At 36.9% G+C, this 71,974-nt stretch overlaps 1 long non-coding RNA gene across 1 annotated transcript; it reads right to left on the bottom strand.

Moving 5' to 3' along the window:
• Positions 1 to 11,262: 11,262 nt before the first annotated feature.
• LOC120324139 lies at positions 11,263 to 32,118 on the bottom strand. Its single transcript, XR_005565172.1, has 3 exons — positions 31,879 to 32,118; positions 17,494 to 17,622; positions 11,263 to 12,845 (listed from the first exon to the last, which is right to left on the bottom strand). It is a non-coding gene; the product is annotated as an uncharacterized LOC120324139 (long non-coding RNA).
• Between the last annotated feature and the right edge of the window lie 39,856 nt (positions 32,119 to 71,974).

Below are 71,974 nucleotides of genomic sequence, written 5' to 3'. Positions count from 1 at the left end.
AGCAACAAAGGAAACAAGCTGCAGGTAAGGAAACAGGTTAATGTAGGCAAAACAAATGTATTCAGTCTGCAGGCTAACAGTGTGACATCAACCAAAAGAGAAATGGTGGAATTTGGATCTATTCAAATTGCAGTAACTGCAGAAAGGCTAAGCTGTGATAGCAAATGGTCAAAGCCAACCAATCTGCTTAAAGTAATCCCAGTAGGAAGGATGGATACTGACAGATCAGATTAGATGAAGAATGGTATTAACTGTGCACTTTTGTTTCATCCTGGGGCAGGAACAAGTTTCATTTCTTACCTTTTGGAATAGGGTCAGCTAGCAAAATGTTGCAACGAAAGAACAAAGACTACTCGGAAACATTACAGCCACCCAGAAAATAACTGATGACATAGTAATAATGGCATCAACTATGTTGAAACATTTGTCAGTGCTGAAGAAAGTGATGACAAGAGTTCATGCAGAAAATACTGAATTTGGGGTTGATACGATCCACCTCATGATAAAAATATCTATTTACTCTGGATAAAAAATTTCATTAGGAAAACAAACAAGGAGATGAGAGCAAAGCTTTAGCCACATCATACATGAAATCTTCATAGGACAAAACAGAAAACAAAACATGGCATAAAGTCCTTTCATAGATGCCTCACACTGCAAAAGTATCTCCAGATGATTTTTTGTTGCAGATGATATAGCTCTAATTGCTTTCTTACAGTATGAGAGAGCAGGTGATCATAGGCATAGGGAATGATGAGAGCCTACAATAAATAATGTCAACTCTTTCTACTATCCTGTGTCAAATTCCACCGTCACTCACATAGGTGCATGGAAAGATAGTGAAAAGATTTCTCCACTAGAAAAATACATATGTTGCATTGAGAAAGCTACCCTGCTGTGCAACACAGAAGCAGATGATCAGCTCAAAGCTCAACTTTACATAGTGATTTGCTAAACACACTAAAAGGGAAATATCTGTTAATATAGGCATGTCACAAGCTGTCAGTAGGAGCTGATAGAAAGAAGATAAGAAATTAATTTCAGACTGAAAAATCACAATTTGAGCAAATTGTTTCTCTGATGCTTTTAGTTCTTCCTCTGCACTGTGTGTTTTGGACTAAGCAGAGTTTTAAAGAAGGGCCAGGTGTCTCCAGCTCTTCTTCCTCATAGAACTCTACTATGAGGTTTTTACAAGGAAACATGCCTTATTGAGAATTATTTAAGAATTTAGCAGAGAAAAAAATGAGCCCAACATTTAGGATTTATCAGCAAGAAATCAGAATCTCTGTGCTAGTTTGCTCAGAGATGGTGTTTGAGAGGTAGTTTTGTTGCAGGTTTTTGAAAGAAGAAAGGCTATTGCCTTGAAAGAAGAAAGGCATATTATGGCAGACTCCTGTGCAAAATTTGCCATGTCTTGTTACCAGTGGAGTGATAAATCTCTTAAAGAAGCAAAATGTGTCTCAAACATTGTAAGAGATATCTTCAAAAGCTTTTGCTTTTCTTCCCAGTTTGTAACGTTGTTTAAATGGTTTAAATTTTATATTCTCACCCATTCCAGGTTCTTTTCCATTCCCCATCCAACTTGACCATGAACACTCCCCATGATGGGGAAAAACTTCTCTGGGCAACTTGTTCCAGTGTATCATCCCCTCACAAAAAAAAAAAAAAAAAAACAACCAAAAACATTTCTTCCTTATGTCCAAACTAAACTTACCCAGTTTTAGTTTAAAACCATTGTCCCTTTCCCTAGCACTAGAGATCCTGGTAAAAAGTCACTCTCTGCTTTTCTTATAAACTATAATTGTCCTATGGAGGCTCTTTGTTAAAAAAAGAAACTTGTTCCTACTTATGACTAGAATTCTGTATTGGCAAAAGGTCTTCAGTATGAAGAAGCAAAAGGAACAGAGACTACTCTCTCATGTAAAGGCACTGTGTAAGCCCCAGAAACTTGTTTAGATTGCTGTGCCTCCTCCTGTCCCCATAGGATTTTGCAATCTCATTTCAAGGTTCTTTTGGTCACCCTGGTGGTATTGTGAGATTTAAGAAGCAGTTAAGAAAGCATAACAAAAAAACCTAGAAAATTTTAGCCACCCCCTGTACCTTCAGTTGTTCACCAGGGGAAGTTGCCTGGAGAAATGACAGTGACGCTGTGCTGCGGCAGCTCAGGCAAACATGAGTCCTGGCTTCTGAGCCAGATGTCACAAACATTTAAACAGCTGTCAGAGCCCTTTCAGCCTGTCATCAGGCCTGACCTTAAAGCCAGTTTAGTTCTTAAATATTAGGGTAAAAAAAAGTGGAAAAAATTCTAAGAATCCCCAACAGGGTAAAGTTACACAGCTGCCTGAAATATTAAATGAAAGGGCTGAACATCTGTTCACTTGCTTTTCAAACTTTAATGGTTTGGAGAGATATTCTGTTGTCTTAGACTCTTAAGAACATCTGAGACCCACGAAGCTTCAGCACCTGTGAAAAATCCTCTCTCAAAACATGTAGACACTTCAAAGCTTATTACTCCTGCTCTTTGCCAAACATATGTTGCCAAACACCACAACAAATTATTAATAATATTTAGGTCATACATTTGTGCAGTGTATTTCCCGAGTGAGCACCAAAACACTGCTTAAGTATCAACAAGTTTTTAATGCAGGGAGTCCGAAACGACCATGAAATGGACCAGAGCAACCCCTGGAGAACTGGCTACTCAGAAATAAGCAAACTGTTTTATTGATCCAGTTTTGGTTTGCATTTGTTTGGAGGTTTTTTAGTTACTCTTTCCTTTTAATTTTAAAATTTAAAGTAATAATTGTTTGCCAAGATCAAGCATAGTTTATAATGAACTTGTTAGCTTCCTGCTACAGGATACTGTTGACATAGTTAAGGGAATTACGAGTGGGTACAGGAGGGAATTATTATTGTTTATATGAATAAGAACATGTTCTGCAGTTAAACTATATTGTTTATATTTATTAATCATCAAGCCCTGTGCTTCAGGACATAGGATGTAAAATAGAGAGTAGAGAAATCTGTACTATAAACAACACTGTACTTTTAAGGCTTGATGTTGCACTGTGCTTGTGGGACCAAATATAAAGCACAGTGTTATACTTTGCATATTTTTGCAATACCAGACTTCAAGAGAAGGAAGAAAGTGAAAAGAAAATAACTGGTCAGCAAGATTTCTGTGTATATTTCTGTTTTCATTTCTAATGAGTCACCATTGAAGGTATTTTTTATCACTCCACAGGCTTTCCTTTGTTTTCCACAACTTACAGCCTTGATGCTCTGAAGTTTTAGCTTTAATTCCACATCTGGAATATTAGGGTTTTGTTTAAAGATAATTAAATATTGGTGATATTTCTTTCCATATGTAACTTTGAAAAGAAAATGCCTAAAGATATGCTGGCTATAAGTGAAGATAGGTTTGCTTTCTTGCCACTCATGCATTGCAAAGGGGTTTTAATGTTTTATAAGATGATGATTCAAAAAAAAATGTATATCAGTAAAAGTAAACAGGTACAATTAATAGTAATGGTAATGATAATAACAGCATTAATAATGCAAATCCCATATAAGTCTCTTCAAATTCTGTGAAAGATTAAATGCAGTTTCTAAAAACCCCTAAAACTATTAATAAATCTCCATTAAAAATTAAAACAAGAGAATCAAAGCAAAAGAGTGGAGGAATAAAAAGCTGTTGCACTTAGAAAAAAGTATTTCATCAGATCAAAGGGGAAGCATTTTCAAAACAAACACAAACTGTTGAGAAAATTCAGAATTTGGGGACAAAATGGAAGAAATTATATGAATGAAAAGCAGAACAGAAAATGTTACACATCATTAGGAATTCATTGTTTTCCACTGAAGAAACTAAATTAATTCCTGGCTACTTATACAAAGGAAATAACATAATTAGGTACTGTTTTATGAAAGGAAAGTTAAATTGAGAATAGAAGGCAGATTCTGTCACCTTGCATTATTTTTGAATCATGGTGTCTTGCATGCTCCCATACTGTCACACACACACCTCATACAGAATACTACAGAATGAAAATTTTTTTAAACTCTCATTTCCTACTTTAAACTAATTCAAAACCAAAAAATCAGAAAGTATGGTTTGCTAATAGAGTGCTAGGTACACACTGTGGAAAGAATCCAACAAAGATAAGAAGAAAGTGGATTTAGGAAGACATCCTTTTGGAAAGTAATCCCTTGCTGTCTGAAAGCCAAGGCTTAGGTGAGTAAATTTCAGATATTAGGAATATTTTGGTCTCATATATGCACACAGCTCTATGACTAGAGACAGGGTGCCCTAATTACAGATATGGGCTGTATAATGGCCATTTGTTGAGCTGTGCAGTTTTAGATGACATTCCACATTTAACAACTGTGATGGAAGACCTCTGCAATACTCATTCCAACACTGGCACCCTCAAGTCATATTTCTTCCCCTGTCACAAAGTATTTATTTTTATCAGTAGCTTGTCATTCAAGTATATTTAAAAAAAAATGGAGAATTGGGCAGCGACGGAGCCTATATGTCAACTCTGAAGATAATGTCTCTCAATTTAGTGCCACTATTTGATTATTATACATTCATAAATAATCAAACATCAGTTCAAAGACTCCAGGCATCTGAACAGAGAGAGGGGACAGAAAACATAGGTGGTATTGAATTTTTCACTTAGTCTCATAAAACAAGTCATCCTGTTAATAATCTGGCTCTCATCCCAGCAAGACACAACACATTTTGAAGTTGTCAGCCTTGTCAACTATAACAAAATTTGGCTGAAATAGGTCAAAACAAGGTGGACAGGCTTAATGATATGGGAGATCTTGAAATCTGAAGCCTACAATAATAAAGCTAAAGGAATGTTAAATTCATTCGTCCTCTGATTTGTACAAACACTGAGGCAGGAAACAGAAGTTGCTACAGGAAAAATAACATTTGTCATTCCATATTATATTAAAATATAATTTATATATATATATATATATATATATATATATATATATATATATATATTTATATGAAGTTTCTAATGGGAACTGGGGTAGGTGGGAATTCTGGCCAGGAGAGCCCTGGGATGATGATGAAGCAGTGTTCTCTGACTTTCTGCTAACCATTCTGCAATGTAACCTACATTTCTACACTTCCTACACACAGAAATTCAAATCCATCATACACAATGTAAACATTTGATTCTGCTCACTCCTGTAATCAGGCCATGGTGATGGGCACAAGAGTTTCACAACACCATTAGCAAAGCTCTGGGATGCTGGAGCTCCTACTGAATATCTTTACTTGTGTTCTCATGCTGCAGGGATAAGGCTTGGGATTTTCCATAGCTATACCTGTGGTCAGATATCACCATGTTTCACTTCCCTCTGCATATATGTCTATATACTCTGTCAGTTGTTCAGAGGTGTCTAAAAGGAAAGTTAGTGATATAAGTCAGAACCCTGTTATTGGTGTCACAGAGGCATTTCATTGCATATTTAATATATGGTATCTTCATATTCTTTAGCTGAAGTAAAAATTTTGTTTTGACAGCATCATGCATTTCTTTAGGAGGTTGATGCTAAAGGCTTCTCTGAAAAGGACACCTTCTACAAGTAATAGATGTACTGCAAATACATGAGATCAGCAAGTACATACCAAAATATGGTTTCCAGATTTATTATGCATTGTAACTCCTCTTCCATTTTATGAAAAAACAAATCAATTAATTTTATCTGGTTTTGAGTATATTCTCTGCATAGTGTGGTTTTGTTGTGCACACTGAGTATATGAAACCTTGTTTTGTATCGTAGGTGATGATCTATTTTTTTTAAAGCTTTAAGCTTTCTTCATTAGGGGGTGCTTAACTTGATCGATCATGTAGTGATCTAAGCCAAAACCTGCTGCTTTTAAGCCTTCTAACAAACTGCTGCCCAGTTCTACCAGCCAAAGTTGGAAAATGCCATATCGCTAAATTGAGAGACATTATCTGACAAGAACATTGAACAGGAGTCTGTGAGTTTCTGCTTCTGCTGTGCCTGAGCTGTGCCTGCTGCTTTGCCTAAGAGCCTGAAAACCAGGCTCTGCCTTTTCGCACCCGAGAGCCCCAAATCAAGGGCTAAGGCAGCAGCTCCACAGAGAAGCCCATTGTGGTAGCTGGTGTCCTTCAATGCAGAGACTAGGATGAGCTGGATGCCACTCTCAGCTCCTTCTGCTGGGAGAGGCAAAAATGCAGATTTCTCCTACCCCCAGAGCAAGGGCTGGTTTGGGTGAAAGCAGTGGCATACTTTCTTCCACCCCCAAATCATCTCACTTCATAAAAAAGAGTTACAGAGGAGTGAATGGGATAAGAAATTCGCTCCTCTTTTGCAGTTCTGATTTTGACATGCTAAATTCTGATAATGCTATCCTAGGGTGCCTACCTACTTCAGGATATTGTGTGGGAGCTGTAGGTATCTAATTCAGAGACAGCTGATGCTATGGTGATGAAAGCCACAATGTGCTGCTGGGCTTTTTTGGGGGGCGGTGGGTTGGTAGACTGTCTGTTACTGAAGTAGCAAGTTGCAAGAACACCCCAATTAAAAAATTCTGATCATCCTGCCTTTATAATTTTCTCTGACTTGGCTGTCCCATCTGGCATCCTCCAAATACGACCTGCCTACATTTTCTTTCCATAGAAAATCCCAAAGCATCCCACAACATCCTGACATGCAGCAGGACACCAGTATTTGTTCAGCAGAACTCTCTAACAGTACAGTACAAGAGACATTTACAGTGCTGTAAAACTAAACTACTGTGTTTAGTAAATCTGTTTTGGGAAAGGTTACAGAATGTATTGCTTTTACCATTACAGGTGAAGCATGGCTGCTATGCATTTGACATTTTGGAGTGTGTTTTCATAGATTGTAAAAGGCCTTTTTGTCATATAATTATCTAAAACTTGTTCCCTTAGGAGACCTAAAAATTAACAACTTCTCTGTTCATATGCATCAATTTGCTCACATAGAATATTGATCCTTATGAGGTTTTTCTTGTTCTACATCTTGCTAGAAGGGCTCATAAATATATGTATGTGTATGAGCATGATCTTTTCCCACATTGCAAAGGCGATGAGGAGGACTGTAAATTACTTTATTTCAATTTATTCTGAAATGTAAACTTTTGTGAATGCATTTGTATTTCCACTCTTTTCCAATGCATCATAAAGTTCTAAGGGTTTCACAGCTATCATTCAGATTTTATTTGTGTCTTTTTGGAAATGTCAGGGGCAAGTAATATCATGCACTGCAGTCTGAGCGTGTATATACATGTGCAATTTTATATTCACGTTTGAATAACATGGTAATCAACACTATTTTGAGAAACAAGCTTTGATCCTTATTGTTGCCAACAATAATATTCATACTAAAGCACAGTATTCTTAACAAAGTGTATCATGGGGCATTTTGCAATTCAAATACAATTAAAAAGCAACATCAAATAAATGTTTTATTTTGATTTAAGATATGAGAGATTCAGCTCTCTAAATATGCAACCAAATTAAGAATATTAGAAAACAAATTCCAAATTGTCCTCTCAGAGAGCAGGGCTTTCTGCAGCTTACAGATGACTGCAGTTCCTTACGGACTGCGAAATGAGAATGCAGTTCAGATTATGAACTCCAAGGCTACCGACATACCTCAGGGCCACCCCGCTACCCTCACAGCATCCAACAGCTTCATTATGTGGCATCTTCTCAACAAAAATAGAGGTTTTAGGGTCTATCAGCTCCACCTTGATGAAGACCGTGTAGCTGACCTGTCAGCTTTATGTGATGGCAAAGGATGCTCAGGTGAGACTGAAAGTCACTGAATATTCTCTTATCTTGTGTAAAAAGTATGACTCCAGCCTGAATGAAAAGCTGCTAAAGAAGACAAGAAAGCTAATGTTTATTTACAAATTGAGTAAATTTATGCAGACATTCCCTGCAAAGCAATCACTGAAACACATAATAGCATTGTATTCTGAGTATCACTATAATTTGAAATCCCATATTGCTTTGCTAGTGTTGCAAATGTTTTTCTTGCTTCCTTATTTCACACATACATGCAGAAATCCACTTTCCTAAAGCTTATTATTTGACCCTGCTCTAACAGAGGGTCTGAGGTCTTTACACTTTAAATATCAATTTTATTTCTTAAAATGAATTCTGATTTTATAAAAATGAAAATTTCAGAGTATTACATATACATATTTTGGATGAAAAATTTAGAGCAGACTGTACTGCTTCATTCTAGTTGATAAATTACACATTATGATACGCTGTAACCCCTCCCAGTAGTACTCCAAATATTATATATTTGTTTTGCATACCATCTCCTCTTGGGAAGCATGCTTTCCACTTGTGAGTTTAGTCACTGCCTCCAGCATAAGTTACACAGAATTAGAAGAATACCAGGAAAACAGAGAAAAAAAATAAAATCTGAGGAAATGTTTGCATACCACAAGAAATGAATGGAATAAATTTACCAACTTATCAGCAGATTCATACAAAATTTTTGTTATAGACCACTTCCAGGCACAAGGAGGCCATTTGCCTATATGAGACGTGAAAAGCCTTCAAACATATATCTCATATCACAGACTGCCTGTTCCTGGGATCATTGAGTTAAAATACTGGCAACACTTTACTAACTTTTTTCTGACCTCTAGTTTTAAATTCAGTTTCCATCCTGGATTGATACACTTATGTTTAGCGTATTCAGACTTGTTCAGAAACAGATTGAAATTCCTTTGGTGATAGCTAAAATGTTTAAGGAAGACGTGTGCTTCTCTAGTCCTGGTCCATAAAAATATGTAATAAGGGAAGGCTTGGCACTGTTTAGTTCAAGTATCCCATAATCTCCCTGAAGTAGGACTTAAAATTCCTGATGGAAGGAAAAGGAACTTTGTTAGCCCATCAGGAGTAAAAGGGAAAAGCATTTCCCCAACACCTGAAAACCATCCTTGATGACTTGTTGCTCTGCCCTAATTTACCCACAATTAAATACATTAATGTTTCCAGAGTGATGTGGTTCCCAGCTATTGCTGTGGTAAAGACTATTATCTGGTGAACTATCGGGTCTTACAATGGGAGTGAAAGGGTCCCACACTTTTTATGTTTAAAATAGAAATTCTACTGTCTGGTGATTATACAGAGGGGTTAAATTTCCTCTAATGCCAACCATACCCATCCATGTTGTGGCAACTACTCTGAATTTTTTCTACATGCTTTACATCATTTTTCAAGCAGGTTCAATGCCTAGAAATGCTAGTGAGTTTTCAGGATGGTGTAGAATACTTAGGATGTCCTGCGTGTAAAGAATTTTGAGACCCAACTGTGGGCCTGCTGGTATCACTGAAGGCAATTATGCCTCTTTTATGCCTCTTTCAGAAGAATGGTAAAAATAGTTTCTACTGAAGTACTAAAAAAAAAGTTATTGTAGAATAATATAGAGTAATCAGACATTGGAATGGGCTGCCCAGGGAGGTGGTGGATTCACCATCCCTGGAGGTTTTTAAGATGAGACTGGATGTGGCACTTAGCACCATGGTCTAGTAACCACAGCAGTGTTGAATCAAGAGTTGGACTTGATGAACTCGGAGGTCTTTTCCAACCTGGTTGATTCCATGATTCTATGGATTTATTAGCTGAAGTAGGTGGAAGCCCAAATTTCAGCCTCTCAAGAGCTGGCATCCACTCAAAGAAGACTAAACTTTTCCCACTACAATAAATGTGGGCTGCTACTTGCCAGTGGCCAATAAGACTTATTTTTTTCCAGAATCATTTTTATTTGTGTCTTTAACACACTGCATGCCTTGGCAAGGCAGCAAAAAAACTGAGATAAGAATTTAGTATTACATCTCCAGGGGGTTGACACATTTTGAGCCTTACGAATGCAAATAATGCCAATTGCTGGTTGAGGCAGAATTAAATCATATTCTGCTTAAAATGATTCTAGCAACAATGAAATTAGTATGCTGGGAAAAAATGGGAGAGTGGAGAAGAAAATCTGGCATAATTTCGGCCAACAATTGAACAAAAGCTGATGTGGTGATGTTAACTTCAAAAAATGTCTCTGGAGAGACACAAAAGACACATAGATTACTTGATTAAGATCAAAACAGATAAGAAATGTTGCCTGTCAGTGCTATTGGGCTTCAGCAGTACTACCAATATATAACTTGAACCATTATTTACTGTTGTACCGTCCCAAAGGTCTTTAGAAGATACATTTATACAGTACAGTCACCACATCCGTATTAAATCATGGGTGAGGATCTATTCAATTCCTTTTTCACCTTCAGCTGCTTGAGCGTAGACCATACAGACATGATTTAGAAATCTATTGGCTACTCCTTATATCACAAGGGTCAGACTGGTCCCTTGCCGGAATAAATAATAGAGACTTCAAAACCAGTCTAATTTTTCTCATTAACCCATTAGGCTATCCCTGCTGCATTTCCTCTTCTATTTTATGTGTAATAAAATGTTACAAATACAATAAAACAGTAATGCTCTTTGCATGATAAAGGGATTTTTCTCTTCCTCCAAATTCAATTTATTTGTTAAAAGAGCTGAAAAACTGTATTAAAGCTTGCCCTTCCCCCCACACCCTACCGCCACCAAACAAAAATAAAGCATTTGCTTCTAGCAGTCTTAAATGATGTTTGATGCTCCAGAGAGCCTTCAACATTCATTACAGAGTCAACCAGAGCTTCATTAAATATCAGTCTAGCATGTGTATATGTGGTACTGAGTGTTGGCCTCGGGAGCTCCCCTAGGCAATGTTCTATAGGTTTCTTTCATCTGTCATTTTGCTTTGACTTGGGGCGATTATCACTTTTATCATTGACAATAGAAAACTCATTCCTCTGTGCATTGCATTTTCATTATTCCTTGCCCTGTGAGGATGACTGACACACACAGATTCTTTTTCATCTTTTAAAGTATTGTAATTAATCATTTTAAATTCTCGCCTTGGAGTGTTCTTTTATTAGCATTGGTGGATGAAATAAAATTAAAACTGTGTATTGGTGCTAAGATAACTTGTTAGGTTATTCTGGCCTAGTAGCAAAAGACAAACTCTCACAGAATCACACAGAATGAGTAAGGTTGGAAGGGACCACAGTGGGTCATCTGGTCCAAGCTCCTTGCTCAAGTAGGGTCATCCCAGAGAACATGGCACAGGATTGCATCCTGTCCTTGAATATCTCCAGTGAGGGAGACTTCACAAACTCTCCAGGCAATCTGTTCCAGTGCATAGTCACCCCCTCAGTAAAGTTCTTCCTCATATTCAGGTGGAACTTCCTGCATACCAGTTTCTGCCTACTGTCCCATGTCCTATTGCTTGGCATCACCAAGAGCCTGGCTTCATCCTCTTGACAGCCTCCCTCCAGATACTCGTAGACATTGATAAGTCCCTTCTCAGTTGTCTGTTCTTGAGGCTGAACAGGCCCAACTCTCTCAGCTTTTCCTTGTAGTAGAGGTGCTTCAGTCCCTTAATCATCTTCATAAATGCCTGATAGACCTGCTTCAGGAGCTTCATGTCTCTCTTGTGCTGAGCAGCCCAGAACTGAACAGACTCCAGGTGGGGCCTCACTAGGGCTGAGTAGAGGGGTAGAATCACCTCACTGGATCTGCTGTCAATGCTCTTCCTGTACACCCCAGGATCCCATTGGCCTTCTTGGCCACACGGGCACACTGCTGGCTCATGGGCAGCCTGTTGTCCACCAGGACCCCCACGCCCTTCTCTGCAGAGCTGCTTCTCAGCAGGTTGGCCCCAGCCTGTACTGGTGCCCAGGGTTATTCTTCCTCAGGTGCAGGCCCTGCATTTGCCTTTGTTGAACTTCAGGCTGTTCTTCTCTGCCCATCTCTCAAACCTATCAAGGTCCTTCTGAAGGGCAGCACAGTACTGTGGGATATTGGCCACTCTCCAAGCTTTGTGATATCAGCAAACTTGCTGAGGAGGTTCTGCCCCTTCATCCAAGTCATTGATGTATAAGTTAAACAATATCGGGCCTAGTATTGAACCTTGGGGACACCACTAGTGACAGATCTACAACTCTCATACATTTTACAGTGGTTTAACTTGTTGACCTGCATTTGGTCTGTCCTGGTATTATTATTGTGAGCAGGGTGTGAATATGGGCTAGGGAGTGCCTAATATTTTGAAACATCAAACATAAAAATCTGAAAAAAGTTAGCCTTTTTTCTCCATGGGAACATCACTGGGAATTTTTGAGTCTGAAAGTTAATGAAGGAAACTATGAAATGATTTTGTCAATAAGGAAGAAAGATCTTAAAAGTACAGTGCTGGTCAAAGACTGCGGAGACCTGGGTTAATGCCACTTCCATGAGCTTCATGAGTTATCTTGAACAAGTGACAAGTTCTTTTCTTGTTTTCCACCGACAAAGTTAGGATATGAGTGTTCCTTCATCTCTCTTGGCTTCATTTGTTTAGGCTGTGGGCTCCTCAGTACAGAAGGAGCCTCTTATAATTGCCAAGGAATGAGTCTACTACAACCTCACTTAAGCACTGATGTCAACTGCATAATAGTTGTGTGCCAACGCTGTAATGGTTACTGTCTGTGCGTTACATTATTGGGGAGAAACGGCACTGACAGAAGCACAGAGGATTCTTATTGCTACCGGAGCAGTGCTGGTCCCCTCCTCTCTGCACATCAGGACAAATTATCATAGAAACAACCAACAGCCTCGAAGAAGTGACAGACCCTCTCCGGAACTGGAGGGCATAGGCAACGTGAACATACAGCAACAGTTTTCTTTCTTCCTCTGCAGTTTGTGTTTGCCTCAGAAGTTTAAATCCTAGTTAGAAAAAAAAAAACAAAAAACAGAAACAGCAACCATAAGCAAACAAACAAACAAAAACAAAACCAAAACCAACCAAGAAACCATATAATATAGAAATAACATTAGACGAGTTTCAGCAGTAATACTTTGCATTCTTTTACAATTTATTGAAAATGCAGAATGTGCTGCATTTTACTATATCTCTTTCAAACAGGGCCTGATCTAGCTCACATTGCTTTATTTTAATGCCTAACGTTAAGGAAAATATTTAGAACATAAATCAAAGACATTTTCCTACCATAACCTGCAACACAATCCTGTTTTAGAATTAAGCCAATTTTTTTTCTTCTCTTTGTAGTTCCTGAGGTGATACTAAACTTCTTAGCATATGGTAGCTTATCTTGCATATTTTGGACGTCTCATATTTCAAATCCTTCCTATATAATATTAATTTTGGCTATCTCTCCATATCAAGACTTGCAGAGAAGTCCTGAGAACACAAACTACTCTCTTTGTCAGCCTATTTCATATCAATTATCCATCTTAAAGAGAGATGCATTACATCTTAGACTGCCTGAAATAAAATATTTAAAATACTTGCAGTTGAGTTGCAGAAATCTGAATTCTTAAACTTACATTCTAGCCAAAAGGGCATAGGAAGTCAAAAGAAATTCTTCAATAAAAGTAAATTTTTTTTTAAAAAAGTTGTTTGCCATTTGAAATTACTTGAAAGAAATGGAGAGTAAAGTTGTAAAACATCTGCCTAACGAAGCACTGAAAACAACATCCACATCTTTTTAGTATAAAAAGAATCTCAGTTTTGCACCGAGTCTCATCTAGGATACCAAGGAACACCAAATGAATGTGATAATGAGGGATTTTTTACATTACACAGTTTTCACAGAGGCTGATTGGATAAATTTTATTCAAGGAAAATCTCACTTCTGAAGATTTGTGAAACCAGATGGTGCCCCACGAAGCTGCCTTGGAGCAAAGTAGTTCTCTTATCATTTGAGAAATGCCCCGGTTTTGTAGTTACATATGGAATTCTTTTTGCTTTAAGGACAGCATTTGGCAAACACTGTACTCTGTGTCTGTTTGGTGATCCCCACTGCCACAATTATCTCTATGAGTCATCAGAAGAACTAGAATCCAGTAAGTAAACTGCCAAAGAAAAACTTCCATTAGTTAAAAAAAAGCCTGTTAATTAAATTTGCTATAGAATTCAGATTTCATCTTAAATTTTGGAAAATATAGCCCATTCAATGAGTGGCTCATGTCATCTTTCAGTGGCCGTGCTTTTGAATAAAGCAAAAGAATTGAAATATTTAATGTTTTTTAACAGCAAAATATGTGATATCTGCTGTGTCATTACTTTGTTTATGGTATATACCAATCAGTTGAGGTGTGCATATAGTGAGCTATCAATTCACTGGAGACCTCACATGAGGAGTACTTCAGTGGAAATACATGTATCTTACAGATTAGTCAAGAGGAACTTATGATGGCTTGTAATTTTGGCCTGGTGCCTTGAAAACACAACCTTATTTAAATAGGTCAGCACTGCCAGACTTATAGTGTAATTAATGTCAATTAAATCTATGTAGGACCAAGAAAATATGAAGTAACAACTGGTTTGGAACTGTTTTGAATATGACATAAGTAATCAAGACACAGAAATCTAAGTGTCTTGTGGATAGCCAGGTTATGATTCAACCCTGATTGAATTTTACTTAATTGTTTGAATATTTAAACATTTTAATTACAGCTTTTAGTTTTGGGAGGGAGGAGGGTGTTTTTTTGTTTTTTAGGGCTTTTTTAATTAAATGTGACTGATGATGGCAACTGTCATTAGCCGAGAATTAACTGTTCAACAAATAAAATATGTTAAATGAATATGAGAAAAGGTTCCAAATATGAAATATGTAGAATCAACTTAGAATGAAGCAAGAAAAATAACCCCAAACTTCTGCCCAAATATCCTACCAAACACAACTTGATATATAGGCTAAATATTTAGAATATTTTCTAGAAAAAAGTTCATCAAACAGAATATTAATGCAACAGGAATGATTTCGTACAGACAGTTCTACACAGCAAACACTCATGCAAAAGTTAATTTTCAACACTGCTGGGGCTGGTGTCATGCAGGAACTTTCAGCACTTATCTTCCAGAATAAGAGCTAATAAACCAAAATTATTTTGTTCCCTTGTCTCTTGTTACACCGACACTCAAAATATGTAGCACTGTGAGTCTGCATCCCAAAATTTTCACTAATCAGAAATTATTTTCCTGTTAACTGTCTTCTGGGACTTTCTAGCTCTGCCTAAATATGTCTCTTCTGCCCTTAATGTTCTCTGTTGTCACTGAGCAGAGATAGGATCTATTAATATTCCTATTTTGTCATCTGCATTACTTTGATACAGAAAAGATGCATAAAATTACCTGCTTTCCCATGGAAGAGACTGTCAGCAAAGGTCAGCAGAAGTCCCGTTCACCTGCATCATTACGAGGGAGAAAAAGGACCTTCTGCTACAACTTACTTTTCCTCAGGTCTGGCATAAAGGGAAATTAGGATGTAAAATGATGTAAAATTGTGAATTAAATTGAGCCAGACAGGGTAATATACACTAAAAGCAGAGGCACAATGAAACACACCCACTACAAATCTGTGGGAGGTGGTTGGCTGGTGCACAAGGTGCCACAGGTTACACTCAAAACATGACTTCTTGGTTAGCTTTGGTTTAAGTCAACCTCTCCAAGTCAGTTAAGGTCAACTATCAGGGACTGCTTTGGAAGTGAGTTCATTTCATTTGCAGTCCAAAGAGCAGACACTTATTGGATTTATTTTCCATTAATTACAATAGAAATAAGCTCATCACTATTCTGTGTTACATTTCATATTAATCAATTCATTTCTCTAGCTTGCAATCAGTTTATTAGTTCCAATAAGTGCTTCATGAATTGTTAATGATAACACAAAATAACAAAATCCAGAATCTGGTTAAAAATAACACCCTTTGAACATTTAGGCCTGCTGCCACTATTCTGTGTGACTGATGTGGGGTGGAACACGCAGTACAATTATGTGTAGGGGTCAACTTGGCACCATGGATTATAGCTTCGGGATGTGACTGTAATAAATATTGTATGAGAAAATATCCATAACCTTTTGAAGAGAAGCAGTGCTATAATTTTCTAGATGTGTGTGGCAAAGCCTATATTTTCTTAGATCCATCTACCAGAGGTGCTAAGGGGAGCTGTCAGTTGTTCTTAATTAAGGCCTTAAACTGAACACAAGTATATCTCAAATATACGGAGACAGTGTCACGAAAATATGTATAAAATAGTGTCAGAAAAGAAAAATAGTTATAAGGATTCACATTAATCATAAAGTATTTCAATTATTTATAAATTTAATTTGATCTTCCAAAAGCATTAACTATTTGTATATAATAAGGTGCCAATATAATAATTTTCCAAGGTGCCATTTGCACACAAACATAGTGTTTGGTGATAAAAACACCTATTTCAGAATGAGTTCCAGAGTTGTCCTCTATAGAATTGACCAAAAGATAGTATCTTTATTTTTCTAGTGAATTTATTTCAAAATTCCCACACTTCTGAGGATTTTAATGTTGATTTAAACAAAAAAAGGACACCTTAAAGGAAATGAGAACCATTGTTGTTACAGTTATGCGAATAGTTTCTGATGCTGTTCAAGATAAAAAGCATTAAAATTATATCTCAAAAATGTCTCTTTCTACCTCTGATTCTCTGTATAAAAGATGATGTTTCCAAGTCATCACATTGGCAATAACCTCCGTAAACAAATAATTTAACAGTGCAACTTAAGGAGAAATTGATAAGAGTATTAAAATTTATTCAAATTTTAGTATTTTGTCTTTATCTTGTTGTCATTTCCAGGCCCATAACATCATGCAGAAACATAACAAGTGTACACATAGCAAGACAAAATGACCACAAATTGTCTTGGCAACCAATAAATCTAATCTACTACCTTTCTTAATCAGGATGGATTTTTTTAATAATTTTTTAAATTACTTTATACATAATTTATTTTTTAAGCAAGTTATAAAGCTATTTTTGTGTGTTTCTTCACATAGATTTTATTCCACCCTTTTCCATAGATTTCTCCAGCCATCATTTATTCATATTTCTTTATTTCTTACAACAGTAGTTAAAACAGCTAGCAAAAACCAAAAAAACATGAGACTGAACTAACCAGACACTGAAAATATGTGACATCTCCTCAAATGAAAATGGAAAAAACCATGAATCACCAATAGTATGTTCATGAAAACTCTTATCCAAGCAATGATTAGCATCTAATAATGCTTATGGATTATAACAAAACAAAAAAGTAAAATCTATAGAGATGACAGGGTAAGTTACCACTTTGTTGGTGACAACTACTATGTGTCTATAACCAGGTTTTTTTCCAATTACAAAAGCAGAGTGAAACTTGAGATTTAGAATTTACTTTGGGGAGGGGGGGGATTTCATTCTAATTCAACATACTGAGTAGTTCTCATGCAAGTTATCAATCTGTAAGGCCCAAACCATCCTTGTTTTGAAGACAAATGTAATCAATGAGTTGTAAAGTGTTTCTCCCCAGAAAAGCATTATACTGTGACTTACCATAAGATACCACAACTGTCATGGATGGCAAAACCACCAGCTGACTGCAGAGGCGTAAGGTCAGACCTTCAATTTCTGGGTGAAGCCTCATCATCCTGCGGGCCTTCCTCGCAATCGTACCTTCCTCTGCTTCAGGCAGGATCAGGAAGGATGGAAGGAACAGAAACAAACAGCTGAGAAAGAAATTATTTTTAGGCACCTGAATTTAGATTACATTTTAGAGCTGACAGGTGGAAATTGGAAATGGTAATTATAAAGGACATAAGCAAATAATTTGTATTAGCAAGAAAGAGGAAGGGTCCAGGTTGTTCTGTCACTTCAAAAGGAGGGGATAACACATTGTTGTACAATATCCAAAATAACCTCTACTTTTCCAATTAACAGGATTGCATTAGGGGTTCAGATTCTCCTCATGAGAAATACTCAACTTAATTTCACAGATGCAAATCATATTCACTCTTTTCTGAATGAATTTAAGATTTGCAATAGTATAATTGCAGAAATTGCATTTACTTTTATTACACTAATTTACCTTACATGTTACCAGTTATATAGAATATTTCATGCAATGGGTGCATTTCACAGTGTACAGGTATCATACTTCCAGCGTTTAAAATGCTGCTAAAATTATCCCCCACATAAAAAGAATTTTTTTCATGTTTTCCTTAAAAATAAGTTTGAAAAAACCCTTTGCACGGTGCTTTTCCCCCCCCTATTTTTCCCCAAAGGCTTTGGTCTCCTAATCTTGGTCACAAAAAATCTTGTAGCTAAAACCTATTTTTATTAGGAACCATTTTGTTAAATTTTCTTTTGACTGATTCTGACGACACTCGGTCTGTGTAGCAGAGGAGGTTCAATCGGGTGGCATCAGGGTAGTATACCCTGCTTGAAGAGCCTTAAGAACGTGTTTTACTCATTTTGTATTTGGTCAGAAGGGGTTTTAAAGTGCAAAATCAGTTTTGAAAAAGTCCCTGACCTTTCAAGTAAAGTGACGTAATTGCTTTGTGCAGTTATGCATTAATGTTACTCTGCAAATTACATGTTTAATGTTAAAAAATAGTACTACCCACCTTTTTTTTATCTGAAATTGATGAACACTTGAAAGTTAACTAGCAGTAGAAGAACTCAGAGACAATACCCATCAGGTCTAAGGCATAAGAAAAGTTGGTCCTTATTTTGGGTAGGAGAATGGAAAAGGTGGGTTACTACATGGGCTGCAAAAAGGAGATGGCGACATAGAACAGCATATTTTCTAAGAGATCTTTTTTATTTCATTGTAGGGTCTTTAGCATCTACTGCTTCCTTTGGGAGGATGCTCATGCCTGGAGAGAGGGCTTGGACATCCTTCCCAAACTGGTAGCATCAGCTGAAGCCCTTGGCTTTGTCGGTCTTCCTTCCCTACAACAGTCAGAGCAGTAATAACCCCAAATGTCACACTGCCTTTCCAGGAAGGTGCTGTGTCCAGATAACCCCAACTGCTAGACGCAGGCCTACAAGGTGCTTGCTCAACACTGTTTTGCTATTTTCCTTTATTGCAAATTACCCTTGGAGAAGTAATTCTTGCTTTTCATTTATGTAAGAATTGAAAAAGGAATTAAATTATTAGCAAGGCTTTATGTATTCAGTTCTTAAGGTGGCTCTTTTCTGTTGAAATGCCACAATGACTATTTTACATCAAAGTGAAAATTATTAAGGTTTGTTTGATAAACATTGGATAGCAATTTGATAAAGACTGAACAGTCAAATAATATTTCTAGAATATTAATAAAGAATCCTTGAAAAGATGGAGAGAGCACTGAGACTTGGTAACAAATATTAATAATGACTACCCTTGTATTAGTCCAGAAAGTAATAGTAACATGAACTATTACTTTGTAGTAATAGTTACATCCAGTATATTGAGTTCAAACATAAAATATTTCTTCTCTGAATAGTCTCAGTCTATAGTGCAAATGAATGCTGCATGCATAAATTCTAGCCGTTGAGTACAAAAATGATATGGCACAAAACCTGCATTTACAATGATTGTCAGACATACAGATGAAGCCAAATGAAAGCCAGTTGGAAGCTGCTCATAAAATTTGGCAGTTAAAATACATATTTTAAGCCTTATGGCTGCATTCATTACCATATGTTGAGAGCTGTCCCTCTCTATTTATTTGCAGCTATTGTATGTTTGGAACTGTCCACCCCTATTTATTTGCAATCCCTTAATTAGATATAATGGCTCAGCTACTAAAAGATATTAACATATTGCTGCAGATTGAAGGGAGAACAACAGATATAATTAAAGGTTGAGAGGAGACTGAACCGTGTCAAAAGATTAAGTTTGATTTAGTCACACAATGATAACCACCCTACAGCCCTTGTTCTGTCAAGGTCCATTTCAGCCTATATTCTAGATTTTCTCTCAAAAGTAATCATACACTGAAAAAACAGTTAGAAAAACTAATTCAGTCTGCATAAGTTTGATCTAAACTCATCCCAGTGTTCCTGACCAGGCTGTTGATCAGCAAGACTACATCTAGCTCTGAAAAAGGGAATGGTATATTGAATACTGAAATCACTAACAAGCAGTCTTCCGAGGCTAATATTTTGGAAAGGGTCTGTCACTGTCTTTTGGATGTGGCATATCGACAACTATAGGAAGTGGGAGAAATTATTTTTACCCCAATGCCTTTATTAGTCTAATTGAGAAATATATCCCAGCAGACTCAATGCAGAGAAGAAATTAAGCAGTGCCTTCACCTCCACCAGCTCCAACTAATTCTGACAATACTGGCTAGACTCTTGGATTCCAGCTCTTATTGTTTCCCCAGCATGTTATTTTTCTCCTGATTTTTCCTCTTTCCTGAGCTTCTTTTCCTGACTTCTGTCTAATATACATTGAGTCCAGCCAGCAAAGATACACCCACCTTTTTGCAACATTGCCATAAGACTGCAACCCAAAAGCAATGCTTTAAACAATATAAGGCTGCTAAAAGTTTGCTGAGTTTCACAGTGGCTGATGAGCCATTGCACTGTGCCTGTAGCACCCCAGCAGCAAGGCTGCAGGGAAAGGAAATTCCAGACAAACAAGCTGACAGACAGAAGCTGCATTTTCTTTTCTTTTTTTTTCTTTTGTTTTCCTGCTGTGCAAGTTTGTTTTGTTATAAAACAAATAGAATCGAACATCAGCAGCAAAAAACAGTACTTTAAAACTACCTAAATTTCCTGCATCTTCTCTTTCCTCAACATAGCTGTTGATACATACTAAAAAAGTCTGCTTAAACCACGGTTTCACCTTGTAAAGTATTTCAAAGTTTAAGGAGAAGGGATGATGGAAACTCTTCAAATTGAAAATCTTATTTAATTATGTGCAAGTTATAGATTGTTTTCTGTATCATTTCAAAGCTGGTTATTAATAGGTCAAAATGCTCCTCATGCTGGCTGTTACCTGGAGAGGAAGTTTGCTTAGCCAGATGCAAATCTTGTAACAACCAAAACATGTCCCCACAGACATCTGGCCTCTCGTATCATGGGTCCATGACAGTGTGTGCTCTTTCTAAATGTACTTACCCCCATGAAGTTCCCACAAGCCAGGAAAGACCTCTTATCATCTGAAGTATTTATGCACCCTGAAGGCCAAGACAAAGAAGGATTTAGATACTGGAGCCCAGAAATTTGGTTCCCAAGTACTCCCCTGCTTACTGAAGTACATGGCCGCTTAACAACTGTGAGCTCCCTCATCCTTCAGCTTCCATAAAAGCCTTCCTTTTCAACCAGTACTGAAAAATTTAGCATTTCAAATTTTTGATTGGTATCTTCAAAGGAAGTCACTAATAGGTGCCACAGGGAAGATGGAAGCATGTATAATGAAAGTAAGGAGAGCCATGTGCGCTGAGAGGAGGAGTGATAGGGCAAAGAGCAAGTCAGGTTCAGCTTTGTAGCATTTTCATATTCACAAAACAGCCATCGGTCAAGATATTTTTTGCCTGGGTGCATGTTTCAGCTAGAAATGTATACTTGAACCTTGAGACCAGTCTGATCCTTTTTGGAAGGTTTGATCTACACTCCACCTACTCTCTGCCCATGAGGAAAATAGAAAGTTTTTTCCCTAAAATTCATATTATACAGTTATCTTCTTTTTCCCCTTCCATCATGTTTTCCCCATGGCATAACAGGTTATTTCATGTAATGCCCTGTAAATACTAACTCCGTTGGGTAAGGCTTAGGGGAAAAGATTTCAACATTTCCAGCATAATGAATTAGAGAGGGACAGATAGGCTTGTCTTTTTTGAAGTTCCCAGACTGACATCTATCTGCCTGTTTTTTATTCTCAAATAAAAGCCGTTTTTAAACCTTTTCAAAGGCATGAGCCCTCCTGATAGAAGTACTCATTTACCCAGCTCTGATCAGCAGGATTGTGAAGTGAGTATCTCCCATACAGCTTCTGTCAAGGATTAGGAAGAAATCAAATCAAATCTGATATTTGCTGTTAATTATGAATGTCTAAAAGGAAGTGTGGAAATTGAAGAGAAAGAAAGAGATAGATCTGCAGGTTTTAAATAGGACTGTTATGGCCACAAGACTAGAGGCTCAGAGTCAGGTATCCTGTAAGCTAATTCACAGAAACATTTCCTATGAGGTAATATATTTTATATCTTAACTTTTCAGATTCTTGAAGAGATAAGCAGAGGAAATAGCTCATTGATGCATCTCAGGAGAAAATCTTTAAAAGAAATTTTAGAATTCAGCAGCAAACAGAAGTATTGCAGTATAACCTAAAATATTCCACTTGGGTAGGTTATTTATTGTCCTGATAGAAAAATAAAGTTTCTTCTGCCTGCACAGAAGGACTTTAAAGATTCCAAAAGGCAACTGTGTGAAGAACGCTAACTATGAAACATATTCTTCTTCTATAGTTCTGAAAAACAAAGTATTATAGAACTCCATAAAGTTTGCATGAGGTTACCTATTTGTTGATTGCATTGGGAACATGTGAATATGTATACTGGATATACTGGATATACAGAACGCAGAAAACAGCAAGGATGAATGCTGTCAGCTGATGTGTTTAGCTCATTTCCACTGGCACATGGAGCAAAGGAAACTTTTGGCTACTAGCAAAGGCTGTACTAAAATCTTTAGTCCGTGAGTACCCAAAAGTTTTCTCCATGTAAGGTCCTGTTTTCTACAGCAACCAGCTTTTGCTTGGATTAGTGACCTGGGCTTTCAGGGTAGATGTGTCAGAGATGGGCAGGAAATGGAGATTCGTGTAAAGCAATGCTAATAATCATCTATAAACTCCATGTGCCAATACCACAGCCAAAAGAAATGCTGAAAAGTGTCATTTGGAATGAGGACTGTGACTGGCTCCTCTATGTCTTTTAATAGGGGATGGGGGACAAAGGGAATCCAGAAATATACATCAATTTCTAAACCAGCATTTTAAACACTCTTGTGCTTTCTTTCAGTTAAAGTGAGAGCTTATTTTCCAAAACCTAAAAAAACACACATGATTACACACAACTGTGGACTTAATTTTTTCCTGATTCTTTCAAAAAAAACATGTATCATAATTAAGCTTCCATATGCAGATACCCTGCAGGACATTTATTGTTGAAGCAATTATGCAATTACACACATTTTTTCCTTTACAAAATAACCATATCTATCCATTACTCTAGATGCATCTGATCATGATAATTGTAGTGCCCTGAGCTCTCGATACTTCTTGAAGCAGGTTCCCACAGTCTAATTTAAATATAACAAGTGTGTCACCTCCTGTATATTAAATTTACACTTGACGCTGACTTTTAAGTCAGCCTACTTGGCAGCTTTTGCTAATATAGTTGTATGTTTCTCACCTACAGAGATATATTTTCTTTCCAGAGTAGATCTTATGAAAAGGTCTGCAGGAAAACCTGGATTTTCTGTCAAAACAGAAGCCAGGCAATTGCTTGATTCTTGATTCCATCTGACATTGCAAGCCTCGATTTGAGGCTTGGAATAGATTGATTTACAAATAAACAAATAGAAGTATAGAATTGAAACAATGAATATACATCATGTTACATCTTTTCTTGGAATACCAGAGGTAGCCCAGGGTAATGAGTGTATGAAGGATGAATATATTCAGATTAGCAATGTAACAAAAATTGGCATGCAGATACCTCACAAGGATAAGAATCAAAGTTAGAGTAAGAAAGAGTATGAGTGACAGCAACTGTTTCATGTCTTGTGTACGGAGACTGAAAATAGAGCGTATTCTTTCAGAAAATGTAAGAAATACATGTGGTGTTTTGACAGATTAGCATTTAAAGTAAATGTTCATTAATTAGATAAATTAAATCATGTTTTCACAGTGACTGTAATTTGCAAAATGTGTATCAGACTGGAATGGTTTATTAATACAGTTTGTTAGTAGGATGCTGAGAGTGTTTTAAATTGAATTAAATTAACACGAAGGTTTCTTAGTTGAATAGCATCTAGCTGAAGGGGCTAGCAATCATGATCAGTTGCAATATGCCACAAAGAGATTTCTCTGCAGTGTGTATTGAAAAAATTACTTATATTATGAATATTCAAGAAAGTTAAGACAGGAATGACTGAAAAAAGTAAAAACATTAGACTTAGACACTACACTATCTCATCACCTTATTTTTCCTATTTGGGGAAAGAAAATAGAAAGAAAATGAAGAGTTGAATTTTCTGACCTTTAGATTTACAACTTACTCTCCCAGTTTGTTAAACATCTTTTCTACCTATTGCATACAGAGGATCCAACAGCTGGAACAAAGAAACATTCTGATGTAACATTCTGTTACCTCTACTAACATTCACCCTTGTCATATTTTGCACAGTACATTAAACAAAAACATAACAGGCAGTTACTACCCAGCCTGCTTTCTATTTCAGTGAATCTTTGTTAGGTAGGGGCAGGAGAGCAAGAAAAATGAGCAGAGGTGAAAAAACAACAAAAGAAACAAAACTCCCAAAACAAAACAGGGTAATTACATTGTACCATGTTAGGAGCAGTAATGAGGTTTTCAGAACCACAATGTACTTGTTATGAAAGACACAATAAATGTAATGTTAAAGCAAAACAAAAGAGAAATACTCTAAGAAACCGAACACAAAATGTTGCTATCAAACCAGCAATCTAATCATAGGGATAGAACAACAAAGGGGAGAGATTTCATGTGCCAAGATGCACAGTAACATTATATCACTGCAGTGGGGGCACCATGCAGTATGATAAGGCATAAGGCGATGTACTTACATCTCCCAAGTGCATTTTATGTACATTCTTGTAGGTATCTGCAATATGTTCACTTTTTTTTCTTGTTTTTCTTCTTAGTACATAGTAAGCAGCTGTGCCTCACAGGCAGCAGAGGAGGTACAGGCTCTGCTGAACCCCTGGGTCCCCTTGGGACCATTCTGGGGATGTGCTGGTTGTATGGGAAGTCCTCTGTACCTGCATACAGGTACCAGCACAGCCAGACATGGGTTGTTGAGCATCTGACACAACACACTCTGGAAAGGAAAGGCAACTGCTATTCCTGCAAAACATTTATTTCCCTGCTCCTTTGCCTTTCTTTTACCTCTTTTTCTGTCTCCTCTAGACTCCTCCTCCAATCTGAGAATAGTATTTGGTATATTCTGGCTATATTTGCAAATAGTCTGGAGATGATGGAATGAGATTTTGCAAAAGTGTTGACTGAAAAGCTAAAATTCACTCAACCTCACCTTACCTGCAATTATCCACCTGGCTCTCTTGATGTTTAGTCTTTTAAGTTGGTGCCAGTCTGGAAAGAAGCGACACTGAATATTGTCAAGGGCCTTTATAGCAACGTGAATTAGCAAAGAGATTTCAAATTGAGTGAAATGGATTTGAAAAGACAGGAGTAAACAAATGTTTCCTTTTATACAAGAGATATAAGTGATATTGTGAAAGGGCTATTCCTATATAAGCAGATGACTGAGAAGTCATCACTTCTCAACAGATCAAATAAATACTTTCTTTATTCTTAATGAAGTAATATGACTCCTAGTCATATTTTCCAAATTAAATGGTTATTATTAATTTGCAGCAATTAAATCTTACTTCACTGGAAAAAAAAAAAGCACACTTAATTGGCATAAAGAAGCAGAGAAGGAAGTCCACAGCCCTCTGAAAATGCCATGATTATATGCCTTATTTTGGTTGCAGATAAAATCTTTAAAATACTAATAGTTTAAGAAAAACTCATTAAAGTTTTAAAATAAACATATATATATATATATCCGTTTATATTTTTTATATTCGTTGCCATGCCCTATCCATATTCTGTGTGAAAAAAATAATATTAAAAACTAGGAATCATGATTGTTTTCAAAGTACACAAGAGATAACAAATCAAATCAATGGTCCTTATCTTGGCAGACTATTGAAATCACCAGGAATGCAAAGAATTTCCTGGCATCTCTTTGCATGAGAAATCTAGTATGAATGTTATTCACATTCCCACAAAGGTGAATAACTATAACACATTCTTTAGCGATATCTTACTTGCTGATAAGAGTGTGTCTGGGGAGTCAGAGAAACCCGCTTCTTCCTAGGTATAAAACAAAATGTCATCCAGAAAACATCTGACCACCTTCATTACAGAAAATGCTAGCAAATACCATCAATATCTTACTATCAGTCTATTGTTATTCCAGCTAGCAAAAATATATAGGTACTTACACAGATAAATGCATAAAAAAATCAGTTTCTGATCTTCTGTTATAAATAGGGTTTACTGCTAGGAAAAATATGGGCTTAATATTTAATCTGGGGAAAGCAAGATGCAAAATTTATGTGCATGGCTGGAAACATTGGACACCTTAATCAACTTCACTGGAGAGATCTCTGAGCGAGAGAACAGAGTATACCTATTTTATCCAATTGTTTTGCTCTTCTCTGGCATTGAAACTTGTGTAGGAATTTATTCTCTGACAAGGATTAAAAAAACCCATTTATTTATCTTTCTAGTGCTATTCCAATTAATTTCATGGAGATTAAGTGCTCCTTGGCCAAGCTTATGTGTCTTGGTTCCAGCTAGGACAGGGTTAATTTTTGCAGTAGTTGGGAGGGGCACGACCAGGACACAGAGTTTATTCAATATCACCTCATGTCATTGCCAGGGACTGGAAAAGGGACCCTCTTCCAAGAGAAGGGGTTCCTTCCAGTCAAGAATACGTGGCAGAGGGGGCCATTCAGTGTTGTCTATTATTGGGGGGTTTGTTTCCCATGTGAATCACTTATTTTCTTATACCTTTTTTTATTAATATTGTTGCTGTTATTGTTTGTTTTCTTATTTCATTGTTGTTCCAGTAAATTGTTCTTAACTCAACCCATGATCTTTGCTTTTTGTGCCTCCAGTTGGATGGGGGAGGGGGAGAGGTTTTAGTGGAAGTACTAAATTGGTGAATATCATTCTTAAACCACAACACTACATTATTAATTTATTCTTTTAAAAGAAATTCTGTCTTTAGCCAAAACCCAAGCAAAGTTATACTATAACAATACTACAACTAATTTTTTTTCTTAAATCCTTTTTTTTGCCACAATCAAAACAAGTAAAAAATAAGTCCCAATTATAGCATGCTTAAAATGTATTTTATTTACTAGGCATCAAAGTTCTGAATGACATATAATATAGTTCCATAAGTAAAGAAAGAGCTTTTAGGGTTCCTTGAACTCAATACAGAGATAATATCATCATGTAGACCTGTTGCTGATAATTGCAATGATGGAGTCCAAAGAAAAATTTCTGTAATGAACACAAAACCAAATTAACCAAATTAATTAACCAAAACCACATAGACTTTTGGATACAGGTACCTGAAACTCTACTCTCTTGTTAGATAACAGAGTGAACTGTACTGTGCTAACAGAGTACTATTTCTCCATTATTATCTGACTGGTTTAATAGCCACACTTCAGAATTTTCTTCAAATTAAGTCTAAAAGCAATCACAAAAATGGATATCAATGAGATGGTGTAAACATTTGGGTCTAAATGACAAAGATATGCCTGAGGTTTTGTTCCTTAAATACAAATTTTCCAATGCAGCAAGATCTGTTCTCTAATCCTAAGGAACATGTGTAGACTCCCCCCAGATTTTTGAGGAAAAAAATGGTAATGAAAAATGGGACAGGTTCCCATTTGTTCCTTTCAGCTTTTTCAGTTGTTTCCATTCTATTTCTCTTTTACATCCTTTGCCTCCACTGACTTCTGAATGAGGCTTATCAAAGGGACAATGGGATTACATTTGTATCAGAGGAAATCACTAAATAATGTTGAGAAGTGTCACTTTCTGGAAAAGAGTACTAATACTTCTTTGGGGTCTGTTAGATAATAGTCTTCTGTACTATCAATTCTTAATTTAGAAGCCAACGTAGTTTTTGTTCCCAAGGATAAGCATTCTGATTTTTTTTTAGCTGTATTATCAAGGGAAGCTTGAACTACAAGCATCAAGGAATAAGGTTGTAATTTTAAAATATTAGAAAATTCAATTAGACTGGAGACAGCAAGTGAACTTCTTATATGTATTTTCCTTCTGCTTGGAAAATCTTTCTGAATTAAAAATCTCCCTTTGTTGTCAATATCTACAAGTGAATAAGTTTACATGTTAGGCTAATTTCATGTGACAACAGCAAGCAGTCCCACATTGACAGAGGTTGACATACAGTACGACTAACACAGAAACAACACAGAGTTTCTGTCAGTAACAAAATACATGTTTTAAGTTGAAGTCTGTACCTGCTAGCATGCCAGAGAGCCAGCAGCCAGCTCTAAGCACATTTGCTGCATATTTTTAAGGCTGTCACATCACTAAATCAAAGTTGCTCCATGATTGCCAAATGGTAGCTCATTAAGCTGAAGAAATTACTAAGTAGCCTCAGAAAAGAAAACAAGCTCAGAGAGAAGTACATGAATAAGACAGTAGCTGCTGCCTTGCTTAAATGGGGGGTGGTACTTCTGCAGTTGTTCCATTTGCTCTATCTTGGACAAGGTTGTCAGGTTTAGAGGAGAGGAAAGGTTGTCAGGTTCAGGAAAGCTTAGGATGCTGTTTTCTTACCTACTGCTCATTCTCTGACTAGCAATGGCTTGCAAAATTGACAAGGTAGGATTTTTTTCCTACAACCAAAAAGCAGACTGTCTAACTAAACTTGCTTCAGGAACAATGATCCACATGCAAAAACTGAGCTGTCGATAATCAGCATGCCTAGGGAAGCATTTAAACGTACTATGACCAAAAGAGAAGTGATTTCAGGTGCAATATCTAAAGCTGCCATATTAATATATTCCTTTAGGGATATCTGATTAGCTTCACTTCCTGATTAATTATTCAGTGAGAATGATACAATTTTTTTTAACCCCCCCCCAAGTGCAGCCCTAATATGAGCCCAGATGAGGAATCCCAGGAAGTTAGGGAACACAGGAATAGAGGAGTGAGGAATAAATGCTCACTGCTGTTCTTTCCTTTTCTTAAACAATAGAAAAAAAGTCTGTTTATATGCTAATAGTGTGCCAAAAAATATACTATAACATCAATTTATTTTATTGAGTGAACAAGTAGTCAACATTAAGCAGATTTATGGTTTTGAAAACAGTTTTATTGTGTGTGTCTGAGGAAATTTCTCTCTTCTAGATAAAGTTGCACTTCAGCTACATAAGGAGTGTATAAATGAACTGCTTTATAGGAATCATTTGGCACATGGCCTGCTTTTAGATTTGTACAAGCAAAATCACATTTGATGGCTCTACAGCCATAATTTAAATCAGCTCTTGGCCTAACTGTGTTCTGAAAAGACCTGCAGCATACCATGGCAACGGGGAAACACCACCTGACATTTCCAATGTTAGATTATAAATATGGGGTAACATTTTAGTGAGAACTGGCTTCTCTGGACTGAGCTGAAGAGAGTAGAGTGGAGTTGCTGGGATAGCAGAGCTCTGTGAAAGCCTGAGGTGGAGGCCACAGTGGAGAGTGCTAGGAAAGAAGGCAGCACAGGGTTTCATTCTTGACAGCCTGTTTACAGATTATGAATGAAACTAAAAAGTTAGTTTGGTTTCAATGTGACTTATTGCCAGTGCACCCAGAAGAAACTCTGTGCTTTTGGGTCTCATATAAATGGTTTTATAATCAGCGTGTTTTCAATAAGATGTTAACTAACCGCATTAAATCACAACACTTTTAAAAGAAACCGCTCTGATTAAGTATGGTCTTATCATTAAAGATTGTCTTTAAAAATGTCTTCATGAAGATCAGATATAATTTTTCCAGTTAGAACAATCTCAGTCTAAAAAAATCAGCAAAGAAGATAAACCAAGGAGCAGGATCTCTTCAACTTTACCAGGCAGAATCAAAGTAGGATTTGCAGGAAGACTGTTGGAAGGTTTGCAGGAAGATGACTCTATCTATAGAGAGATGTAAATGTGATCACAGCTGTACTGTAGTTCAGGGTGTGGATAGCAAAGCCCAGAGGCTTCAGCCAAGCTCTCTAACCCACATGAGCTAGTGTCTCACCCAGGGATTAGAGAGAAAAGGTTCCCTAGGTATTTTAGGCTTCAGTGTGTGTCATGAAGACAGCATGTCAGCCCTTTTTCACATATCAAATCTGTGCATGTCCATAGCCTCAGAAACAGAACAAGGCAAAGGTAGATGGTCTTGGCTTTGCCTAGAACCAAACTATAACCCAAGCCTCATGAAAACAGTGTCTCTTCAGTCCTACTATGGAATGAATCAAAGTCTTTTAATGTATCCATGAACTGACTTTTCATTTCCCTCCCTTCACTCTTCACCCCATTTAATTCCTTAACATCTGGAATACTTCAGAAACAGCCAGTCACACCGGATTTATAAAGTCGGATCAGCCAAACTGTCACAGGAGCAAACACAGGTGGAATAACTCTATTGAGGAGAAATAAACTACTTCTTAGCCCAGAAATGCAGCATGTCATCATCTCAGCTGAGATCGTGCGTGTCAATCTGTGGGGTCCAATTCTTATTTAAACACGTGATAAGTCCTTTCTAAATGTCTTGGTCATCTGCAGAACCTCTTTACGTCTGACTTGCCAGCTGTCTAAATCTTTGTCTGTGCTTGTAGATTGCTGTCTGTCCAAATAAGCCCTGATAACTCACTCTGCTAAGTCCCTCCTTTGTGAAAGCTCAGACGCCCTTAAATGAAAGTAAAATGTACATTTCTTACAGGACACATTTCCTCTGAGCTTCTCTCCAGTACATGCAGATCCTTCGACTATTGCTCCCATGAAAACTGACATTGTCTAAAGGTGTGTGGAGCTGATTTGGTCAAAGTTAAACTGGAAGAATTTGGGGGGTGATATTTTGTTCTCATGCTGACAAACTTGTCTTGGACTCTGGAAATAAGCTCTACCCAAGATAACAGGTCTGTTTGTCGTTGGGTTCTGACAGAAGTGCCTTCAACAAAGAAAAGATTTCAAAATCATTTTACAATCAATTCTGAAATGTTTTTCAGTTGGAGTATTTAAGGGTGAAAAAAGAAATTCATTAGAATATTTCTGATTGTGAAGTCCTTCTGCAGAGAAACAATCAGTTCTGCCCTCCTGACAAGAGCTCTGTGCAAGGGCTGTGACATATCCTAAATTAATATTCTATTTTGATTTAAAGTAGAGATCGAGTAAATCATTATGGTGTATCCAACACATGTCAATGGCAACTGATGAATTGATGACTCAGCAGAGTTATTTCCAGATCAACTGTGAGGTGAACCTGAAAATAATACACTTCTAGTAGTGATGCTGTATTTTGCATATTTCTTTTTCACAAGAAGCAGTCAAAACGCAGATTATATTTACTTTGAAAACAGCCATATCATCTATATATTTGTATTCAAGCAAATTAGTTTAGTAGCAGATATATTTGCTGAAACAAATGAACCTAATGTGGAAAGTTGCAGAGCGATCATTCAAAATAGATAGTTACGAATGTCAACACTGGGAAACCAATTCCAACAGCAGTGTTCATCCAGTCATGAAAAGAATACTTCTACATACAGTTAAAAAGCCTAGAACACAAATATTCTCAGTTAATGCCTTGCAAGCTTGCTACTAATCAATAAATTGAATGCAATACTTGAATTTTAAACTCAGAAAATCATGAACAAAGCATGAGCAGCTTTGAACACAAAAAAGACAATGCACACAGAATACAGAAGCACTCACCCATCTTATCAGTAATAAGGCTTTTCAGGCATTCCTGTCCATCACTGTTTAGATAATCTATTCTGGATACAAAAATTAGCATTGCTTTCATTTTGCCCTAATGAATTCCAGTATATTAATATCAGATTCTAGATCGCCTGTGTAGCACACTGTGATTTTGTACTTACCAGGAAGAGCAGCTGAGAGACTGTCTCCAGTTTATAATGGTCAGGCATTTTGGCAATGGGATGAAACACTGCAGGACCCATGACAGTGGCCCAATGTTATTGGCTGGTGATGACTTTCTTTTCAGAGATTGATTCTTTTTCATTATATTTCTGGCTGAGTGCAGGTGTGGAGAATAATAGCCCATGGCAGCAAAGAAGAAGATGAAAGTCAATAAAAACTGGAGATGAGAAAGAAAATTCATTTTTAGGTTGTGTTAGCTGTTGCCCTTGTGAACACGACTACATGCTTTTTCACATAAGAGCAAAGAAAGTCAACGTGTAATCTTTTCTCGTTAACCCTCTTTCTACTTTATGCAATATAGGAAGTAAAACATTTTTTAATATATCTATATGTCTTTGGGTGCGTGTCAAGTATTCAGCCTAAAAGCAACCCGAAACCATTATTTTGTACCACAGAGTACAGATAATTTTGGCAGAACAGATTTTCTGTAGACCTGGATACGGATTTGAATTCTATTTAAACACATTGAACTTCCTGGTTACAGATTTTTATGATCTGTATCCATGTGGGAGGAGAGAAAAAAATACAGTGGAAATTTAAGGGCTTCCTAGAATCTTCCCTTTCTTTCTCCAGGTTTTGATAATCAGTTGTGTCAATTTTTTTAATCTTTTTTTTATTACAGTAAATTTAATATTTTAAAAAGCTGAAACAGCATTTTATTTCCACTCCTGAATAGAATGATGAGAGACTATTTTCCTAGGGAAGTTGTCACAGCAAAACCTTTTAAAATTCCTCTTATAATAGTGCATTCACATAGCTATAGTACACCAATGTGTATTTAGCTTACTAGTAGAATAAATCACATTATTTGTATTACAGACTGAATTATTATACTCCTACCCACATGCTTTCCTATTCTGTCAAGCAGTTTAATAAGCAAATGTAGCAAAGGTTCATGATTTTTCCACAAGACAAAAAAAATTTGGTTTAGTTACTAGTATTATTTCTTTTTGCACATTACTTTCTCACAAATTTAGATAGTAAGCAGTCTTTTCTAAGCTTTACTATTTCTCGTAGAAAGGAATAATGTTATACCTAAATTTGGAATAAAATATATTGTGAGATGTTCTGAGTAAGGACCTCTTTTAATGTATTTTATTAAGAATCTCAGAAAGTGAAATTAGCAAAGAGAAAAATTAAAGGTTTAATTACAAATGGCAATGCAAAATCATGAGTGTCATGGGTTTACTTGTTCTAAAAATCCAAACAGGAATTTTCTTTCCCCTGCTGCAATGTGGGGGAGAGATGTTGCCTGGGGAGGACAGTTTTCTGAGTTGGGTAATCGACCTACACAAAGGAGCTGGCTGGCAGAACTACATTCCAGGATGATAGTCCTCTCTAAGGTTGGGGGGCGGGGAGGGGAGGTGTGAGGAGTTTTTCTCCCCTTCTCTCCTTGGAAAGCGGCACTTCACTTTTTGCCTTAATAGGGGCAAGGTGTTTGCTGGAAAAGCTCTGAGGCCATTTTTGCTCTCGACCTGGTCATCTGGCTGTTCTCTGGCCTCGGCTTGCCTATGGCCTGCTCTGTCACCAGCCGGACCTGCTCAGATTTCATCGCAGAGTTTGTGCTCAGCAAGGAAAGGGGGGATTCCCGGCCACAGCCAGCCGCAGACATCATGAGTTTCGTGGGAAAGAAACTGCCCTCCTTTCCCCGTTTTCCCCTTCTCCTCCTCGGTGAGGGGGAAGATCTCCATTGTCGCTTCTCCAGCACACCGAGGCCTCACGCTGTGACTGCCAGGGCCCAACAGCCCCCCCGCTGACCAACACAGAGCAACTGCAGGCTCTGCTCCTCCAGAGATCCAACAGTGCCCCTTGCATGGATAGAATCATGCTAGAGGACAGAGAAGTATCACACTGTTTCCTTTTTGAAGGAGACAGGATTATTGTTTAGTTGTTTTTATGTTCTTTTGCTGTTTTTGCCAATATACATATATCATTTAATAAAGGGTTGTTATTTCTTCCTTTCTCCATACTTCCTCATTTGGAGCCTCTTAATTTAGGATTTACAATTGCTGAGAGAGAGGAGTTTGGTCTGCCTAATAATTCATCCTCCTTAGCAAAACACTTCAGTCTCCTTAAACTGGGACAATGAGAATGATTATAAATGTCAGCATTTCTGTGATTTTCCTTTTGACCTCAATAACCACAATCTATTCCTGACAATACACATAAGCTGTACTCAGCAACGTTAGAAATCAAGTACATCATACCAGCACAGGAGGGTGTAAACACTACTGTGAGGGTGCAAGCAAGTAAAATCAGCTACAACATACAAATAACACAGAGATGGAAATAAGTAACATGTTGTGGAAAATGCATTTTTATCTGGCTTTGCTTTCATAAGCAATAAACTCCGGTAATAGTATACAGCCATTGGGGGCATGTATGCAGATAAAGACAGAGATACATGTGTGATTGTAACAAACGTGGATAGAGCCTTCCGAAATCTTCGTTCGCGAAGCCTAGCCATGACATGACATGACATGTGTGAACACACTCTTAGTTATACAATGATTTCTTCTTTTATTCTGGTTTTTTTTTTGGTTGGTTTTTTTTCTGGTTGGTTGGTTTGTTTGTTTTTGACAATCACAGTATCACAGAATGATTTGGTTTGGAAGGGACCTCACAGGACATCTAGTTCCAACCCCTTCTGCCATGGGCAGGGACACCTTTCACTAGACCAAGTTGCTCAGAGCTCCATCTAATCTGACCTTGAATGATTCCAGAGACAGACCATCCACAGCTTCTCCGCACAACTTGTTTCAGTGCCTCACCACACTCAAGATAAAAAATTTCTTCCTAATATCTAGTCTAAAACTGCTCACTTTCAGTCTGAAGCCGTTACCCCTTATCCTATCATTCCATGCCCTTTTAAAAGGCCCATCTCCAGCTCTCTTGTAGACCTCCTTTAATCCATTAAATGTATTTTCTTTTTATTACCTATAGTATCTTTTAGAAACTTCTGACTGTGTAACCAGGCTGAATAATGGCATACAGCTACCTAAACATGCTGAGAGTACTATGCTTCATTTTGAGCTTCAGTTTGCACCTGGATCATATCATTATATTCAGCAGTGTCATAGAGTGTACAAAGCTTTCCATGTTTAGAATTATGAATGTCATTTAGAAATAAGAGGTAAACAAGAAGAGTTCAACAATAGATAAAAAACTGGAAAAACATTATGAAACCCACTTAGAAAAACCCTCAAAACCAGACTATCTTCATTTATCAAATATATTTAAATATAATAGTATGCATAACAAATTATTATATTTAAAGTTGTCATAAAAGTACAGTGTCATGCTCTAGCCCTCCTACCGAGACCCAAACCAGATGCCACTCACTCCCCTTACCCCCTTTGCACTCCAGGGATGGAGTTGAGAATTGGAGGCATAAAAAATGAAAATTACTGGTTTAGAGACAAACAATTTACTGGAAACAGCAACGAGATCAGAAAAGGAACAGTAACAGCAACAATACTAATAAGAGAAGTATACAAAAAGAGAGAATGATTCACATGCAAAAATGCTCACTACAGAGCCCAACCCAACCGCAGCCATGTTTTCCTGACTGGAAAGGAATGCCTTTCTTCCCAGAAGTGAGAGAAAACAGTCCCTTCCCCCTGCCCCCTGGCAATGACATAAGATGCTTTCGAATAACCTTAGGGTCTTGGCCACACCCACTCAGCACAGCACACTGCAGCCCAGAACTCCTGCGCTCAACCGATCCGGTGGGCTCAGCCTCTCCAACAACTGGGAACAGAGATATGCACTACCACACCCAGCTACTGTAAACAAAAATTAACTCTGTCTTGGCCAGAACTAGGACACATACAAAAAAAGGACAAGAAACTATTTCCATGTCATATAGTAACAGTGGAAGATGAACTGCCTGTGAAAACTTGCTATCATGGATCTGGATCACGGCTTCATCAAAGTCACAAAGGAGCTGAGGGGATTGACGTAGGAAGCAGAATTAAGTAGTGGAGGAAGTGCATGAGGACAAATAGGTCTCACAATGCACCAGCAGGATCTCTGACCTGTATTGGATCTCCTTTCAAGTTGCTTTGGGAAAGATTCAAACACTTGACTCTAGCCAAGGATGCAGATCTCCACCAGGTCCTGTATTGTAGCTACCAGTAGCCACATAGGTTTCTCTCATATACTATATTATCTACAGTGGTGCCAGACACCCATATACAGGCAGGCAAACCCCTGTGACACCAATAGTGTTCGCTACAGAGATGAAATTTTCCTAAATATTTACTGATTACTTCAAAGACAACATTAAAATGTTACTAAAGAAGATTTATAGACTACATAAGGCTTGATGGACTGGTAAGCACTGAAAAGGTAGGTAGAGACACAAACCAGTCAGCCTTTGGAGACACTACTTTAGTTTAACAAAAAGTGTCAGCAATACACATACTAGGTGGATGACTATTTTGGAAAGTAGTGATAAAGTATTTGGGAGCCATAGGAAATAATAAGCAGAAGGTGATGATTTTATAGCCAGCAATATCTTACTTGGATTGTAAACTTAAATGTCTTTTACATAAGGAGAAGTTATGCTACTCCTTTAGATATTACTCATGAGTGCTTCTGTTCTCCCATGCCTGCTAGAACTCCTTTCCACCTGAGTCTGAACACACAACCCCTCTGAGAAGCTGCTTCTCACTAGTTAGATTCTCCACAGCTTCCTGCATCATGACAAATTTAAGCTGTAAGTAATAAAAAGTGTCAGGTATTTGAGCTGTCACAAATATTTTCATAATAATAAGACTGCTTCTCCTTTGCCAAGAAAAATCTGCTCATCGTCCTCAGAATATTTAGTAGAGATGGCACTGAAATAAGGTCAACATAGGCTTGGGGCCAAGAGTATGGAAAAACAACCTCTGACTTGATTACCTTTTAATGTCTGGTTCCTTTCTCTGGAATAGCCTGAATTAAATCCCAGGTTCCAAACACAGCAGCATTTGTAGGTTTCAAGATCAATATCAGGATATCATGAATGTTTCTTACTACACAGAAACTTCAGTTTGCATCTGAGCTGTTCCTAAAACTCTATGCAGATTCTTCCCTCATTTCTTGTGAATCACCTCCATGAATATGAAACAGGCTGTAGGATTAGAAAGCCATTTCATCAAACTCCTCAGGCCACAACAGGAGTTCCACTTACCTGTAAGATGTAAGGAATAAGCACACTAATGAACTAGATTTTGCCATTATTTTGTTTGTTAATAAAATAGAACACTGTTCATCTGTATTTCTATTGAAATACTTACCAAAATAATGCTGAATGTAAAATTCTGACAGTTAACAAATTTGCTGAATATAATTAACCACTTCCAGAATTAAGCAATACACAAAACCCATGGGGAAGAATCACAGAGAAATTTTATTATTTACCGTAATTATTAATATTAATAATTCAAGATTCTTCTCCAGCCCTTCCTGAGCGAGCTCCATGTCCAGAGATCTCCTGAGACTTCAAACAGGGACAATTTCCTCTCCTGCAATGGAAATGGTCAGGTGAGTACTAACCAAGTGCACTGCTATTCATTTATCCAAAGATACTTGGAGAATCTGGAGCTACTGGACACTCTCTAGCCTGGAACTCCAGCTCTGCTGCACCAAAGGCTGCCAGAAGAGCGAATTTCTGTTATTCAGGTGAGGTGTGATGCTAAATGGCTCTCTATGGCTTATTCTGTCCCATGCAGTAACATTCCCTTGCTCTTGATGGCAAGAGGGTATGCCATATGTATGCAGGAAAGGTCTACAGGGCTGCTCATAGCCTTGGTCTCTTACAGGTTGTGATTCAGGGAACTCATCAACAGGGAATGAAGTGAAAGTGAAATTGAGCAACACATTATCTAGTAAGACAATATTATAAATATAGAAGGTAAAAAGTGAGAGATGAAAGACAATTTAAACACCCTACCTAAGGTCTTCCTGTACAGGTCATGTTTGTGTGTACCTGTATGTGTGCACATGAATATACCCCAATACTGATTCAGTGGATTTGTCAGAGATAGTCCAAATGAAAAAAAGCATTAGAACATGGAAGCAGAAACTAAAACAAAAAAGAATCATTTAGGGAAATTTAGTAAGGGTGACTCACTTCTTTGAAAGATCTGACAAACTCAAAACCAGATCACATCACCAGATAAAATCTGACCACAAGAAGCCTTCTGCAGGCTGGATGGACACTCACACTGAGAAGCCCTTAAATTGAAGAAATTCTCTGTAGAGTAGGTTTGCTCCTACACTGAGTAATTCTTGGGGAAAAAAGGATAACAACAGTATCAGAAGATGAAATTCAAAATTACACACATATCACAGAAAGAGAACAACATATGTCTCTGCAGAGCCATCCCCTGAGGAATATTCCTTATTCGATTGTTTTCCATGTTCTGAGTTTTAGAGAACACTGAAAATCTACCCTTTGCTCAAGAAACTGAGAGTCCACGTTACAAAACATAGATGACATTTTTCTTCACTACATACCCAGACCTGGCAGGTGCATCCCAAAGGGAGGTGCCAGGATGGGCAGGAGGCTGTTTTCTCCTACAGACTCCAGGTAACAAGCATATCCCCTCTACTCCAGAAAGTCACTCCTATGCAGGGTGTTTCTGAAAGGCATTCCTTCATAGAAGGCGATACAGCCATGCTGAAATTCCCCCTCCACTTCTGTTGAGGAGAATGTGGTACCTCCACTGGGGTCAACTGGTTCATTCATCCCCTGTTTCAGGGGACTGACTTTCCCCTATAAAAAGGAATGATAACAGAGGGTTTCTAAAGGAAATCTTCAAACTGCAAAGTCAATTCTTGATGTAAATTAATGGACTAGACTGAGATGATACTTGGTCCCTCATGTTTGCTATATGCCACGGTATATTTTCAACTCATTTGCTCAACTGGAATTTTGACCTGACAGCCACCTCGGTCATCTCTCATTCACATCTCATCTCTTATGAGAACAGGTTAATAATTCACAGGAAAAGTTGGGTCAGCCTTTCCTTTGAAAATGTACAAGTAATGTTTAACAAGTCTTTGACAGTTCTGAGAAATGCTTATCTTTCTTAATAATTTTAAAGACCAAATACTTTGTTATAGTATCCTTTTAAAAGAAGTCAATCCAAGACTCTTACCATTGGTATTTTCTCCTGTAAGTAGGGTAGTATTTTTTCAAAGCTGTCAAATGGAGTTTCAAGGGAAAGGTGTTTTTTGTGGGTCCTTTGTTAACTGCATGTTTCATGATAATAAAAATAATGTTTTATTCAAGGACAGGAGGAGTAAAATCTCTCAAGAAGCTACAGAAAATGTGGAATACCTTACCTTTCTCTAGCACATTTGGCAATTTGTATGCTACTGTCACTGTTATGACTTCCATGTTTATGAGCAAGTAGGTTTGTGGGGAAATCAGGAAAGACCTACATACCCTTTTCTCTCTACTCTCCTTAGTTCTGCAACATGAAGTAACCACCACTGTGGCTCATTACATACAATATTTTTGAACGGCATTTTTACCTCAGTAGTGCATGTGCATAATGTGAGCATGATTGCTAAATGTAAAAGTACCCTTTTACAAGAAAGGACCATATATGCTTTTGTAAAAATATTTTTTGAAATATTTTTTACAGTCTAGACACCAGCAGAACTGTATTAGTTCTCTCTCCTGAAATTTCATACTGAATTCATATTCTAGTTACACAGGTTGTGCCCTAGAAAGCCTGGGAGTTATATGAAAAAGCTCTTGACACTTGGTAGACTTTGGTTTTGTGCAATATTCACCAAGGGTTTAGGCACTTTTCCTATCAGATGTAGTAGGATATAACACTATGGGACTGATAGATATAGATGGAAAAAGGTCTTTTGTAAGTGTTTTATCTTTTTACATGTTGATTTTTTGTTCCTTTGATATAGCAGTTACTCAAAGCTTTGTTCATAATATGAAGTGAATTTGATCCAATGAACAAAAGAGGTAAAATGTACCATGATGTATGTTCATGACCTCTGTGAGAAATAGATCTATCTAAATGCAGAAGCTATAAATACGGAGAAGTAAATTAATTTTCCCATCCAATTTTTAAAATTCCTACTGTCAAACTGCAGTCTGAAAGGATTCCTTGCTTTTCGGCAGTTCTCAAGTCATATGGATGGTTATCATTACAATCTGGAAATAGACAGTAGTAGTGTCTGGGTTTTCCTTTCACTGACCTCCTATGAAAAAATTAATTACTCTTCTAATAAATAATTAGACACATTTTGAATCTCCAAGGAGCTCTGCATGCTATTTTCCTACTTCTTGAAATGAAAGCTACAATCAAAGTACTTAAGCAATTTGAGTACGTGAGCTGGTTTAAAGGTAAACCGTCAGGAGAAATGAACCTAACTCAAAAGAGATTATAAGTCAGAGTTACAATTTAATAACAATAATCCAATAAATACAATTATACAGACAAACAATTGGTTTAACCCACAAATCTCAGATGTATAATCCATCACCCTGGGGCATGAACAGAATGCTGTTCATCAGCCCCCATGCAGAGCCCCACATGGTTCCTCTGAGTCCAAAGTAAAAGGAAAGGAAAACCTATTGGTGAGAGTGCTGGTCACAGTCTGGTCAAGAGTGGTGGTCACAGTCTGGTCGAGGTTCTGGTCCTCCTCTGGATCCGATGAGTCGGGCCCAGAAGTCCCAAGACCCCAAGATTATATACATTGAGGTTTGAGTGGGAATGCCCAGTACCTCCCTCAGGGCAGGGAGTTCCACAATGGTTGATTGTGAGTCGTGAGATGTTTTTGGAATCCTTGGTAGTCCATTAGCAGACATGACCCCTCAGGCTGGGTGTGGAGGTGCTAGTGACTCCCCGGAGGGGAGTTATCACACCTGAGTCATTGGTGTGAGGATAGGAACATCCTCCTATCTCACAGTCTTCTTAACACCCAGCTTATAGCCTGAGGTGTGCTTGGGGCAGCTGCTGCAAATGGTCTGTTGTTAACAGTTCCTGGGAAATGACATAGAGGGTGTAGAACACACAGTTTGGGTTACACCTACACAGTGATGAACTGGTCCTGGCTGCTCTGACTAGGACAGTGCCAGACTCTTCCTTGGACATACAGTCTGAAACACTCCGCAGTAAGAACCTGTTAATCTTTTTGCAAGTTCACATTAGTTTTTTACTGTTACTTTCAATAAGTGAAAGTCACAGTGTAGGCTCAATAAAAATCTGATTTATACAAGTTTAATAAGCCTCATCACAAGTTATTTCTCAGATTGTCATGGTCTGGTTCTCTTGGAAAGCATGTAGGAAAGGAAAGAAAAAAAAACCTCTCAAGCCCCACGTTCTTGCAGCAGCACAGAAAACAAAAGGCAAAACAGTAGTTTCCTTTACTATGCTGTAGAGAGAAGTCAATACTTTGCTCAGTGAGATATCCTGAAAACTCACGTGGTGGGAAATGCATCTTTGTTGTATAGAAGCTTGGTATTGTATTAAGAGATAAGCTTTTAATTAAAATAGACTTCCCGAGAAGCTGCTAAAGACTCCCTCACTGCTATCCTGCTGACAAGGGCCATCAGTTGTGGCACTGACAAGTGGACCTATAGCTCAGAGTCACAAAGTGTTTTCCATTTGACCAGTATGTATTTCACAATCAAAACATTAATTCAGTTATGTTATGCTTAAAGCTGTCATGCCATTCCTGAATGAGATCATACAATTCATGTCAAAAATCAGCAAAGCTATACAGCCTAAATTGGCACAGGAAGAGCATGTGAGTCAGAAGATAAGAATTAAGCAGTAACACTGTTTCATGTCATCAGCTTTTCCCCTCATTCCCCATCTAGTTACGAATTGAGAACGGGAATGCACAAGTTACTAAGTGTCAAGGAGTTCCAGAAGCCTTGACTAGTAACTGTTACTGAAAAAGGGCTATTAAACATCATGGTTAGGTGGAAAAGCTTGATGTTGCTTGGGAAGCTACACTATTGCAAATATTGAGAAGCCTTGAGATTGGAAATCAATTACTAGTGTGGTACAGATCTAAACCTGCGAGAAAACAGATATCAAATACCCAAAGAGCTCCACTGAACCATTCAGACTGGAGTTTGCAGTTCTCTTCTTTGTGTTTCTAGTTGTCTTGTTCTCTTTGAGTATTTGTTGAGGAATTATCCTGCAGTAGCTGAACATCTCAAGTTCATATATATGACTTTAAAATTTTGTCAATATACCTTCTTCATTGATATAAAACTATGGGAAATTACATTAAATGTAATTATAAACCATAATAATGCTCATCTAATGTGCAGTATAAGTTGTTTTCCTTCTCAAAGCCTACACACTTTCTTTGTTTCCCTTGGCTAGTTATTGCTATTTGCAACTTCTGGTTTATTTAGGATTAAAATTTCTTTAGAGAACAGACATCACTGTGTATGTTTTTACTCTAACAAAACTAAATGAAGCAACAGAAAAAGTTACATAAATGTGAAGAGTGAAAGTTTGTGCTTACTTTTTCTTTCTTTTGAAACAAATTCTCAGTTTTATAAATACCCAGCTCTGGTACTGACAGACTCAAAAGCATGTTATTTTCCAGGTGCAAACAGAGCCCCTACCCCCCAAAGCAGCCTATAGCTCCCCACTGTGCCATATAGAAGTGCCTGCTTCCAACACAGACTTGTGATTATTGTTCTCATGGATGCTACACAGAGAGATGTGTGCCTTATTCCCAGTATGCTTTTCTAGAGGAGAAAGCCTCAGGAGATGACACAGGTGTAAAAACTTTAGTTTTCTTTGGTGCATAGAAATCTTTTATGGTTAAACGCCTCAGTAAGATCAAAGTATGCACAACCCATTATTTTATTTTTTTTATTAATTTCATATTGTTTGCTCCAGCTATCGGAAGAGGGTCAATGGCTTGTATCAGGAACAGTGTGGCCAACAGGTGCAGGGAAGAGATTCTTGCCCTGGACTCAGCACTGGTGAGGCCACACCTGGAGTGCTGTGTCCAGTTCTGGGTCCCTCAGTTCAGGAAGGATGTGGAGGTGCTGGAGCAGGTCCAGAGAAGAGCAACAAGGCTGGTGATGGGACTGGAGCACAAGTGCTATGAGGAGAGGTTGAGGGAGCTGGGGTCATTCAGCCTGGAAAAGAGGAGGTTCAGGGGAGACCTCCTCACTCTCTACAACTCCCTGACAGGAGGCTGTAGCCAGGTGGGGGTTGGTCTCTTCTCCCAGGCAGCTCTCAGTAAGACAAGAGGGCATGGTCTTCAGCTGTGCCAGGGGAGGTTTAGGTTAGATATTAGGAAGAAATTCTTTACAGAGAGGGTAATGAGGCATTGGAATGGGCTGCCCAAGGAAGTGGTGGATTCACTGTCCCTGGAGGTTTTTAAGATGAGACTGGATGTGGCACTCAGTGCCATGGTCTAGTAATCATGGCAGTAGTGGATCAAGGGTTGGACTTGATGATCTCGGAGGTCCTTTCCAACATGACTGATTCTATGTTTCTATGATTCTTTCTATGACTGGGACATGGAATGTATTGCCTCTGGTTTTATTCATAATGTTCTAATGCCACTATAGCCTTATTCGGTTTGCTCCTTAAACAGTCTTCATAAGGCCTGATTGTTGTTCCTTCATTAGAAAAATTGATATTGTCATAGAAATTAGTGCATGACTCACTATGAACAGTCTGTTGACAGCATAGGTTGCCAGGCCTTTTTAGATAATAGATAATTCAAATCTCTTCTCACTGCTTCAACTTTAGAGAACATAATTGTCATGACACAAGTTGATGTCATAGCAAAGATCTGAAAAAAAGCCAAAGAAAAGAAGTAATATTTCCAGTTATACAGCAACCATTTATAGGGTAGTGTTGAGATCTCCTAAGTCCAGGCCAATGACTTAGTCTCTCGTTCATTCCTCATCACTGGAAGGTGGTTTAGAAAAGAAACACAGTTAAAAAATACTGAAGTCTTTTGAAATGGAAAAAATTGGATTCAGAGCTAAGAAATATAACTTTACAGTCAATCTTTTTCAAAAATCCATACCAAAACCATATTCTTTTTGAAGATGACATGATGACTGAATACACAACCTTTGGTGTTTTTCTTACCTGAAATATTTACAAGTTATAAGTGCTGCATAAGTTAAGACTGCAAATGATGCCCATGCTTACTGAATCTTTGTTAGGACTTTGTAAAAATGGGGTGACATTTTCCTCACTTATAAACTACACTGAATTCAAAACTGAGCAATCATTTTTGGGAAGAACAACACAAGAACAATATAAACTATGGAAAATACAATGATGATGTGTCTGCACAGCCTCCAGGCAACTGCCATACATGGTACATTTGGAGTTTTGGGGCTTTTTTTAACAGCTCGGTCATATTCCAATGAATATATTATAATTACAGCCATCAGCTGCACTGAAAATCGAGCCAAATGTAATTTCAGTGGGAGATATTTCTCTGAAGGTGAGAAGAATTTAATAGATATAATCTTTTATCTCTTAAGATCATATTCAACACTGGGATGAATATGAGAAAACTATTTTGAAAATGAAGTTTAAAATAGTTTAAATTGCTTGGGTTTGGGCATGAAATCGAGAGATTAATACTAGAGAAACATGCTTTTAAAAATATGGATCTTTATTTAATTTTTCATATATCTTTAAAAGCAAATATTACTGTGAATTTCTAAAAAGTAATGAACAATACTTTATGCTTACTAGCAGGTGTTTATTTCATTTTCAAAAGAGATAAACATTCAGGTGTTTAGTAACACACAAGTTCTTGTCATTTCTCTAAATGCTCAGAAAGAGGAAGTGGTTTGAAGCACATGATTTAGGATCTCAAGCCCAAGTAGGAAATCTCTGTAGTACAAAAAGGAAGAAATATAGGTTCTGCTAATAATTAGAGACTTGACAACAGTTTATTAGAGTACCTGGCATATTCAGTAGTGTAGTTTTAATTTATCTGCCATTCTGCTGAAACACAACATGGTAAAAAGAAAGCATCTTTTTATTATACTGTCATTAATCAAACACCAGTTGTCTTATCAGCCAAAAATTTAATATTGTTACATTTCCATTAGTTTTAAGCAAATAAGATTTAAGAACCACTTCTCTCATTTGAAAGGGATGATTTGTTGACTTGTGATAAGTGTCCATGAAGAATGTGGAAGCATATGATATGTGCATGCATTTCAGAACTTTTTTAAAATGGTAATCCATGAGTATTATCATACTGAAATCATATCTATTATCAATATGTCTCTGTGTGTCCCCTGAAAACAATCACTATAACTGGTTTCCTAAAATACAGAATATAGAAATTTATTAAATGAGAATGCAAACCTGAGTCAGTAAGTATGCTGCATGTGGTCATTTCCAACCCTTTCTTCCAATTCTAATACTGTAAGAAAAAACCTGAGGGCAATATTTTCTTTTTAATAAATTGATTTTATTTCATCTTACTCATATAACACATTCTTTTAAATTTCATAGCCTGTATGTCACAACCATTCTTCTATAAAAACAATACAAAGTGGTTTCCAAATACATTTAAGCCTTTAACTTGTATTGTATTCTTCTTGACTTCCAAACATAATTTTATTTCACAGTACATTACTTTCTATTACACACTTTTGTACTTTATCATTAATACCCTTTCATTATTTCAATAAATGAAACTAAATGTAGTGTTGGCTGTTTGGCTCCATGCTTCAGTAATCTCACCATGTGTCAGACAGCTGGAGGGCAATCAAATAAATGACTGCAAAACACCATTGTTTTAATTTAAAAATTATATTCAAGGTTTTATTCTTGAACTATTGTTCAAGAATGTATTTATGTCTATACATTGATTAATGGATTGCTATCTTTATCATGCAATAACCAAATCTACAGCTGATAAAGTGACATGTTTCTTGTACAAATTAGCTACGTTATACATGCCATACACATCACATTCCCTATTTAACAGAAGGAGCTGCTGCCAGGAAATCTTTTTATCATTAGCTCTTCAGGAGTGTGATACAGCTGTTAATGAAAAAGTAGGACACTTCAGAGGCAACATTGCAAAATGCAGCTGAGCATCCTACATAGGCATTGTGTTCTGATAAATATAGGGCCCTTCAGATGTTGTGCAGTATTGTTGTGCATTACATTACACAGCACCAGTTAGCGGAGAAATTTATATTTCATTTACTTTTTTTTACTGAATACATCATCTCTCAACAGAAATTGAAATAATGAAAACTTGATTTACAGTGTGTGAAAAATATATGCATGCTCAGTGCCAGTTTGTAATTAATTCCCTCACTTGGTCTGACTAATTTCAGCTCATAAGAGTAACTTCTTGCCAATGTGAGCAGAAAATGTGAGAAAAATGATCTTCTCACCACCAGGGCACCTCATTTTAAAAGCTTGAGGAACCTTGCTCTGCCCTCAAGAAAGCAGAGCACACCAGGCTGCCAAGCATGTACAGGATCCCTTTCTGCTTTTCAAGTGAATTCTGCTCTTCAGTGGTCTCAGTTCCAGCTCACCAACCTCCAGAGATGGCAACATGTCTGCCATTACCAAGTCTCACACACCTGGGGGGGAAACAGCTTGTTCTAGTCAGTACTTTATAGTCCAAATTTCCAGGCTGTTGATGACACTTTGTAGTTTTTTAAGCAACCTTTTGGTATTCTTGAGTAAGCTCTGGTAGGACATTGATTGAAACGTTGAGATTGCCTCCAAAAAAAAAATGCACCACTCTCTATAAACCAGTGGATCCCAAATTTTGTCCTGTAATGATTGCATCCACAACCAGTTATGAATGTGTTTATTGTGTCAATCAGCCAAATTGCACATGCCTCAGAAATGTTTGCCAACAAACACTACAAAACGTGGTATTCACGAAAGCATTCTAAGATACATCCCATAAGGTATATATATAAAATCTTGTCTCTGATGTCGACTCGACATTGGTATACTATACATAGAATCATTTAGGTTGAGAAAGACCCCTAAGATCACCAAGTCCAACCACTAACCTAGCAGTGCCAGGCCCACCACTAAACCATGTCCCTAAGCACCACATCTACATGTTTTTTTAACACTTTCAGTGACAGTGGTTCCAGCACTTCCCTGGGCAGACTGTTGTAATATTTGGCCACAGCTTCTGTGAAGAAATTTTTCCTAATACCTAAACCTTCCCTTATTACACACATTTTGGAGAGTTTAATAAATACATACACTCATCTGTGGCTTGTCTTTGTTAAGCTACAAAGCTAGAAGATGAGGTAAGAACACTTAATTCTTATCTAGAAGACCCTGTACATGTTTCTTAGCTGGTATCATTGAGCATAATAGAAGTGGTTGTGGCAGTGGACACTTGGCTGATTCCACTGGTATAACTCAAAGGAGCTCGAAGGGTATACTAAGTTTCATAATGGGATTTTGCATTAGGCATTGCTCAGAGAAATAGAAATACCTGAAGGGGTTTTTTTAACCACAAAATATTTCTGATAGTTCCACTAAAAGTCTAGCCAAGAAAAGAGACAGTAAAATTCTTTACAGTTCACAAAGTAAAGCAGACACCAGATATCTTAGGAAACAAACAAGAAAAACTGTTCGTACAGACTGATGTACTGTGGTGCTGAAGGAACAAACAGAAAAGGACTATGGTGTTGAAGAAGAAAGCAGACTGCTCACATCCTAGCAAAAAAGTACCCATTATGTGATGCACTTAAAGGAACAGTACTGTCACCTATATTATTAACCAGCTCTAATGTTAATATGCCAGTAACATTGGAAGGTTGCTTCAGGTGTACTGAAATTATTTTTGACCACAGTAAACAAACCAAACACAAAAAGAATTTTCATAAGTCTGTTCTTTCAGAAAACGGGAATGAAAAGACTAGAGACTATGGCTATAAAAAGAATAGGTAGGGCTCCACTCCTGAAAATAAAGGCCTGTTCACAAGCAGGATACTCTTTCAGATTAACAGCCACAAGAAAGTGTTACCTGAGGAAAGCCTGGGAGAACAACAATTTTTATAATTTATACAAGTATATATATAAAAAAAGATAAAAGATACATTTTTTATAATTTATAGCATTTGTAAGAGGAATTCTTCTGAGCAAGACAGTAGGTTAAAATAAAATATACATTCAGCAAACTCTCCTGCTTTAGTCTTTAATGTTTTTCACATTAGTATTACAGCAGGTTAGAATCTGCATTTGTGAGATGCTGTGTTTGTTTAACAAGAGGGTCTCCTAAATAATACTTTCATTGGCATATAGGAAGAAAATATGATGCAATTCTTAGCCACAGCGCACAGTTCTGACTACGGCACAAAGAAGGAACTCTGAACTTTCTCTGGCAAATGTACAGTTTGCCAAATGTACTGTTTGTTCTTACAGGCTGTAAAGTTTTATCATTTTAGAAAGTTGCAGTGAAATACAGCTCAAATAACTGTAGTCTTATTTGAGGTAGTGAATAGACTTGGCAAGTCAGACAAACTCTCAGGATATTAACTGGAACATTTTCTTCATTCATAAAATGTAATTCTTTGAGCAGCTCCCTCTTGAAATGAGGAAAAAAGCTAGGGATGGAATAACTCCCAATACTTAAAGAATAAGGAGACATTTTTGGACAGTGTAAATGTTACTTTGAAAAATATTCGACATTAAAATTTGAAAAATAATTGTTTCAAAATCTAGATTTTCTAACACTTGAAAGAGTAGTCTATATCAAGTCATCATTTGCTTCCATAAGTCTTGCCTGAAACAATAATTGCTGAATTTCACAGGAAGAGGCAACTCTGCTTTGCAAAATCAATTCAAGACAAAGTTCAATATATAAGATTTCCAGGTCTGACTCTCAGAAGATCTCTTTGAAATCTTCTCCTATATGCCCTTTGAGCCAAAATGATGCTCACCCGGGTGCACAAAGCAGTAGTCAAACAATTAGTGAGTGCCTGTACTCCAGCAATGGGCCACAGTCAATGGGTGATAGGAGAAGAGATAAAGTACAAAACCAGTCTCTGTGTATCTAAGGTCATTGCATTCCCACTATCCTTTAGATGTTTTATAACACAACATGAAAAAGAAAGAAAACCTGCTAATGATACTTAATTGGCTGTTCAGTATCTACATTGAGTGCCTTTTCTCATTTTCTAGCTAAACTTTCACTGGATTTTTGACGGGATGAATCACATAGAAATTGCTTCCTTTTCATTTCTTATTATTAAACCTCTAGACTTTTATATATTTTGTCTTTGAAACTATTTTATTGCATTTTAGTGATGGGTTGTTTGGTTTTTTGTGGGGTTTTTTTAAAGTCCAAACACCTAATAGTCAAAGCAATATTTTTCAGCAAAACTACATAAAAATCTGAAGTATAATTGCTATGCAATTTTATGCAAACAGCAAATAAACAAATTTACTAGTGAATCCAACTGTGTATCGTAAGACAAGTATATTTATCATATGATTGTGAGTAAACAAGCCTCAGAAACATTCCGATTAGTTTTTGGAGTCATAATTCTTCTTAAGGGACTATGAAGCATCATTATACCAGGGAAAAGAAGAATTTAATAGTAATCTGATGGAATCTTCTTTCTTTCACTATCAAAGAGTAAGAAGTAGTAAAATACACTGCTGATGTATTTTCACCAATTTCTGACACAGAGGTAAGTAGCTGTATTAGTAGTGAACTTGTTGCAGTGACTTGTAAACACTTTTGAAATTCTTCTGTCTGTGCATGATTTATATACAAATTCTTCGTCACAGGCAAACAAGTAGGTCTTGCAACAGTGTTCCTTCACATTCTTTTTAAAAGGTGATAATTCATATTTATTCAAATATTTCCTGACTTTCTCTCTAAAAATATTCCAGGTAAGTGACATATACATCTCTCATGAAGACTCTTCTACCTGCCTTTGTAGAGCAAACTAAAGAGTTCGTCAGTGGTGGTGGGTCAGTGCTGTCCAGCAGCTGAGCACCCATACCACTTCTGGCCTCTGCCCAGCCCACCATCCCCGTGGGACAGGGGACAAAATAGGAAGAACAAAAACCAAGTAAACTCATAAGTCAAGATAGAAGACAGTTTAGTTAAGTGAAGGAGATGGAAAAGTGATGCAAAGGCAACAACCATTTACCACCTCCCACAAGCAGGATGGTGCCCGAGCAGTTTCCAAGCACCAACAACCTCACACTGTCCTATTGCTAATACTGATGTGATCTGGTATGCAAAATTCCTTTGGCCAGTTTGGGAAAGATGTCCTGGCACTGTTCCATCCCAATCCCAACTACATGCTAGAGGGTACAGAGCAAGACTGAAAGAAATCTTTGATGCTGTGCAAGCACTATTCAGCAGTAGCCAAAACAGTCACATGTTATTGGCACTGTTTTACAAAAATGAACAAACTGGTCTGGTGAAAAGTGTTCCTGTCCATGGTAGGAGGGTTGGAACTGGATGATCTTTAAGGTCCCTTCCAACCCAAACAAATCTGTGATTCTATGAAATCTAAAACATGACACCATACTGGCTGTTATGCAGAAAGTTTTTATTCCTGATAAACTCAACACAGCACTGCATCTGAAAAACTTGACCTACTGTATTTGTTTGCCCTGAAAACACTACACTTATTTTATATTCTATAAAGTAGATGTAGTCTGAGATGTAATATGAAAGGCTTTTTTTGCCTTTTTTTTTTCCTCCCTACAGGCTCACTACATATTCAAAAATATGAATTGTATTTATATATCAACACAATACGGAAAAAGGTTCTTAAAAACTTACAAGCCAATGCTCAATTGTTGCCTATAGGTTTTATGCTGCACTCCAAAGAACAATTGCTAAGTTTTTGCCATCCAATCCAGAAGAAAAATATTAAACTACCAACTTCCCAGAGCTTCTGAACATTTGTTTCCAATAGTGAGAACATTAGATCAAAACAAAGTTAGAGGCAACATTATACTTTTGCATTATGTAGTGTGACATACATAGAGAATATTAAAATACTTTCTGCCTTTGAACCAACTGAGCTGGTACACTTTATTTTTAATTGGGTAAACTATAGCATTCTGCTTTTGGTAGTATTAAATAATCTTTGACACGACCTATTCCTGACTGTAAACTGAATACAAACCTGTCCCCTGCTAGGTACTAAAACAGCATGGATTTTTCATAATACTTTTCCAAGGAGACACACAAGGTCCTTTATGCAAAGACAGAGAAAAGTAAATAATGCCAAACTTCAAATTCCAAAAGCAGCAATATGCCCCCTACAAAGGCAGTGGCTGCCTGAAGGTCCCCTCTATGCCTGCTCCATGGGATAGGATCTCCTGGAGCATGGGTCCTCAATGAGCATGAGGGAACAAACTCACAGTCATTTCTACCTAGTGCAGAATGGGAACAGTCTGACTCATCTACAGACCTGGTCAGATCCTGTCAATACTCACAATATCTTTTCTTTTGACACAAGAAATACTACCAACATTTTTATTTTACATTTCATTGGTTAGACTAAGTCAATAGTTTGGAAGACAAATGGTGTTTACCACCCTTTTTTTTTTCCCCAGAAATACTTCATGTTTAGGCTGTACATATCCACTTCGAAAGGTAGATGCCATTTAAAGAGGAATGTCCTGTTCAGTTTCCCAGGTGATCCCTACAATTATATAGAAACATTTAAATTAAATAGTTTGGCAAATGTAGGCATCATTTACCTATTTTTCTCAGTAATCTTAAAACGTGCTTGTAGTAGTAGTATCCAGCATTCCTATCATGCCATGTCTGTAGTAAAAAGGAAGGAAAATGATGAGAACAGACTAATGTGATGCCCCAACTTGCTCTATTTCTTCTCATTCTTCCTTTGAATAGGATAGCTTTGTTCTTACTGATTCTTTTGGAGATTTCTGCACCGTCTTTGAAACAACAATGAATTCAGCCCAACAATAAAACAGACACTGAAAAGGTTGAATTACAAGGCACATAGATTTAATTTAGATTTTAATTTAGATAAGATACTGATTATTTTCTCAGACATGGGGCTTCATGATCCTGAATCTGGAGCAAAATGCAAAGAAATTAAGAAAGTCCTAAACAAATAAAATGCCACAGGTTTCCGGAGAGATCTTACAAACCTCTCAGTGTTGTCATTCTTTCTTTCATGGCAATGTTGTTAAAAACAACCCTGTTGACAAGGGAATGCGCTATGAATGAACAGAAGGATTGTTGCTTTGTCACAGATAAGAGATGCCCTCCAGGTGCTCCTGATTATAGAGGGATATAGTGCAGGAACCACACAGTTTCTCAGTAATAGCAAGGAAAAAAATATCAAATACTCATCATATTTTGCACTCAATAGTTTAGAATTTTGGTTTGGAGCATACTGGAGCTAGTTTAACTATCAAGACTATTAATTTCTAGCCATTAATTCTCACCAATGTTACCAAAATTCCAAGTTCTCTGTCTTATTGCGAGGGAGAAAACTTTTGCACCACAAAGGATATTAACAGTAAAGTTTCCCCTATCCTCCATGTCATGAATGGTGGATTGAAATCCTTCGCCTACCCTTGAGTCCTTTGAAGCCCTGGAGAGGTTTAAAGAAACCATGAAAGGAATAACTGGAAACAAATACATGCTACTCTTAAGAACAATGCAAAGAAACATCCCTGAATAACTCAGATTATAGAAATTAGAACAGAAATCACCATTACCTCTTAGGCTCCCCTGTAACCAATGCACCAGAGAAAGAGGGAAGGAGGAGAAGACAGACAACAAAACAGTCCTGACCTAGAGTTCTCACTAACCAAAGAATCTATAATCTTGTTCTACCTTGCATCAAGGGTAGATATTTCCTTCATTCTTCCAAAGAGGCTGTGCTGCCTTTGATACCATTGTCTCAGATGAGACTAACTAAAATCCACTTCCAACAGCTGAGCAAGGTAAATATTTCTATAAATTGCTTACAGATATTTCAAGAACATTCACTGTTTGCCTGGAATGACTTTTTTTCAAACTCACCCCATAGAGGATGGTTTTGTATTTGTAAATATGGCTGTTGATAAGATATTTCTGTATCAACATCATTGTACCAAAGGTGTATAAATATTGTTACTGAATGACTTATACATATTTCTTTTTTAAGTCTGTTTGACCTTTCCTTAATTGATTACAGTATCATAATTTAAAGAGTTAAACAATATAAGGAGAAATTAATAATATAAAATGGACTGAATCCCAGACTCGTTATGTAGCACCCTGCTTTAAGTTATTCCATGAAGCCACCCGAGAACAGGAGATAGCAAAAACCAGAACACACTTTTGAGTTTCGAATAGACACAAACACTGATGACAAAATTCAAAACTGAAAGGTGTTTGAATCTGATTTGGAATAACTTGACTGCATGCTTTACTGTAGCAATATTGCTTATGCAATCAGGAGAGTAGGATGTCATTACTGTGGCTGTAGCAAGAGGCAAAATCTTTTACTGAAGTGATTGGTGAACCTGAAAAAGATTGAATTTTGGCACAAACGTTTCTCAAATCTGAAGTAGAAGCCATAAAACATATACAAGGTTGGGCAGAAAACTAAGTTAATGTGAAACAATGAAGTAAATCAATGTACACTGGGACATCTTGACATTTCATACACTTAATTCTTGTTTCTGGCAAGTGTTGTACAAATCCTGTAGCTTAGACATTTTATATTAATAAGTGGGTTCAGATGTTAATCTCAAACTTGTAGTTTTAATTGTTTTTTGAATATGATACAATTTTAAAATTTGGTTTTTTGACATTCACTGTAGAAAATTAACAAAATTAATTTATGAGTGACAATAATTACTATAGCTATATGATATTTTAAAGGTACAAACATACAACCATTTAGCGGTATGATGGTACCCATATAACTTTTTGAAAGCCAGCACTGGAATATGCAGAATAGACTTATGATTTTCCAAGCATGAAAAATAAATGCATAGAGAGAAAAAAATATTTTGATTATTGAATTACATATAATGCAAACAGAGTCAACTGACGTGACATCTTTTTATGCAGCATTTGAGGCACTTTCTTTTTGTCTCTATTTAGTTACTGATAGATGACACTTCAAGTTAAGCTGTCAATAGCTTGCATTTCCTTCGAGAAACGCCCTAACTCTCACATTTACACAAGCGTGAAGCCTTCTGTATGTTAATAAAACTGTGCGGTTTCACTGGTGTGAACATTGGCTTTTATGTGGTGGGGCAGGTCTCTGGCTCTCACCTTTTCTGAAAAACACAGAAAGTACTATAAACAATGCCAAATATTGATTTTAAACTTAAGTCTCAGGAAATGATCTGAACCATTTTATTTAAGAGATGCATAAAGAACTAAGCAAACTCATGACTTTTTTTATAAAAATGATCACACATTAAAGTAAATAATAAACAAATAATGGCTTTGCCAACGCTTACTTGAATTTGGGGCTCATTTAACAGCTTGTTATTTACAAAACACAAATGTAAACTGAAAAATATATAACCATATGAAATTTAAAAAATGTTTCTTATTAGGACTTGAGGGAGAAGGATATATATATATCTCAAGATATATATACATGTATTTTGAAATACTACATGCACATATTGAAATGCTACTGGAGCGGACAAGGTAGATCTTATGAGTTTCCTCCCTTTTTGATAAACCAGAAACCTATTTTTTTTCCTTAGTTTTTGTTTCTGGGAAATTCTGGAGTGAGTCAATAAATCCTTGTTCTACTTTCTAGGCTAAAGATTTAATGGTATATATGTTCAGAAAAGGTGACTAAAAGAACAAAACTGAAAGATCAGCAATCTTATTCACTGTTCGCTTTACACCACTCTCAGCTGAAGAAAGTTATTATCACCCTGGTAATATGTGAGATTAGTGTTAGGAAACATTTTAGGGTTGTAACCTCAATTCAGCTAGACTGAAGGGGTTTAAGAAAAAAAAAAGTGTATTTTCAAAGAATTTGTGGAAAGTAAGTTTCTTCTATAAAACGAAATAAAATCCTCACATTTCCATTAAGGTAGAGGTAATATACATCACATTTCTATCAGGTTTTAACTTCCTTTTGTAGGTAAGTAAATATCTCCTGCCGATGGGTTTATATAAAGCAATGTTTGCTCATAAAGAATAGGTGTTTACCTTATCCTACTTATGAAGTGAAGTAGAAAAAAATTGCCCTGAAGATGTCTCTGAAGCTCCTCACGATGTCTAGCCTGGGGTTTTGCAATCTGTTCTACTATTTAATATTTCTGTAAATATCACTTTGTTCCACCTAAAGCAAGACAAATTCCAGTCTCCACTGCAATTGATGGTTGCCAGGGGGTGAGTACAAAACATCAGGTGTGAGAGAGTGCTAAATCACGAGCCTATGGAATTAATGTCAACATCTAACATCTTAGCAGATGGAAAATGCTGCATTAAGGCTCCATACGCTCCCCTGGCTTAAGGGTTCAGTTTGTTAATGGGCCGATATGCTACTGAAGTACTTCCAGGTCAAGTGTGTGCAGCTATAGCTGCGTCATCCTCACCGTTAGTCTCCTCTGTTTCACACCCAGTGTTTCATGATGCATTTCTACCACGTGCAACCCCCTTCTGACCATCTATATTTCCAAGAGGCAGAACACTACAAAGTATTGTCATAAATATTGCCTTAATTTAACACCACCAAACACTGTGACAAACTAAGAGTTTTATTGATTTCAGTGCTAATCTACACAAGAACAGAGTCTAGGATATTGACTTCTCTGATGACCAAGTATTGTTGATTTCTCCCCAGAGCACTCTAATTTCTAGGACCTGCTCTGTTGGAACTGATCTTAATTCTGATCAATGCTCTGTGATATTTTTAGTTCCTGAACTCACTTCTTAAATATCTCCTACCATGTGCATCTGATGGATAACTGAAGACTGATTTCTAGGAAGAATTGCATCTATAACTTGGATACATATCTTCTAAAATCACTTCCAACAAATGAAATTTGATCAATGTGTGTTCATAAAAGCTACACACTATTACTTTGGACAAATTTTCAAATACACAACAAAATACTTACATTTTTAATTTAAGTGGGATAAACTTTTTTCAGTCTCTCTAACATTCTAAGCAGATAAGCTATGACTTTTCTTTTACTATTAAAAAGTATATGTCAGATACTGTCTAACTGTTAGATAATGTCTGACATTTTCTTTTATTTTAGTATTAAAAATATACCATTGGATCTGATTGGTATCAGGATTTCTATCAGAATTTTTCCAAATCCCAAAAGAGCTTGGAATCAGACTTTCCTCCAGAGAAATATTTAATTGACCTCTCACTCTTTAATGATTTTATAATGACCATTTATATAGAAATACAGTTAAGAGGACAGATTTAGATTTCCAGAGGCTTCATTAATACCCACAAGACTTTTTCCTTAGTCTGTTGATAGCTTGGGATCTTTAAATGTGGCTATTTCTTCACTAGGTTGTTCAAAGTCTCAAATGGAATTAATTGCCAGCAAAGCAGGAAGTTCTTCTGCTGCTTGCACTCAAAACCTCATTACTGGAAAAAAGGAACATATCATAGACATGGAACCAAGAACTTGCTGTTTCCCTGCTTCATGTTTTAGCAGTCTAATCAAAATACAGCAAGCATTAATTATTAGTTCATACTATTAACACCCCACACCCTGATTGATAAAGAAAAGGCTCATTAATGATAATGTAAATCATTATATGAGAAAACCTAGTAACTATCACTTATGGCTGGTGTCAAGCTCACCTTCCAGATGCCCTCCTGGCCCCAAGGTTGGTGTCATCAGCCTTCCTCCAGGATGATAGGGGTTTCTACATGACAAAATTGCTGGCATAGGTTCGTCTCTGTTTCCTTCTCACAGTGCCATGGGTAGGTCTGCAACCAGCACCAGCACCTTTCCATCCCCTGAGCACCCCCCAGGCTGCTCCTGCCTGAGGGGCAGCTCACCGGCACCTATAGGAGAGGTGCAGCCACACAGCATCTCAAGACCCCGCCTTTGTTTAATGCAAAGTCTGTGCCTTTTTGCTAGCAAGAAATTTTATTTGCTGGGTGACACTGTTCATTACAAGAGTCTCCTTTATTGGTCCACATTTCTGCTTTAGTTTCTTTTGATGCTCTACTCTCTTGCACGCCAGTTGTGCTGGATTCTGCTCAGTATTCTTTCCGCTACTATCAGTTGTGTTATCACCACAAATCCAACAATCCATCTAGGTCTTCATGGACCACTGAAAACCTTTAAACCAAATAATCACAGCCCTTCAGAGATCTTCCAGTAACTGGGCACTGATAACTTGCTTTCACATGCCAAAGCAGGAGGAAGGGGATGGAAAGGCATGCTCATCCAGGGGGACAGCGTGGGTGAGATGCTGAGGACCTGTGAGGCTGAGGGACAGCAGAGCTATTTATTCCTCTGCCAGGCTTGGTTCTCTTCATTTCCACCATACTGCTAGTGTATACATTTACCCTGGGATGAATAAATTATCAGACTCACAGTATATTACAATTGAAAGGGGAGTATCTAATTGCTGGAAAGCAGATGGCCTTACCCTTTTGAGTATGCCTGACAAGAACAAAAAAAATTACTGGCCTGCAGACATATTCCCATAGGTTGCGATCTTGTCAGATTCCATCAGCCAGGGAAAATTGGATATGATGTCTGGCCAGTAACAGAATTTTTCAAGGCCAAAAAAAACCCCAACACTCACTTTTTATTTTTTGTACCAGTTTAGCCACATTAGCATACCATGAAAGGAAAGAAAAATTACACCCTACCTCTCTTTCCACAACTGTGTGGATTATCATTATTACTTCAACTTTCCATCTTTTCTTTTTGTTGTGTATATTTTCATTCTATTATTCTTATGGACAAATAATTCATTGGCAATTTAAGAAATCAACAGAGCCTGTTAATGAGAAACTGGGTTAAATATAAAGTGTGAAAATATGCAAATTATTCTAGTAGGTTTTTCAGGGTTATATTGATATATTAAATCCTTTAAAAGCAACATCTCCAAATAAATAGCTTTAGAACATGCTAGTCTTTTTATAGTTATGTTAAAACTTGACAATGACATTGTGCAGTGTATAAAATAGTCAAATATTACAGAGAGAAATTATGGCAAATCAAATAACTGAATTTGTAATGGAGAACATAAATGGCGTAGAGTTATAGCCACCAAAAAAATTTGAAACAGAAAAAAGCTGACAATCTTTTTACAAGAAATTCATTTAAGAGAACAAGATGCTGTCAGCATAGGAACACTTTGGATAGGAGGGAGTCAGCAAAACAGCTTTGCACGAAACAAGAGTGCTTTCAAAATAGTTGGTAATTAACATGACATAAAAGAGATTTGCTGACTGTTAAATATATACAGAAGGAATTGTCCAGTTTTAGTTAACATGTATGGAACCAATTCAAATAAAGCCTCTTCCACAGTGCAGGGGACAGCATGACAGGGGACAGCATGTTCCTGTGGAAAATACATACAGCTTAAGGCTGACTTTCCTGGTCAGTCAACATACACGTCTGTACATAACATGAGAGAGTCCAAAACAGTGGAAGAAATGATGTATTTTTTGGTTGAGTTTCTGGTAGAATTATGATCTCCAAGGGAAGAGGCAGCACACTGATAGGCAGTCAACATTTTTTTTTGTTGTTTGCATTTAGTCTTAGAAACTGACTAATTCCTATGCTTAAGAGCTTCATGCCCTCTGAGGGAGCATGAAGACTGAGTCAGAGCTTTGCTGCCTCCTTTCCTTGTCCTCCCTACACACCTCCATCAAAGTCCCTAGCCTGGGTGAAAGTATCACTTCCCTCCAGGTAGTACAGAAGGTGGGATCATGGTCTAAGGCTTCCTTACCTGGTATGCCTTATCCCCTCCTCTCTGCTTAACAGGTACTTCAGGAACACCATTGGTTTGGTATATCAGTGCAGCATTAGTGGTCTACAGTCCTCTTCTAGGGCCTAGGCTGTGATTAAAGGCATGGAAGAGAGAGAGAAATCGTTGCTAGTGCTCTTCAAGCAAAGGAGTTGTTAATGCTCCTGACTCCTTGAAATTAATCTGACAGGAAGAACTGGAAATAGCCCAGACACATCTAGCCTTGTGTAGTCTCAGGAAGCTCAGGAGAACGCTGTAACCTTCGCTGTCAAACACACTTTATTGAAACAGGACCACTTGTGTGAAGCAACGCTCCTTCAAACCAATAATCCTGCTGAAGTGAAATATTCCCTCCTGGGAAAAGAATTCTACATCAATAGTTGCAGCAAAATGAAGTCCAAAGTCATTCCAGAAGGTACATTATCTCCAGCATAATCTCTGTAACATTTCAGTCCTGATTAAGAAGTCTCTAGAGAACTGTTCAGATATTCCCCCATTTTGCAGACTGAGGACACAGCTCTCCATGATGAAACCTCCCCCTGACCACTGTGAGCTTCTTCTCCTACCTCAGGCAAATCTCCTGCCCCGTCCCAGGTTGCTTTGGTGCCCATGCACAGCAGAAAGTTGCCCAACACAGTAATGACAAGAAGTAACTCATTTTGTGCTGATTTAGTGTTCTGGAACGGGACATCCCTGTGGAGCCAGAGATGAAGATTCTGAGGATGCGGCAGAAAGCTGCAAGATAAAGAGGAAAACTAAACAAAACAATTAAGAAGAAGGGGGAAAAAAAAGTTTTCTGGTCCAGCATCTGCTTTCCCATAAAACACTATTTTCCCACTCTGTATTATTTTTCTGAGGTATAGTCACATACAACGCGTGGAAATTATGTAGAAAATCTGCAAGGTGAAAAATTTGATATAGTATGGGGAGCATAACACCATGAAATTTTTGGAAAGTAAAGCTCAGTAAATATGCATAAATTTCCATTTAATACTTTATAGAATGTCCTTGGTCATCAAACCAATATAATTAATGCTTTTATATGCTCCTCCTTGTTACGTTTAATAGATTTTTTCTCTTCCTATTTAAAATGTTAGTACATAAAGAGAATAAAAAGAAGCATACATTTCTAGAATAAGTTGTCCTTTTCTTATTCTGCAATGTCAACTGACATTAATAACTACTTTCAAATCCTGCTAAGAGGAAGTTCTCTAGTCCTGACACTAGCTGATACCTTTTGCTAGGTAACATTAGGTTGTAGTATGGTTTACTGATACTATGTCAGAAGTGAGGACATTAATAGGCCACAATGCCCTTCAAATTAATTTTATAAATATTTTTAATAGCACTGAGGAAATTCTGCTGAGCTTTGGCTAATAAAACACCTAATTATTTCAGGATGTTACTGGTATTTTATTGGCCGACCAAGTAGGAAACTTCAGTTTTAAAAAATGCTGATCAGGAGCACTTTTAGTTAGTATTACCTTTTTCATGTCCACCCCACATAGTCACTGCTCTTTAAAGAGTAAAGGACTTGCCAGAACCTTTTAAAGCACAATATCTTGAATTCCAGCAAATGTTACACCCACATTTTAAGCATCATTAGGACACTCAGCAGCTCAGGCAGCACAAAAATCTGTCTTCTATTCTTCCATTAATGTATTTTCTGGTGCCTCTTTTCCCACACCTTGCACATAAGGAGTGGTGCCAGGTCCTCTCTTGAACAGCTGAATTTTGTGATCTATGCTCCTTTATAAGTAGTGAGACCTTGCCAGACAAAACGCAAACACCAAGATAGTAGTCATGTCTTTGGGTGATGAAATGGAGAGGACGAATCAAGCTTTAGATTACAGTTACAGTCAAGATGTATGTCATAGGGTTTAGATTAACATTAAAGACTCTAGATACCCAAAATTAGGATGACAATGATATGGACTTAGTTATTTCTACCCTTTGAGTCAAATATCTGGCATTCACTCAAGTTCCCACTGAACAACCATTTACATACAAGCATGCAATCAGTGCAAACTCTAGAGAAGACTCAAAGCATAGATTTATCTCTTCTATAAATTCTGTGCAGGTAAAAAAATATCACAGCCTTGCCCACAAGGAGATATCACTGCACTCAGATCTAGCAATGTGAACACAAACATGCAGGTTATCAGTCTGGCATACCATCGTCAGAGTTCAGGTTTGTGTTTTAACTCATCATGGAAGCTGACAGAGGCTCCTAATAACCTGTTAATACCGAGCACAAACAAATCATTTGAGAGGAAAATTATAGTCTGTAAATTCCAGCTAGGGTTCAGACAAATAACTAACATTCCAGAAAATCAAGTTTTACTTTGAGTAATGATTAGTTGTGTTTGCTAATATTATATTTGCAAAACATCTGAGCATTTTAATCGTTCACACTCATATAACAGCTATTGCAGATTATAAAGTTCATTTATAAGTTCTAAGAATTGCAAGATGGCAAATATAACAAAAATGTATTTATAACTACTCATTTGAATAAAAGCATATTCACTTCTGTGGGATCTCTAAACTGTTTTATTCATTTCTTGTGAGTAATCAGGTAAGCAAAATTTGTGACAGATTTGACAGAAAGGAGTCACATTTTGTGAATATCCATATAAAAAAACTACTAGCTATAAAACTAATCAATCTTTACTGTCCTTTGTAAAAGCCTAGTAAAAGCCAGTAACTTCTAGAACAAGATGAACAGTAAAATGAACTAAAGAATAACATACATGATCATGACTACTGAGGTAAAACTTCAGACTGTAAGCATCTACAGTGAACTGGACTTGTATAGAATACAAAGATATACTTCCAAGACTTCAATCCAGCAAATTGAGTCAATCAACAGATTCTTAGAGAAATCCATTGTAATAATGGATGCTCAGTAGGAGAGATTTCAGCATCAGAGGTTCAAGTAGCAGAACACAAACATATTGTTACCCCAAAGGTTTTAGTGAACAACATCTATGGGACAATGTAGTAATTTAAATTTTAATTTAGAAGCACATTAGAAAAGCTCATTTCTCAGTCTTTAAAAATGGAAAACCTAAGTAACAAAAAAGATGCCTCCATTAAAAGTTTCAGAAACAAGCCATAAAAATGAAACATTTTGCAAAATATTTCTAGGTCAAGTCTGATGCTGCTTTCTGATGACAAAGAATGATGCTGAAATCCTGAGCCAGTTGACCGTTTGGAGTAAAGTATTTAATAGATGAACTCTGATCCACTACCACACCTTTCAAAAGAAGACTGTTGACCTTGTTTCACCACAATTTCACTTCATCACCAATTCTAGTCGTGCCATTTCGTAGGCCTGGTAATAACATAATACAACACTTTCAGGAAGACATTAATACCAGAGACCTGACACATTTGTCTTAATAAATGAATCAAAGCATTCAAAAAAACTTATTTTAATTCATTTGTTGAAATATAACCTCTGGCCAAGATGCTGACAGTTGTTTAAAATGGGAAATGAGTCACCTAAGCCCATGCAGAGTACCCTAAACTACAAACCTTTGGTTTTACCTATACTGAAGTTCATTCAGCACTTAGAGTGCCCATCACTTTAGAATATCTTGTCACATTTTTCTGCTTGATTTCCATAGCTATCTTTAGAAAAATAAGACTAAAAAACAGCTTTGAATATCATAAAATGTCAGGCATATAAACAACAAATGTTGCATCATTGCACACAGTTTACTGATTATTTTAACTGTTTTATAATCCAGGTAACTGCATAAACTAATCAGAGAGGCCAAAACCTCCAAAATGAGTTTATTAAATGAACTTAAAAAAAATTTAAATAGAGTGGGTTTACAGATAAAATAATTTAAAAAATGGAAAAGCAATAAAGTCCTTGTAAGTCTGTTGTAGTTATTTAATAAAAAAGAATTTTAATAAAGGAATGTGTGCAGAAGAAAATTCTTTGCAATAATTTAGAGTAAAAAAATAAAATATTATTAAAAAATCCTCTTACATGTTAAGTAAGAAAACATCATATCCACTCACCAATACGTACCCTACAATTAGATGAAGGGCAGCTTACCCTGACAGATTAAAGCATCCTCCTTCCTTTCCCAAGAAGCTCAGTAATGAGGATTACCCTTACCTTTGCCAGTAGCAAGCCTCATGTATGTCATGAGGCACTTGTTACACAGAGTTTTTGAGTCTGGAGTTTGGCTGGGGCTCAGCAGATGTCATGACATTGTAGAGACAGGGAGAGTCATTGGGGCCACCAGCAGGGTAGCAAGCAAGTCCCTGGGGCAGCTGAGGGGCACTGCCTTAGTGTCTAAGCCAGGAGAACACAGGGCACTCAGCTGTAAGTGAGGAGACCTTAAAAGAGTGGGGACAGCTGATTCTTGTTCTTGGTAATCAGCTCCAGCAAGCTGGGCTGAATCACTTCCAGCCCAGACCTGGTAAGAGGATGTCCCACAGGAATAACTGCAAGGAGATAACTTTTTGGATTTGACGTGATGTCTTATTCTGATTTTCCTTTTTTTTTTTCCTTTTTATATTAAGGTAATGCAAACAAGCATTTAATAAAATTTAGTTTTGAAAAGCACTTAACACCCATTGAAATTAGTGGTAATAAGCACCTCATTCCCTGCCTTGGCATTTTGTTTGAATTCCAGGTGTAATAGTGCCTTCAAAAATCTGATCCTAAGCAAACAAATACAATGTTCTGTCTTTTCAACTGTGTGTCCTTCTACTTCCTTTAAAGCTACTCTGGAGCAAGTTCTTCCTCTTCTTTAGGTTCAAATCTTCTGGATTCCCCAAACACAGAAAACACAACAGTCCTGAGCCCTGTGCAGGTTACAGTCCCCATTGAAACTCTCCATACAATCCCAGCTTGTGAACATAACAATCAAGGATGAGGAAGGAAGGGTTGTTCTGCAGCTGTATTTGGGAAGAAAAATAAAGAGGAACTCTCCAGGTATTCATTTATGTCCTTACAGTGCAATACTTGGCCTCAGCAGAAGACAATTTTTCTGGTGACAGAAACAACCCATCTTATTCCTCAGCAAGTTACTTTATGCTCTGTCAGAACAGGCACATTGTGGAGATGGGACCAAGAGTGCCCACAGAGCTATCTGCTACCTCTCTCTCCTGCTTTACATATTTCTAGGTATCTCCATCAGATTGCTCTTCACATCATATCTCTTTGCTCTCCTTGTCCCTAAATTAGTTGTACTCTTTCATAATCAAGTATCATTTCTGTTTTAAGCTTACTAGTTTTACTGAACCAGGTGTAGCATTTTGTATCATCTAGGAAAGCTGCTTGATACAGACTCTATTATCACATTATGCTTAAAATTATTTGCAACAGAAGTCTTGTTTTATGTTCACTTTACTTTCAATTACACAAAACCATAGGAAGAGAGTTAGAAGTAAATTTCCTTCCAATTCAGCCAGCAGTTAATTGAAAAAACTAAAATCCCCAAGCTTAATAAAACTGTGTAAGCTCTTAACTAGTAGTGTAGACATGAGAGTACAGTTTGGGTTGTCATTTGATATGCACCAGAACAGAATATGACTAAATATGTGTTCTAGAGTCTGCTGTATTTGTTCTTAGATTGCTTTGCAATCAGCTTGATATTTTTGATGGAAATGAGGTTGCATCAACATTTACCCTTTCCAGCATTAAACATAACAGCAGGACTCATGAGAACAGAAACAAAAACTTTGCAAATATTAAAGGAATAAAGCATCTGGCAGAGACTTCTAACATGCTTGAGAAGAACATATCCCAGTGGACATGACCATTTTGATGCTGGTAAAAAAAATTGTTAATTCTTCTTCTAAGATATTTAATAAGATTGTGGACACAGATACTGTTTTAGTAGAGAAGAACTAAGACCTGTTCAAATACACAGTTAAGTATAGAATCACAGAATCATAAAGGTTGGAAAAGACCTTCAAGATCATTGAGTCCAACCTCATGTAATCGTACAATTCAAAAATAGATGAAGCCATGTGAACCCAGATTATATACTCTCAATTCACTAACAGACACCTTCCTCCAAGTACAGATTTTCCTCCTTAAATAAGAGCAAAAATCAAATTCCTTTCATCTGCTGCTTCCTGTTATCCTCCATAAAACCCTAGCTTATGGTGTCTGTGATCCACATCAATGGGCAGTACAGATGCTAGAGAAGGTGGGAGGGATTCAATAGGGCATCCATTTCAGACTTGGCAGAACATTCCTTGAAGGGACAACATTGCATAGATTTATCTATTGCATAGATTTATCTATGGTGCAATTTGCCCTTCTCCTCTTGGACCAGATTTCTGGATAGTATTTTCAGCTCAAAAGGATATTTGGGGGAAACAAGCTTCTGAATTTTCCTGAAATGCAAAGGACAAAATACAGGGTATGCTGGTTTAGAGAAAACCCAATGTGAGATATGGCTGATTTTTTATCCAGCTACATATCCTTTATATTCCACTTTCCTAAAATAAAGGAATACTGTTAATCCAACAGTCACAAAAACTTGAAACTTGGTTTTTATTTTCAGATATTGGAAAACTACCATTATTATTAGTTTTGCTGCGATAACACTGGTCAAAGGATTTAGTAACTGTGTCCTGATTTTGCTTACAGCATTAGAAAGGATGAGAATTATGCAAATTACTTTATGCACTTCAGTAGTGCTGTAACTACTGCTCTTGGTGGTACCTGTATGGGAAGTTTATGAGGCAAGATTAAGCGACAGTATAAAGGAGAAATACACAGTTGAGAAAAAGGAGATAGTGACAAGAAGGTCAGGATACACTTTTTTTCTTGGTAAGCTGCGATTTTAATTAATTCACACGAACAAGAAATATTAATTATTACTTACTAACAGGTCAGTTGCTATATCATAGTCTTTATAAATCTTCCATGGAAGTTGCATCCCACATGATTCTTCAAAAATGATTTAAGAACTAAGTAATAGTTATGGAAGTCTATTCGCAGAAATTTCTTTTAAGTCACTTTAGAATTGCTAAATACTTTTGCCTATGCCAAAAGATACCAAAGCTTCACTTTATAACACTGGGTAGAACAGATATTTGAAGACTCTCCGGGAGTAAGGGCTCAGTAATCAGCACACAATCAGGGGGTTCAGACTTCATTGCCTTTTAATTAGTGAGAGAACAGGTTTCTGAATAGGTGTTCCTGGGAAGTAGGAGAAATGGCAGGAACGTGTGCAATGAACCCATTTGTCTACAGTTTAAATTGCGTGTACAACTGATTTACTTCAGGGGCTGTGTCAAACTGTTACTGTTCCTTTTCTGTATATATTCAAACTATAGATATATATATATTTCTGGGGAAAAAAAATAGAAAATAAATACATTTTTAATGCATTATTCATGATAATGTCCTAATTCAAAAAACATTTATGAATCTAAGTAGTACAAACAATTGGATTGAGACTAGAATTGGCTGAAATATTTGAATGTATTTGAAATACACTTTCAGATGAAGAGAGTACTGGGAAACATACCTTTTTGAAAGCTTCTATTTCAAAGAGAAAAACAGGATTTTTCATAATATTTTATCCAAAACTATTATGAAAACCTCTATCAAAGCAGTTAGTGAGTTTTACCTTTCCTGATAGTAACTACATGTGTGATTCAGCATATAGAAAGTAGAGTTAATTACCATATTTCAGCAGGAATACAACTATCACTAAGTTTTTGTGGTTTAGAAGTTGTAGAAGGAGCAATTCATGTAACCAAAACTATTATAATGTACAAGGTTTTCAAGATAATAAAATATTGATACTGGGGAGAAAAAAGACCACTATGATAAAATAAAAAGGTACAAAACCAAAAAGCTGTATTTTCTTTTTGAAAATGAAATCTCTTTTTATAGTGCTGAGACTATCACTGATGATAATTTCATTCTTAGTTCTGACATGATTATCTTGCACGTTGTGAAAAAAAAATTGGACAATGTGGGTTGAAGAAGCAGCTTGTGATAATACTAAATGTTCTGCAAAGTTAAAATACCAAATTAATCCATCATCATTGGTTCTGCTAGAACATTTGTGGAAAATAGTAATATTTGATTTCAGGTAAAATGCAACTAAACCTTTTGGTGTTTCAGAGCTCTGAAGTTTCAGAGAGTAAAGAGCTCAGCTCACTTGTGGAGAATGATGACATTTTAATGCTCAGCTGAAATTCCCCTAATGAACAAAGAAGAAGGTTGGTTTCACACCAAGCCTCTGGTGATAACTCAGCTGAAACTACTGGTGCTGACTCTTCTGACTGGAGAAAATCGGGATCATTCCCAGAGGCCAAGTCTGCCTAAAACTAGTACAGAGGGTTGGCACTTGGCACCTGCACTTATTGTGAAGTGTCAGAACTGTACAGCACATGCTGATAGTGGCCATCTGCTCTGTACATTGATATTCCAGTGAAGGTCGGTGTGGAGACAGCCCTGGTTTCCAGCCCTGTGATTTGAGTGACAGAACCAGACTTGCCTCTTGTGCCCCTTCAGAACATGAGAGGGTTTTATGCTGTGAAATTGGACGTAATTTCTGTTTGCCTCCTCTCCTGTGTATGGAGACATCTTGGTATGTGCTGGTCTGTTTGCATTAAAGAGGAAAAACAGTATTTTGAGTATTCACTGAGAACAGGTATTCTGCATACTGTTAAACTCATCTTTAGTGCTTTGCTATAAGAAAAAACTTCCTGATATAAGTAGCATATCATGTTTTTAACAATCGTGCAGGAGTGTTTTTATTTCGTTCAACTAATAATTTTGTTCTCCATTCAGCCCTCTCATATATCTTTATGATTAACAGCACTGAATGCTGTGATGAAGAATCATTTTTAAGTTTGATTTCTGTTATATAACTCCTATCATTCTACCCTTCCAGCAAAAATATTGATTATTTGAATTTTTTCTTAAAAAACAAAGACACCAAGGAAAATATGTTTATTTTTATTATTTAAAAGTATTACTTTTACTTCTTCCTATGTCTTATGACTTTACATTTAAATATAACCTATAAAGAAATGATGTAGAAGGAAGTAAGGGTGTAGTAATCTTTAACTCTAGATTTAGCACAAACTTCCTGTGTGACTTTGGACGTAATTTTGCTGTTTTCCCATCTCTGAAAGATGATCAATATTGGGTACCTAGTGTTGGACTTCCAACGTGTAATATTCTGTCGTGTGCAAAAGAGGACACACCAAATGTATGGAGCCAAGAATTCATTGCTTGTCTTATTCTTGCTTAGAACAACTAATAGTGTTAATTGGAAAGAAAAGCCTCATGAATAATCTAAATTAAACCTGGGAAATATAATAAATATGGGAAAACCTGCTCATGACATAGCACTTTTGCCTGGTGTCATACTCACTCCCAGGTGCCCCCCTGGCCTCAAGGGCGACAGCGTCAGCCCTTCTCCAGGGTGGGTGGGAGGGAGTTGCAGCAAACTGCCATTATCTCAAGGGCATCTCCAGAAGTATGTGTCTGTTTGGCAGGTCCCTGGCTCCTCATTCTTGGGTTTACTTTGGTTTATCTGCTCAGAAGTAATGCCAGGCATGTATAGATTATGAAGTAAGGAAAAAAATTCCCCTGGTAAGAAGAAGGCAAACATAGAAAGTTAAGGATATTTCTATTACATATAATAACTAAATAAATCATGCATCATCAAGAAACCTAAAGGTCCTTGGAAACTTGAATAGAGCTACCCTGATGAGACAGGAGTGTGTGCTCATGTCTAAAGTGGAAAGCAAGCTTGCAGACTCTGACCGTTTAATTCTCCTGCTCCTCTTAGTGATGTTGATCATCTAGGGCTGAATTCAAAGTTAGGGATAACCATCTACAGACTTCATATTCACAGGGGCAGAAAGAAAAAAAAGAAAAGATTTTAGTATTTTTGGGGGGCTCGTAAGTCACGGTGCCTCCAGAGAGAGGACTGAAGCATGCCTTTACCTCAAAGAACAAAATTATGTCATCTTTAATGAAGGACTTTTCCTGTAAGTTTTCTTCTTACAAAAATGAAAGAAAATGTAACTTACACTTTGAAAGACTTACCAAGTAATGATAACCCCATGGCATATTATCAAATAGTCATAAGAAGTGTTAGTACTGGTTTAAAATGGATTTCCAACATATTCTTCAATTTAACAGGTCAGATTAATTTAGTAGAATAACTGTTTTATGGTTTCCAGTATCCTTGTAGGAACTTTCTACTCTCATTAATTGCTAAATGGAAAAGACCCATTCTTAAATAGGCTGCTTTGCATTATCAAAAATATTCATTAACATTAATTTTCATAGCAACTGAATTTCAAAAGTTCCATTTCTGAGAAATGAAATTTTAAATTCCCCTGACTATTTGCTACTGATATTCTTGTTGGCATCAGTCCAGGAGGGAATTTGAAAAAAAGATACCACTGACTTACATTATCAATCTAACTTAGCAACACAGAACAGAGACTGAATTTTAAATGCTACACAGTTTTTAATCTAGAAAATAAAATAGCCTAGTAGACTAAATTTAATCTAGAATGGATTCTGAAGAACGTTTTTCTATTTTGGTGTATTTTTTTATTCATCAACAAATGACTGCTTTCCTCTAAAGCATGAATGCAACTTTTAGCTTATTTACAAGCAAAGAACATTGCCCTATTTTAATTTCAGCAGAGATACTATTTTAATCCTATTATGAGCTAAAAATCTACTCTTCCTAAGAAACTAAGAGGAAAAGCACTTTGTCTGGTCCAAAGTGAATGTAGTTTGTGTGTTCTCATGGCTACCTAGGGAAGAATATGAGGACAAGACAAGGGCAATACAGCCACGAAATATTCTCCTATCCCCTGAAAAGTCACAGTTCAAGGGACATCCCTGAAACACTTGAAAGTACTTCCATTATTTTTAATGACCCTTAACTGGGTTTTTCCCTTCATGAAGTTGTTAGGCTTGTTTCAAACCTATATTAACTCAATGCTCAGAGCATTCTAAGAAAAACTTCTACAGCTTAATTGCTCATTACGTGAAGAATTAGTTCCCTTATTGAACATATTGTCTCCTAGTTCCTTTTGATGAATCCTAGTCATATCTCCTAAAGCAATGCAAAATATTCACATAAATTAAGATTTAATGAGTCACATTTCTCTCTAATATTTTAGTGAAGATGACTTACTGCTATTTTCTCAACTAGGAAAAAAGTAGAGAAGTGTCTACCTTATCTAACAGAGGAGAAATTTGTGAATATTAAAAAAAAGGAAGACTTACATGTCTCTAGATTTTCAAGTTCTCAAACACTTTTACTAGAAGTGCTAAAAACTATATGTATAGGCATGGAATAAAAATAAAAGTCATCAGCATTTGTTTATAACCCTGACAACTTTACACAAATTCTATTTCGTGGCACTATACAGGGCCCCACTACTTTGTCCTATGTACATTTGAGTCCACAGGGAGAGTCACAAACTTTTGATATCATAAAACCTATATGCTAAATCATGACTTTAAAAACAATGTTACAGTGGAAAGATAACATGTCACAAAAATTAGGAGGAAAATGATAACAAAAGCCCCACTTGTAAGGAACTTGTAATGCAGTTTTATTTTGCTGTAAGGAAGATAAATGCTTTTTAAATGAAATATTCAGGATAAAATGTCAAAATAAGCGACAGTAAAAAGCAGACTACTATGGGTAGTTATAGGAAGGCACATTTAAGATGTCCTAATGTTTTACTCTCCAAATATGATCACAGCTTTCATAGCAATTGCTTTTCAAATAGTGATTTCGATACTCTTTGGCTAAGCATATGTAATTTCCATCTTTTTTTGAACATATTCCTCATGAACCAGACCACATAAATTTGCTCAGTGCTTCTGCTGGAAATTGCCTTTAGTCGTTTCTCCATCTAGAGCAACCAGATGTACGTTTTCCCATTCCAAGTTTTCCCTTGTGCATTGGCTCTGAGCACTCTTTTAAAAGTAACTCTCTGTCCTAAACATCAACTGAATCTAACAGTTTCTACTCTAAAAGGTAGCAATCAAAATCAGACATGTACAAAGGTAATTGCAGAACTTGGCCAAAAATTTTGTCTGGTGAATGAGAAAAATATTTTAATTTTTTTTCTTCTAAAGCCTTTTCCCCCCTTTCCCCCTCCCCCCCCCCTTCCTAAATTTACTTTAACTATTCGTTGTGATTTTGACCTAAATGTAAAAATTTCGAATTTGGGGGCTAGACACCACATGTCTGAATCAATTTTCCTTCCTTTTTCTGAATAATTTCATTCTTCCTAGACACAAGTTTTGATTTTAATTTCTGTGTTGAAAATACATTTTGCAAAACCTCTAAGGGACCATAAATACAATACATAACTGAATTGAAAAGTAACAATAAATAACTGAATTGAAAGTTCAAACCAAGTTGAGAAAGAGAATCTAGATGATTATTAAACAGGGAGATTAGACCAGACAGAGCTGAGCTCAGGAAAACATTTCCTGGTAAGACCCTCTTGGTGCATGTAGAAGAAGCTGTGTCTGAGAAGAGGTCATGTGTAAAAGGACGAGATTTTGATCCACTGGCCAGTTTTCTATTCAAGACCCATTTTTGTGGTGCTGCTTCTCTGCTTCATCATCATGACAAAGCACTGGCCACCAACTTCAGTCAGATTCACATGAAAACCTGACAGAAATACACAATTGCCAGAAATACATTCACTACTTCTAGCTCTATCAGTTTGACTATTTTTCAGTCTTGTTTGTTGTAATTCTATTAAAAACTAGTATTACAGAAAAAGAAAAAAGGCATCTTGAAATCTTTCCCAGAATGTTTAAAACTAAAATATTTGAAAGCTAAGATTTCCTATGCAATTATACATAGATGGATGTAGGTGGGAAATTGTTTTCTCTTTTTCTTTCTAGGTTTACGGACCTATTTCAAGAGCCATTTTAATAAAATTCCCCTCTAATTTTTTCCTCCATTTTTTTATTTTCACTCTCAGAAAGTTGAAAATAAATTAATACCAATAAACAATTACTTTCACTTTCATGTTCTTCAACACAATTCCTTCAAACATATACATTGCCTTTATCCTTTACCTATTAAAAAAACTCATGTGTTTTTGTTGCAT

Source organism: Pipra filicauda, unplaced genomic scaffold (genome assembly GCF_003945595.2).
Source record: "Pipra filicauda isolate LSUMZ 115617 unplaced genomic scaffold, ASM394559v2 scaffold432_size570946_pilon, whole genome shotgun sequence".
NCBI lineage: Eukaryota > Metazoa > Chordata > Aves > Passeriformes > Pipridae > Pipra > Pipra filicauda.
This window is presented reverse-complemented; position numbering and strand designations above follow the sequence as displayed.